This window comes from Armigeres subalbatus, chromosome 2 (assembly GCF_024139115.2).
Source record: "Armigeres subalbatus isolate Guangzhou_Male chromosome 2, GZ_Asu_2, whole genome shotgun sequence".
In the NCBI taxonomy this organism is placed as follows: Eukaryota; Metazoa; Arthropoda; class Insecta; order Diptera; family Culicidae; genus Armigeres; species Armigeres subalbatus.
Genome location: NC_085140.1, coordinates 190,654,816 through 190,726,904, shown reverse-complemented (window position 1 = coordinate 190,726,904; position 72,089 = coordinate 190,654,816).

Sequence of the window (72,089 nt, the reverse complement as noted above, 5' to 3'; positions counted from 1 at the left end):
TCACAATCCGGGAACGAACGGAATGGCCATTTTCTAAATTTATTCAAAATAGGTCGTGCGACACCTCAAACTTCATGATTTTACAAAGCAATGATGAGAATGATATGTTTAGGGTTCCTGGCCCACTCGTATCAACTCCGGCCACAATTCGGAGGACCTACGGAACAGCCAAGGTTCCTGGCCCATTTTGATTCAATCCGGTCACATCGGTCACAATCCGGGGACCTACGGAACGGCCATTTCCTAAATTTATTCAAAATAGGTCGTGTAACACCTCAAACTTCATGATTTTACAAAGCAATGATGGGAATGATACAAGGGCGTAGCCAGAGGGGGTAGGTTGGGGCAAAACAACTCGAAAAACTTCGGGCTCAAGAATTCTCCTTGAAATTCTTCTAGAAGCTCCCCTAGGAACTTCTAAATTCCTCCGGAAAGTTATCCACAAATTCCTCTGAAAACCGTTCGAAAATTTTTCTCATGTAGTTGTAATTTCTCCTTATCTAGAAACCCCTCACTAAATTTGTTTTTTAGGAAATTCATGAGGAAATTCCTTGAAGATTTCTTTTCTTCTCCAATTTTTCCTTCTAGATATTTCTTTGGCTATTCTTCCAAAAAAATCTCCGGCATTTCCTTCAGGAATACATTCGAAAGTTCCTTCAAGAATACAAACGGAATTTCCTTCCAAAATTCCACTAGAAGTTTCTTTAGAAATTTATAACGGAAATCCTCCGATTTCGCTCCATAATTTCACTTGTAAATCTATAAGAAATTCCTTCGGAAATTCTTCCAGGAACTTCTCCGGGCATTCCTCCAGGAATTCTTCCGTTAATTCCCCCAGGATAACTTTCAGGAGTTTTTTCCGGGAATACCTCCATAAATTTAATAGCGAAATCCTCTAGGATTTCATTCTGGAATTCTTTCCGCTATTATTTCAGAATATTCTTCAAGAATTCATTTAAAAATTTCTTTAGAATTTTCTCCAGGAATTCGTCCATGTATTTCCTCGGAAATTCTTTCCAGTATTTTCCCTGGAATTGCTTCAGGTACTTCTCCAGGAAATACTCCCGGAATTTTTCCGCGAAATTGTCCTAGAATGCTTTCCGGACTTCACTAGAAATTTACTCCAGAATTTCATTCGGATATTAATTTGAGAGTTCCTCCAAGATATCTTCCAAGAATTCTTCCAGGAATTTCTTCAGAACTAACCTCCGGGAATTCATCCGGTAATTTCTTCAGCATTTCATCTGGGAATTTCTGCATTAATTCCTCCTGGCATTTTTCCGGGAGTTCCTTCAGATGTTTATCCAGAAATTCCTTCATGAGAGAATTAGTTCAGGACTTCCTTGTGAGAATTCTTCCGGAAGAGCTTGTGAGAGTTCCTCCGGGAGGTCCTCCAGGAGTTTTCCAAGAGTTCCTCCGGAAATCCCTTCAACAACTTCACAGGGAATTCCTGGAGGATATATGGCACTATGGCAGGAATTTCACGGGAAATGGAATTTCGGAAGTTCCACTTGAAATTTAACTTCGTGTATTCCAACGGCTGTTCCTCTGAAAATTCCTCCGGGACTTCCACCAGTAGCTCCTCCGGGAATTCATTCAAGCTTATGGTGGGAATTTATCTACAAAATCCTCCAGAAGTTCCTCGGAGAATTTCTCCTGGAGTTCCTCCGGGAATCCTTTGAGAATTCTTCCAGGAGTTCCTTCTGGAACTCTTACGGAAGTTCATACAGGAGTTCTTACGAGAGTTACTCTGGAAATTCTTGCTGTAGTTCTTTAAGAAATTCCTCCAGAAGTTCCACCGGAAGTTCCTCCGAAAATTCCTCTGAAAATTTCTCCAGAAATTCCTCTGAAAATTTCTCCAGAAATTCCTCCAGGAGCTTCTCCAGAAATTACTCCAGGAGTTCCTTTTTAGAGAAACACTCGGAGGAACTGCCGTAGAAACTTCCGAAGGAATGCTCATAGAAACTGCCGGTGGACCTCCCGGAGGAATTCCCTTAGGAACTGCCGGAAGGACTCCCGTAAGAACTCCCGGAGGAATTTCAGGAGGAACTCTTAGAAGAATTCCTAGAGGAACTCCCAGAGAAACTATTGGAAGAACTTTGGGATCCCCGTGGGATCTGCCGATAGAACTACCGGAATAATTCTCGGAGAAAATCCTGCAGGAACTCTTTGAGGAACTGCACGTTCCTCCCGCAGGAACTCAAGAAGGAATTTTCGGAAAAACTCCTGAAGGATCTCCCAGTAGAAATCTTGAAGCTTCCACCGGAATTATTTCAGGATTTCTTTGGGAATTAATCTAGGAATTCCTCCGAAAATTCCATTATTGATTTCATTTACGGTATAATTTCTGTATAAATTTTTTCGTTGGAACTCCTGGGTCCCTGGAATGTGACCGATGTGGCCGGATTGAGTCCGAGTGGGTCAGGATCAAAAATAAAAATATCATTCCCATCATTGCTTTGTAAAATCATGAAGTTTGAGGTGTCACACGACCTATTTTGAATCAATTTAGAAAATGGCCGTCCATAGAACCTCCGGATTGTGGCCGGAATGGATCCGAGTGGGCCAGCAACCCTAAAAATATCATTCTCATCATTGCTTTGTAAAATCATGAAGTTTGAGGTGTCGCACGACCTATTTTGAATTAATTTAGAAAATGGCCGTTCCGTAGGTCCTGCGGATTGTGGCCGGAATGGATCCGAGTGGGCCAGGAACCCTAAAAATATCATTCTCATCATAGCTTTGTAAAATAATGAAGTTTGAGGTGTCGCACGACCTATTTTGAATCAATTTAGACAATAGCCGTTCCGTAGGTCCTCCGGCTTGTGACCGATGTGGCCGAATTGAATCCGAGTGGGCCAGGAACCCTAAACATATCATTCCCATCATTGCTTTGTAAAATCGTGAAGATTGAGGTGTCGCACGACTTATTTTGAATCAATTTAGAAAATGGCCATTCCGTAGGTCCTCCGGATTGTGGCCGATGTGGATTCGAGTGGGCCAGGAGCCCTAAAATATCATTCCCATCATTGCTTTGTAAAATCATGAAGTTTGAGGTGTCGCACGACCTATTCTGAATCAAGTTAGACAATGGCCATTCCGTAGGTCCCCGGATTGTAACCGATGTGGCCAGATTGAGTCCGAATGGGCCAGAAACCCTAAAAATTTGATTCTCATAATTGCTTTGTGAAATCATGAAGTTTGAGGTGTCGCACGACCTATTTTGAATAAATTTAGAAAATGGCCATTCCGTAGGTCCTCCGGATTGTGGCCGAAATGGATCCGAGTGGGCCAGGAACCTTAAAAATATCATTCCCATCATTGCTTTGTAAAATCATGAAGTTTGAGGTGTCGCACGACCTATTTTGAATCAATTTAGAAAATGGCCATTTCGTAGGTCCCCAGATTGTGACCGATGTGGCCAGATTTAGTCCGAGTGGGTCAGGAACCCTAAAAATTTGATTCTCATAATTGCTTTGTGAAATCATGAAGTTTGAGGTGTCGCACGACCTATTCTGAATCAAGTTAGACAATGGCCATTCCGTAGGTCCCCGGATTGTAACCGATGTGGCCAGATTGAGTCCGAATGGGCCAGAAACCCTAAAAATTTGATTCTCATAATTGCTTTGTGAAATCATGAAGTTTGAGGTGTCGCACGACCTATTTTGAATAAATTTAGAAAATGGCCATTCCGTAGGTCCTCCGGATTGTGGCCGAAATGGATCCGAGTGGGCCAGGAACCCTAAAAATATCATTCCCATCATTGCTTTGTAAAATCATGAAGTTTGAGGTGTCGCACGACCTATTTTGAATCAATTTAGAAAATGGCCATTTCGTAGGTCCCCAGATTGTAACCGATGTGGCCAGATTTAGTCCGAGTGGGTCAGGAACCCTAAAAATTTGATTCTCATAATTGCTTTGTGAAATCATGAAGTTTGAGGTGTCGCACGACCTATTTTGAATAAATTTAGAAAATGGCCATTTCGTAGGTCCTCCGGATTGTGGCCGGAATGGATCCGAGTGGGCCAGGAACCCTAAAAATATCATTCCCATCATTGCTTTGTAAAATCATGAAGTTTGAGGTGTCGCACAACCTATTTTGAATAAATTTAGAAAATGGCCATTTCGTAGGTCCTCCGGATTGTGGCCGGAATGGATCCGAGTGGGCCAGGAACCCTAAAAATATCATTCCCATCATTGCTTTGTAAAATCATGAAGTTTGAGGTGTCGCACAACCTATTTTGAATCAATTTAGAAAATGGCCATTCCGTAGGTCCCCGGATTGTAACCGATGTGGCCAGATTGAGTCCGATTGGGCCAGGAACCCCAAAAATATGATTCCTATCATTGCTTTGTGAAAACATGAAGTTTGAGGTGTCGCACGACCTGTTTTGACTTAAAATTGTAAATGGCCACTTATTCCGGGGACAACTGACCCCAACGGAATCTGGAATAATTCTGGAACCGTACTGTGGATAGCCTCGAAACTAGTATAAATCAAAACTTGGGATCCATCCGGATGGAATGCAACTTGTTGCGAAAGAATCGGTCAAGAAATGCGATTTTAACAGCAGTTTAGATTTTTGAAAGCCCTTAAAAACAGACGTTGGGGACGGAAAGGTTAAGGATGTTTATGGAATTTCGTGAATAAAGTCAATTCTGCTTCGATACGTCCACACGTGGTGGTTTGTTCATAAACATCAGAAAATAATTGTTTCTCGATAAAAAAATGTGCAGGAGATAACCGAATTTGGGCGCTACGCGCCGAGCAGGATAGTGGAGACACCGAAGTGAAGCGATGGTGCGGATGGACGGCTCGAGCCAAATGTCGATGACCGTCATTTTGGACATAAATTATCGCCATAATCAAGCGGGAACGTGATAAATATTGTTTTCTAAACGACACGTGAGTACCTTATTTTTGCATGAAACAGTCAACCGCTGTGCAGAAGAGTAAACTGGTCCGAAAATTTAAGGAAGCACTGAGGGTTCTGATAGAGACAAAGATGATCGTGAATTTATGAAAATTTATCAAGTTTTCGCTACGTTACTGTCCTGAAAAACATCCTCATCTAAAATAGGCTGGATTAATTGCAATTTTCAAAAAAACATTTGAAGCAAAAGTAGAGAACTACGTCTATATTGTCAGATATCCATCAACTGTATGAATCAGCCTAATTTTAGAATATGTTTTATTCAGAACAGCAAAATGTTCGTCAGAATGCCAGAATGTTCAGTACTCAAGTATCAAGTAGCAGCCGAAAGGAATACACCGCGGTGGCACACAAAGTGGTACAACCCTTTCCTACAGCACTAAACGACATCAAACGGAGGAGAAGCGTCCGCTTAGCGATCCTTAATTACACGCACTCTTTTCTCCATTTCCGCGATAAGAAAACATTCTTCCCGCTGATACTGGAGATTGCACCTTCCCAAGTAGCAGCCACTGGTGGAAAAGGGCTCGACGACGGTGGTGTTGGAAGGGCTCATAAATTATGAACGTTTGAAGAATTTTGCGCGCAGATTTCCCCGTCGACCGTTTGCTGGATGCCTTCCTACCTACCGACCTGCGTAGTGGGCTAACGACAATGAAGATGATAATGATGATGGCAATAATGTGACCGAAGGCGGCCTCTTTTGGTCCCTGCGGAAAACAAGCGCGAAAGTGTTATGCAATAAAGAGTTTAAATTTATGGGGCCCTCATATTAAATATAAATTTAATCTTGCCCTTTTACATCGGTGGAACAGTCGGCAATTATTTCAAAGAAAGCATGAAAAACGCAGTTGCTTGCACGTGCAAAATAAAAGTTATCCGTGCATTTTCAAAAGGATTGCGTAAATATTTAAGCAGCAGCTAAAAATCAAACAAATTTTCAGCTCTCCTACGATCTAGACCGTGCCCAATACTTTAAGGGTAAAAATAAAGTTCATTATCCGATAGCAAATCCTTCCGCACGCGATGGCATATGAGCAAGTCAAACCACCTTCCTTTTGCCAGTGGAGATATATCAGCTTCCACACTGATATTCTTCCCTCCCCCTTCATACGGGAGCTTGGCAGAAGGAAGGTCGTGCGATATGTGCCATCACAAATATTGCCCTCCGCTCGCTTTCAAATCGACTTCTATAAAAACATTCTTCATGCCTGCCGTATCCTAACGGAACTATCAATTCTATACTTTCGCCTCTAATGCTATCATGAACATGTACGTCCAAGTTTGGAAGATGATATTAGCATTTCCATATCATTCATTATCCATGTTGCTTAACAATCCAGCAACGAAGAACTAAATGTATGACAATGAGCTGGAAACTTATATCGTGTTTTTCAACAACCACTTGAACAGAAAACAGTGATTAACAAGTCTTGGGATGACGATGAAACTAAAAGACACAAAATGCTACTTTTGTTACCATAGTAACATTGCTAAGTCAGTCACTAGTCACACACAATACATTTTGGGTCAAAATCGTCCACAGACCACAGATGAGACTAAGCAATTATTTGACTACATCACTTTTGTGATACAAACAATTGATTGACACAGATTGTTGGTTCTTCAATTTATCGATAGGTGCATCAAGCCATAGCCACAAATCTCTCAACGTATGGTACGTCTCACGCACTGAACGTCATTGAAGGTCGCTTATCTTCCGTATCACCACCGTCGCGCCGCCACTAACAGACTTAACTCGGGCAAATGTCACTAAACAAAGGTCTGACGTTGTCTATGATAGCTCGAATTTACATCAACAAAAACGGTAATGATTGTATACGTGCGAGGCGAGTTGATAACACGCAGGTAGGAGTCATGCGCCCGTTTGCCACGAGACGAGATGCTCAAGACGTGGAAGGCTGCCAGGCGGGTCAGCCTACAAAATGTTCCAATCCCTACAAAGATTGACGTCAATGGGAGCAATGCCGATGTTTACCGATTTATTCATTCTTGTTAGATCGACTCCGTAAACCATTTGTGTCAACACTGGAACCGCATCCAGTCAACACTAGCGCCGGGCTTCTCATCTGCACTGACGGTTCTCCTCTGGGACATTCCTATCTGGATCGATCACCGCCGCAATCAACAACAACCATCATAGGGTGACTGTCTGTTTGCTAAACTAATATTCGAGTAGAAAAAGCATGTGACTTGCCATGGTCCACATATCGTTGCCCTCAACTAGCAACGTTTCGAGGTGCCGAAAAATTTCCATCCACACGACCGATTTCTCTGAATCGTGTTTACACGCGCGCCATACGAGAGCCCTGCGTGGCCCCACCTGCGCTGCGAGCGAATCGGTCCAGATCGGATGTTTTTCAGCAGATCAATCAGATAATAGGTGCTACTTTGCTGGCAAGGTAGAGGAGCTGTACGTTTTTTGGTTGATCTGAGTGCAGGTATACGATATTTATTTGTTTTGTGGCAAAAAAACAAATGCTTGTAGGTTTATTATGGATTTTTTTTACTTTTGTGGTCATTTGTGTTTAATTTTATTTGAGCATTCTTCAAATATCATAGCACTTTGAACGAATGAAACACGAAAATCTTCAAGACAATATTTTTTTCTTTCTCGTACACCAAGACGGTATAATATGTTTCCCCTAAGGCAATACCTTTTCACTTTTCCACACAATTTTTGCAAACATTGTGTTATTTGGTGGTCCAAAAAGTCGCAAATGTATTGCCTGTGAGAGGTCATATAAAAATACGTAGGGTAAAACGACCGTGTCACCGTGTCAAAATAAAACTGATTACAAAAATTCTTCAAAAATTACCTGTTGGTCGATTTCCATATTGTAGAAGTTGAATAGGATGCTCGTAAACTATAGTTTCGTAAATATTACGTGAATTGTGTTGAACTTATGTTGTTTTGTTTTTATCAGAATAAAAACAAACTACCGTAATAATAGGACGCAGTTGCCTATCGTTGCGATATTTTTTGAAGGTCAGTCCTATTGTTGCGGTATTGCATGTAATTCTTATGGAGAGCGATACCGCAACAATAGGACCTTAGCACTACCGCAATAATAGGCTCAAGCGATTCAAATTTTTTACGAAACATGTTGATTTTTCATCATTTTGAACGGAATTTTGTGAAACAAAAGCTGTTCTAGTCGTTAATTCGAAGAGTTTTAGCGTACCCACAATTGTTTTCAATGGTGTTATATCCAGAATGGACTACTTTAACACTACCGCAACATTTTTTTTTTTTTTTTTCCCTGTTGGGTATCTTAATCACTGCGACCATTTGTTAGATCTATTGTGATATATGCCCCATTTGATCTAGCTTTGTCAAGTTGACGCATCATTACTATTTAGAGCAATTGCATTTCCTTGACTTCCAGCGTTATCCCAATGCGGTATTATGGTTCTGATGAATCGTACTACCATATTGGGACTTGTTCTCCAAACTTCTGAGGGTTCTATAAGCCCCCTATTGAAGAACTGTAATCTCTTTCTAAAAATTGCCGGACAATGGCATAACAGATGTTCCGAGTCTTCTACATGTGTGCCGCAGAAACGACATACATCATCTTGAAGTTTTCCTAACAGATTCAAGTGATATCGGCTCGGGCAATGGCCTGTTATAAGACCTGTATATGTGTTAAGATCTTTTTTTGAAAGATCTAAAATTTTGCGAGTGATAAATGCGTTTGGTGCGATGAAACGTTTAGATTGCCTCGCAATCAAGGTGTTTTTCCAGATGTCCTCTATTTTAGAATGTTCCCAAGATTTGAGTTCCATTCTAAGAGAACACGCAGATACACCACAAAATGGTTCGGGACCTATGAATTGTCGAGATGAACCAAGTCTGGCCAGCATATCAGCTTGTTCATTGCCTTCAATGCCAAATGACCAGGAACCCAATACAGGTTCACTTTGTTACGACTACCCAAGGTTTGGAGTGACTGAACACATTCCCAAACGAGTTTGGATGTGCATGTTGCTGATTTCAAAGCATTCAATGCTGCTTGACTGTCACACATTATGCAAATATTTGAATGCCTGTAATTTCGGCGTAAGCATAAATTAGAGCATTCAAGAATAGCCTGAACTTCAGCTTGGAAAACAGTTGGCCACTTGCCCATGGAAATCGAGATATTTATCCCTGGGCCAGTTACGCCTGCTCCAACTTGATCGTTCAGCTTTGAACCATCGGTGTAAAATACAATTGATCCTGAGCGAAGACTTGGTCCACCGTTCGCCCATATATTTCGCTCAAGATTAATTACATTAAAGCATCGAAAAAATTGTATTTTCTCCTCATCCAATCATCATTGCTTGTGATAAGTGAGTTGATACTTATTTTGTTTAGAATACTTGACCTTCAAAGCACTCTTCTCTGCTTCTAATTGAATAAATTGATCCAATGGTAGCATGTGGAGCAAAGCGTCTAGCGCTTTATTCGGCGTGCTCCTCATTGCACCAGTTATTGAAAGAGTAGCTAATCTTTGAAGTTTTTCCATCTTCTTCTGAACCACCCTTTCTTTTGTTTTTGGCCACCATAGTAATGCGGCATATGACATTCTGGGTTTCACAATCGCCGTATAAATCCATTGAATCATTTTTGGCTTTAGTCCCCACTTTTTACCGAACGTCACCTTACTTATCCATAAAGCATTTGTAGCTTTGCTTAATACTTCCTCAAGATGTAAGTTCCAATTCAGCTTACTGTCAAGTCTAACTCCAAGATGCTTGACTGAGTTTGAAAGTTTCAAATCTTCTCCTTTCAACTTTAAAGTAGGGAGAGAATTATTTCGTCTCCTTGTAAACGCCACTAATGTGGCCTTTGAAGGATTTATATTTAATCCTTCTTTTTCACACCATAGTGTGATGAAATTTAGAGCGATTTGCATTCGGTCCGAAATAACACAGTCATATTTTCCTCTTACTAATATGACTATATCATCCGCGACGCCAATTATTTCAAAGCCTCGAGCCTCCAGTTGTTTGAGAAGATCATCAACGATTAAAGACCACAATAGAGGTGATAGTACGCCTCCTTGAGGACACCCTTTTACTGCTCTCACACTAATTGATGAGCTTCCAAGGTTGGCTGATATTTCTCTTTTTGATAACATCTCGCCAATCCAATCAACAATACATACATCAAAACCTCGTTTTAACATAGCATTCTTCATTGAGCTGTGAGATGTGTTATCGAATGCTCCTTCAATGTCAAGGAACGCTGCAAGTGAAATTCCTTTTGCTTCAAAAGTTCTTTCCAACTTTGTAACTAGCTTGTGAAGCGCTGTTACTGAAGATTTTCCCTCCTGATATGCAAACTGATTTTTGCTTAGAGGAGTTTTCGTTAGATAAGATGATTTTATATACTCATCTATCAGTTTTTCCATTATTTTAAGTATAATGGACGATAAGCTGACTGGTCTGAAGGATTTTGGGCATGATTTATCCTTCTTATTGGCTTTTGGGACAAATGTAACCCGCACTTCTCTCCATGCAGTCGGTATATAGCCTAATATTAAGCTTGATCGGAACATCTTGGTTAATATGGGTGTTAAGATCACTTTTCCCTTCTGCAGTAGTACAGGAAAAATTCCATCCCTACCTGGAGCTTTGAAGGGTTCAAAAGAATCAATCGCCCATTCAACTTTCTGTTCAGTAAATATTTCATTGGCCAGAGCGCTAGTATTGCTCCTGGTGTAATTCATCCCAGTGACTTTATTCGTTTGTTGAATATCTCTCCTGGCTTCATTTACACTAGTTTGCGTATCAGATGCATTCTGGTCTTCATGTGAATTAATGATAGAACACGGGAAGTGTGTTTGCATCATTATTTCTAATGTTTCATAACTTGTCTTGGTAAAAGACCCGTTGTCTTTTTGAATAGTTCCAAGACCATTTGTGTGATCTTTAGCAAGGATTTTCTGCAATCTAGCAGCTACTGGAGTACTTTCAATGTTTTCACAGGTGTGCCTCCAGTTTATCCTTTTAGATCTCCGAATTTCTCTATTATAAGAAGTGAGGGATTCTTTGTATTGTTCCCACTGTTGTGTACGTTTAGCCCGGTTAAAGAGTTTCCGGGTTCTTTTCCGCATCTTTTGCAAGTTACTGTTCCACCAGGGTACGTCTCTGTTTGAAGAACGTTCCTTAGCAGCACAGCTGACTTGAAAAGACTTCAGTATTAAGCCAGAAAATTGCTTAGAACTTTCTTCTAGTCCACGATAAGAATTTGATGAGGTGCTCAAGTTTTCCGCCTCACTTATCAAATTTGAGATATAAAATTCCCAGTTAGTTTTCCTGGGATCTCTTCTGGTTTCTATGAGTTGATTTCCAGCCTCATATTCGAATAATATGTGCATGTGATCAGATAGAGATATTTCATCTGAAACATGCCAATTTGTGATTTTCTCCGAAAGTGTATGACTACACAAAGTTAAATCTAGAACTTCTTGCCTGATAGCATTTGAAAAGGTAGGTTTATTTCCCCTGTTACATATATCTACATCATTTTTTGCAATATAGTCGAACAGGTTCTCACCCCGTCTGTTGATATCCGAACTAGCCCATATTGTGTGATGAGCGTTTGCGTCACAACCGATAATGAAAGCTTTATTTTGCTTTCTGCAATATGAAATAAAAGCGGCTACTTCTGGTGGAGGCACATCATCATTACTCGATTACTCGATTTCGAAAGTAATTTCGGTTGATTTTTTATGCCGATACAATCACGTCACGAATAATCGGCAGTGTTGCCACGACCGCAACATTAGGGCATACCACAACGATAGGACGTTTTACCCTAAACAAGTTTTTTTTAAAGAGGCGTGAAAAATGGATTTCAACAAGTTCCTGGGCAAAGCGCCCCACTTTAACCAAAGACGTTTCAAAACCCTTCATTAGTATTTTATTTGTCCCATATTAAAAAGGTTACAAACCCCTATGTACCAACAAAGTCCATTCATGTAGGTTTGAATTACATTTGGATAGTACGTACACCTGTGTTTCGAATACTAGCAGCGGAGGGCGATTTTCATACAAAATGGTCAACTTTGACAAGCTGTAGCTTTGTTCCCCGATGACCGATTAAGCTGAAATTTTGGCAGTGAACTATATGTTAATATTGTGATATATTACGTTTGAATATTTTCGACCTACTAGTCAAAAAATTACACTCTAGTTGAAATTGTTCAAATTAACAGCAGTTTTTATAAGAAAATTATTAAAAGCTTTTTAGTGGAATATCTGCACTTTTCAGGAGACGAGCTACTACTATCCCATTTAATTCCACCACTTGTTTGTAACTTTTCAGATACGTATTTTGACCTCAACAGTGAGGCCGTCTTCAATGTCTCATACTAACAAATAAAATATTTGATGTTTTGTTTAGTTTAGCTATTACGTATACTGTCGTTATACGCATATAGCCAACATGAGACAGCCTACATGAGACAATTATGCGTATGACGGCAATATAGATAAAGGGTATAAAGCATAACATAATGATTTTTAGAATTAGATAACTTATGGACGTTTATTATGAATTAATAAAAAAAATATATATGTTTGGCTATAATTTTATAAAATGAACAGATTAAAAGTGTCTATCCATTTATTCTTAGATTAGCCTTAAGGCGGGATTATACCACTAGGCAAACAAGAAACCATTAAAGTGATTTGTTCGCTTGTGTTGGATGCTTGATTGTCTTCAAGTTTATAAAAGCATTACACCCGATTCTTTTTTACACGGGGGATGCGTTCCGTGTAAAAAAAGTTTTCAGTTCAAAATTCGAAAATCCGCGTAAAAAAAGCTTTATGATTTCTCGACAAATCATGCAAAATGGGGCAACTTTGCAAAAATTTTGTATGGGATTTTTTTTACAAGGCCGTGTAAAAAAAATCGTGTAAAAACAGAATCGGGTGTATTTTATATAATTAAAATCATATGGTTTAAAAACACTTTAATTTCTTCTCTACCAAAACAATCTTCAATTTTTCATAAATAATATATACAAAATGAAAGTGATTGGAAATATATAAATTCGAAATTTGTTTGACATTTTGAAATAAACCGAAAATATTCACTCAAGCATTCTTCAGTATTACTTAAACTCTTAGAATTTGCTTTCAAGCCGAGATCGGTTTATTTGCCATAAAGGCTGTTTGATATCACGTTCATTTGGCATTTGGTGTAATGTTGGTGTACTCACCTCTATGAGTCGATCTTGAAGGGACCATCGACTCATGGAAATATAGAGATGAGGAATAGAAAATCTTTGTAAAGCTGTTTGAAGAGGCCATCACAATAACAGTAAAATAAGTTTAGATGTGGTATGATTGGCTTCCATGAGCCGATATAGAGTCATAGAACATCGACTCTTGGAGGTTTGACTGATTTCGACTTAGAGTGGTGCCGAAATTAAAACAGAATGGTGGATATAACAACAGCCACAATTCCGAATCATGCAGACGTATTTATTTCATAGAAAGCATGAATTCGCCGGTTTGAGGCAAAGATAATTGTTAGCCCTTTATTGGGGTCATAGTTTACTTAGGAAGGGGTCTCCAGTAGCATTGCGTGTCAATCCAGAGATGGTTCGATTCTCGGTCCGGTCTAGGATGTTTTCGGGTTGGAAACATTCTCGACTCCCTGGGTATAGTGTATCCATTGTACTTGCCACACAAGATACATAATCATGCAAAGGCGGGCATAGAAAAGCTTTCAATTAATAACTAATGAAATGCTAATAGAATACTAAGTCGAAACGCAGGCCAAGTTCCTGTTGGAACGTAGAGCCAATGAAGAAGAAGAAGTCTACTCATGAAAAAGGGAATGATTAAGGTGTATTCTTAAAAAAAAACAATGCGTATGTCCGGAACATCCGCAATGCTGGATGTTATTCCTGTTTCAGAAGTAGACGTATGCCCAGGATAAAGCAATGAAGGATATGATTCATCCTCCCTCTTATTTCCCACATTTCTTAATACTTCTTTTTTTCCCTTTTTCTCATTTATCTAAGTTATCACTTTTCTTCACTTCTCAGTTTCACCCACTTCTCACTTTCCTTCATTTCTTAGTATTCCTCACTCTTCACTTTTCCTCACTTCTCACTGTTCCTACTTTCTCATGATAAAAATGACCGTAAATCACTATTGTTTAGAATTAGTCTGAATACTATTATTTGTTTAAATTTTCTCATTATTTGTGAAATTATTCTTTAAATTTGAAATACTTAGAATAATTCGTTTATCCAAAACTAACTAGCACTGGCGGAGTTAAGCTGGGGCGCGTGCCCTACCAAATCCAATATGTTCCATGAAATGTATTTATATACGCCAAAGTTGTACTGAGAAAAAAAAGAGTTCCCTTAAATTTTTCTAATTACTGACCCAAAATTGAATATTTTCCCTGAAATTTGATTGTATTCGCCAAAATTATTAGGTATTTTTTATATGAATTCTCGCAAGGTTTTCTCCCAGAAAAATATCGAAAGGATTTTACAAACAAATTCCTTAAGAAATTTCTAATGGAATATCCGAAGAAATTTCTAAAAGAATTCTTAGAGGAATTCTCAAGGGATTGCTCAGATGAGTTTTCAATGGAATATATAATTTTCCAAAGATATTCCTAAAACAATATCCGTAGGTGCTCCTGAAGGAATTCCTGCAGAAATTTTCCTTAGGTATTTCGGAAGGAATTTCCAAAGGTATTCAAGAATTCGTGAAGGAATTTCCTAACGGAATTTCCTAAATAAATTCGGACGGAATTTCCGACATTCTTAAATATCTCAAGAAAATTAAAAATCCTCAAGAAATTACTTAGAAGATATATTCATGAATTCCTTTGGATATTCTTCTAGATATTCTTTTGAAAATTTCAAAGAAGGAATTATAAGAAATTCACAAATTCTTTTAAGAATTTTTTCAGAAATACTTTTAGAAAACCCTTCGGAATTCCTTCAGGAATACCTAGGGAAATTTAATTAAAAATACTTTCGGATTTTTTTTTAGAAGAAATCCTACCAAATTTTCTTTGGAAACACTGCTGGAATTGCTCTAGCAAACGTTTCTCTTCAAAAAGTTTCTCAAGAAAGCCCTTCGGAAAATCTGAGAAGAAATTCCTTGAATTTCCTCAAAATTTCCCGGAAGCAACTTCATCAAGGAAGTCTTTCGAATGTTCTTCTCCGGCCATTCGTCCGGATTTCTTTAGCAACTTTTCCAAAAAATCTTTTAGACGTTCGGAGATTCCTTCTGGATAATCTTTTAATCATTCATTTGGGAATTTCTTCAAAAAACCATTGAGAAACTCTTCCAGAAATCATTTGGTTATTTCATGAGGAAATTCTTTCGAAAATTTCTTTACAAATTTCATTTAAAATTCCTGCTGGAAATCCTCAGTAACTTCTCCGAAAATTTCTTTTGGATTTCCTATCTCATTTTTTATAAATTTTCCGGAAAAATTTTCTCAACCTTATTTTCCGGAGTAATTTCTACAGATATTTCGGAAGAAATTAAAACTTTAAGCCAAAAAAATCTAAAATATCTGGATTGCAGTCCTTCCAACATCATATGTCATCGGATATTCTCAAGAATTCCTTGGGAATGTTTATTTACCTTGCTTCAAATTTTTTGATCCAGGCGATATTTTATGAATTTACCTAAAAGTTCATTCGTTAAATCCTCCAGACATTTTTTTCGTAAAAAAATACCCGAAACTCTTCCGAATTTTCTTTCAGAAGGTCTTTTAGCAATACTTTCAGAAATTCCTCCAGGTCTTCTGCTTATTGGCATTTCATCCCTCACTGAAACATTGTTGCCTCGCAGCTTAATGTTCATTGAGTACTTCTAAAGTTATTAGGTTTTGTAAGCCAAATGCTCAGATGAAGCTCAAAAAACTTCAACGATTAGCGACCATCTCAATTACAGGTGCAATGAGCAGTACACCATTAAGTGCACTAAATGCTTCCTCTGCATCAAATTGTACAATTAGAAGCTGAAAAGAGTGCTTTAAGGAACAGAAGATCTAAAAACTTCTTAGGGGGTCATCTTAGCATTATAAAAAACTTCAGTATAAACTCCCTAGTACTAAACAATGAAGACTGAATGGAGAAAAAGTACAATTTCAATCGACTGTTCAAAGTAATTGATCCTGGGCGCAATACATGGTTAAATGGAGGACCGAAACTTCGCTGAGGATCAATTACGTTTTATACAGGCGGTTCAAAACTGAACAACCTAGTGGGAGCAGGAGTTACTGGCCCTGAGATAGACATATCGATTCCCATGGGAAGTTGGCCATCCCTATTCCCAGCGGAAGTTCACGCAATTCTAGAGTGTTCTGTAATATGTTTGCGTAGAAATTACAGACACTCACATATATGCATAATGTCTGACAGCCAAGCAGTTTTGAATGCTCTAAAGTCGGCAACATGCACTTCAAAACAAGTTTGGGAATGCATTCAGTCCCTCCAAAAACTATCTTGTCGCAACCAAGTCAATCTATATTGGATTCCAGGACACTGTGGAATAGATGGTAACGAACCTTTTTGCAGCTTGACAACTTCTTCTCTTAGTATGGACCTGAAGGTATGGGAATCTATGAAAATAAAAACCAATTTTAGGAACACAATCAATGCCAGGCAATCGAAACGCTTTATCACTCAAAATGTTTTCATGACTCGCAACATTTTAGAATTATCTAAAAGAGACCTAAGCACTTTTACGGGTCTCATTATAGGTCATTGTCCGAGCCGATATCATTTGAAGCTTATAGGGAAACTTCAAAATGATCTATATCGCTTCTGTGACATAGAAAAAGAAGACTCGGAGCATCTGTTATGCCGTTGTCCTGCAATTTTTCGAACAAGACAAAAGTTCTTTACCAAGGGGCTTATAGAACCACTTGAGGTCGGTAGAACAAATCCCAATTCGGTGGTGCATTTCATTCGAAAAGCTGAGCCGTGTTGGGTAGAAGATGTTAGTCAAACAATGGCACTCACCTCCAATAGCGATGCGCCATAATGACATAACTAGAAAAAAAGGGAATACATTACCCCCATTCCAACCACTGCGGGGAAAGTGGATAATGTGCTGTCCTTGCCTTCCAGGTTTTATTTCGATACCTACAAATCTCGATATGTTCCTCTTTTGTTGGACGAATGAACGAATATACATGAAGTGTCGGACCTTTTGTCCGAATGTCTTTTGGCCGAATGATTGAAAAACATTTCTTAGATTGTGAGTAAAGACAAGTGAGTAATGGAAAGTATGTTGTGAGAATTACATAAAGTGTAAAGCGAGAAGTGAGGAATGAGACATTTTCACATCTCATAATTGGAAGTGAGAAGTGAAAAATGAAAAGTAAAGAGTGAGAAGTGCGAAGTGAGGAGGGAAAAAGAAGAATTGAAAATTGTGATATTTTTCCTTATTATTCTTCTTCCTTCTACCTCTTCTCTGTTTATTATTCCTTCTTCTCCTTTTTCCTCCTTCCTTTCTCTTTCTCCATCTTTCTTTTTTCTTTTCCCAACTTCTTTTTTTTCCTTCTTATTTTTTCATCTTCCTTCTTCCTTTATCCTTCTTCTTTTTTCTTTCTTCCTTCTTTTTTTCCTTCCATTTTCCTTCCTTCTTTTTTCATTTTCCTGCCGCTTCCTTGTTCTTTACTTCCATCATATACTTACTTCATCTTTCTTTCTTATTTCTTCTAGCTTATTTCTTCTTCCTCTACCCTTCTTCAATTTTCCTTCCTTCACCTTTCTTTTCCTTCTTTCATCTTCTTTCATATTTTTTCCTTATTTCTTAATCTTTTTACTTCTCCCTTCTGCCATTATCTTACTTCCTTCTTCCTCTTTCTTCTATCTTCTTCCTCTTTCTTCTATTTTCTTCCTTCTTCCTTCTTCATTCTCCCTCTTTCTTCTTTCTTCTCTTATCCTCCTTCTTCCTTCACTTCTAGATATTACGCTTCTCACTTTCCAATTATGATCTTAATTGTCAGCCCTTCTGCTGTTTTTCTCACTACACTCTCTTACTTCTCATTTCTAAACTATCACAACTCACGTCTCACCACTTGCGTCCCACTTTTCATATCTCTTCTCCATTACTTACTTCAAACAAATCAATTATCACTTCTCATTACTCATTTCTCTCAACTCTGTACTCACATCATGATTTCTCATGTTCTCATGTTCACTATTCACTTCTCGCTTCACTTAATAAAGAAACTAATTTCAACTATTCGGTCAAACGGTATTCGGCAAAGTTACCCTTTGGGCATTCCTTGGAAAGCCATTCCGTAACTTAATAGAATGTTTGAATAAAATTTTCTCAGAGGAATAACAGTTTTGAATGAAATTATCATATGAAAATCAAATAAAAATAACACCACCAAGTTTTATATAAACATTTTCAGAAAAAAATGAAATTATAAACAAATAATCGTAATTTCAGTTAAGAATATAACATTATGTTTCACAACTTTTCAGTGCATTACATTGATATTAATGTGGACCACTTGCATTCAACCCTTAAGAGTGCTAAGCGTTTTTTAGAAATTATCGAAAATATTTTAACTTAAATTAAACTAAATTAATTAAATTCATTCACATCACAGAAGGCTCGGCAAGCTCTCTTTTATAAGGCGGCAGAAACATAATAGCTTCAATTTTGTTGAGATGCACATTACCTGCCCAAACAAATTGATGAGTGTACTTCTTTCAGTCGATAAGCTTACTCTTGATGGTTTTGGTGGATGACAATACTATTTTTGTGACCGTGCGACCGACGGACTGGAGGTCAAAATTAGCCGAAACCTTTGTGAAAAAGTAATGATAATTATGAGAATTTCTAAATTTCGGGTAAATCTTTTATTGGTGTGAGTAGTGACTAAAACTAACTAAAAACAAGGTTTTTAGAGAAAAATCTAGAGAGTTTTGAGAGATTCGCCTGTACTCCGGGCCCTTATTCTAAGGAACCTTTGATTTATACTTGCTCGTTGGTGTTATAAAAAGGTAAAAGGTAAAATTTCGTTTTCTTTTTCGTATTTCGAGCCGAACACTTTTGAAAAAATATTCTGCCAAAAAAAACAAATTTTTGAAGTAATTCTAAAGAATGACCCGTACTATCATCTCAAAATACATTATCATACAAGATGTTTATGCTAAAATATTACCAAATATTGATGGAATACTAAAGTGGGGCAATTTTTATTTCGCACCTTTTTACGTGATTTTCTTTATCGTGTAAATGGTCAACATTAGTATCAATGTAATGCAATGGAAAGTTGTGAAACAGTTGAGCTTACACCATGAACTGAAATTACCGTCAAATTACTGTGCAGGAGAAGCAACCAAAATATGTCTTGAGAACATTGAATAATACTTTCAACGCTGATCAAGTCGATGTGTTATTGTACGACAACCCGCATGGAAGGATGTCTAAAAGCGAACAGGAATCTACCTCGAAAAGACGCAAACCATCTTAGTCAAGATTCATTTATACTTGGGCCCGTATAATAGTACTTTCGGCTATTTTCAATTGTGTGTGTATCTACCGGTGCACTTGTCGAAACGGTTCAAATGCCACGCGCCGCGCCATCTTTTTTTACTTCTATCATTCGATTCGCCCGCGCACCGTACCCCTCCCATCCCAATTCAAGAAAACAAAGTTAAAAAAGTCTTTGTTGTAGAAATCTCATTAGTAATTGTAATTTGTAATCAACATTTTTTTACGTGTTTTCAGGTACTTCATTCCATTGCATTGTTGAAGATTAATATGATTAATATGGAAAGATTTTGTTTGTTTTTCTGCTATAGTGACATCGTTGGCAAGGATATCGGCGGCAATTGAAGGATTCCAGCGGCAATATTTGGAGAATTCCTGCGGAAATACTTGGAGAATTCCTGTGACAATCCTTGAAGGACTCCTTCGGACACCCTTAGAGAATTCGCTCAGAAACTAGGATATCCCTTCTGAAGTCCTTGGGAAATTCCTTGGGGGATTTATTCAGAAATAATTAGGGGATTCCTTCGGGAATACTTGAGGGTACTCCTTAGGGATACCATGGTAGGATTCGTTCGGGAATCCTTGGATCATTCATTCAGAAATCCTTGGGCCTTTCTTCGGAAATCCTTGGAGTATACCTGCTGTAACCGTTGAAGGATTCCTGCGGCAATCCTTAAAAGGTTTCTGCGGCAATTCTTGAAGCACTTCTTCGAAAATCCTTAGAGGATTTCTACGGATACTTAGCAATAATTACTGCGGTAATCTTGAAGAACTCCTATGAGAATCCTTAAAGGATTCGCTCGGAAATCGTTGAGAGATTCCGTCGTGAAATTTATTGAAAATCCTGGATTCCTGTGGCAATCTATGGAGAATTCCTGCGGGAAAACATGGGACATTCCTTCCTAAAGTGTTTCATAGATCTTCGAAGGATTATTCTAAGGACTTCCAAAGAAATATTCCAGGTATTCTTAAGGAATCTACCAAGGATTCACGAAGAAATGCCCCATGGATTCCCGAAGGAATCCTTCAATGATTCCTACAGAAAAGCCTCTAGGATCAGGCGTTTTTGCGGGAATCATTGAGGGATTCCTTCGGGAATCAATGGAGCATTCCTTCAGGAATCCTTGGTAGATTCCTTCTTGAACACATGTGAATTCCTTCGGAAATCCTTAGGAAATTCCTTCGAAGATCTAACTTTGGGATATGCATTTGGGAATCCTTGGGAGATACTTCGGAAATTATTGGGGTATCTTTTAGAGATTCCTTGAAATGTATTTTTCGAGAATCATTGGAGGGTTCCTTGGAAATCCATTAGGGATTCCTTCGGCAGTCCTTGTGCGATTCCTTCGGGAATCATGGGGCGTTCCCTCGAAAATCCTTGGACAATTACTTCTGGAATTCTTGAGAGCTTCCTTAAGCATTCCTTCGGCAATCATTGGATGATTCCTTTGGGAATGCTTTGGGCATTTCTTCGGGAATCCTTAGGAATTCTTTCGTCAATCCTTGGGGGATTCCTTGAGAGATTCCTGCGGCAATTATTGGAGGATTCCTGAGAGAATACTTGAGGGATTCCTGTGGCAATACTTGGATGATTCCTGCGGAAATCCATGGAGAATCCCTACGAATATAATTCCTGTAATAATACTTGAATGATTCTTACGGCAATACTTGGAATATTCCTATGACAATACTCGAGGGTTCGCTCGGAAATCCGTTAGGGATTCCTTCTGGAATTTGTGAGATTCCGTCGCTATTCCTTTAGGGACTCCTTCAAAAATTCTTGTAGTGTACCTGTCGGAATCCATCGAGAATTCCTGCGGGAATACATGGAGGATTCCTTCGAGAATCCTAGCGAAAGTCCTGCGGGAATCGTTGGGGGATTCCTTCGGGAGTCCAAGGGACTTTCCTTGGTGGTTTCCTTTAAGAATATTTGGTGGAATCTTTCGGGAATCCTTGGGAGGTTCCTACGAAATATTCCACCAAGGGGATTCCTTCGGGAATCCTTAGAAGATTCATTCGCATTCCTTCGGAATCCTTCATGCAATTCCTTCGGGACTACTTTGAGGATTTCGTCAGCATTTCTTCGGGAATCATTAAGGAACTCCTTAGGGAAACCTTGGGGCATTTATTCGGTATTTCTTGCAGCATTCCTTCGGGAATCCTTGAGTGACTTCTTAGAGAATCCTTGATGAATTCTTCGAGAATCCTTTATGAATTCTTCGAGAATCCTTGGGAAATTTCTGCGGCAATCATTGGAGGATTCCTGCGACAATACTTAGAGGATTCCTGCGGGAATCCATGGATAATCCCTGCAGGAATAAAGGAATCCTGCAGGAATCAATGAGGTATTCCTTCGGGAATCCTTGGTAGATTCTTTCTTGAATATCATCTTAAAGAAAAAAAAAGGGTTTTGCCATTCGGGAATCATTGGGGGATTCCTTCGGCGATCATTTCAAGAATCCTTGGGGATTGCTTCGAGAATCTTCGAGGAATTATTTCAGGAATCATTGGGGGATCCTTCGGGAATTCTTGGGAGATTTCTTCGGGAAACCTTGGATGATTCCTTCGAGAATCCTTTTAGAATTCCTTCGGCAATCTATGGGGGAATCTTTGAGAGATTCCTGTGGCAATCATTGGAGTATTCCTGCGAGAATACTTGGAAGATTCCTGCGAGAATACTTGGAAGATTCCTGCGGCAGTACTTGGAGGATTGCTGCGAAAATCCAAGGAGAATCCCTACGGATATATTTAAAAAAGTCCTGCGACAATACTTGGATAATTCTTACGGCAATACTTGGAGAATTCCTACGGCAATACTTGAGAATTCGCTCGGAAATTCTTTAAGGACTCCTATGGCAATTCTTGGGTGCTTTCTGCTACAATACTTGGAGGATTCCTGCGGTAATCCTTATAGGATTCTTGCGGTATTCATTTAAAGGTTCCTGCGACAATACTTGGAAGATTTCTGCGACAATTCATGGAAAATCCCTGCGGTAATCCTGCGGTCCATGAAGCAGATGATCTATTCTAGTATGTATTTATATTTTAAGTAATTTATTATTTATACCTAAAAATGTACAAATATAATGTTGAAAAGAAAATAAAGAATAAAATTAAAATAAATATGTCCACAAAAACTATTTTGTAAACAAGCCGAAAAAATAATGCTAAGAAGAAGAATCGAGCTGAATCGAGGTACCCATATCTAAATCATATCTAATAAAAATCTAGTAGAGCTGTGGTACTAATGTCTAGGAGATATCTCTGCGTTATCTAAGAGAACCGTTATGTCAAATCCTTTCCGGTTCAAACGGTCTACTCGTCTAAAATTTGAGGTAGACACCGGTTTAAACGGTTGTTGCATTTGAGGCGGATTTGAGGTCTGACAGGTTCTAGAAATCGACCAAAAATATCTAGGAGACTTATTTTTTTGTCTCAGAGATATCACGGGAGATTTCTAGAAGACGTTTCCGAGCGGGAAGAAGCGGCCAAAAGAATGGAGTAATGAGCTGAGCAGAATGGATACGTTTGCGTGCGTTTTGACAGTTTTACCATGGAAAAAGTGTCAAAACGCACGCAAACGTATCCATTGTGTTTGGCCCATTTTACAGTCTGAAGACGAAGTTCGTTTGTGGCAAAAAAAGTATACGAACATGCGCGTCAGAAATATCCCATGCCTACCGAAATAACCTTACAGAGGAGAATGGAAGATATTTTCTTTGATTAACAGCGGGATTTTGCATGACGTTTTGAATATACTTAGACTTAAGGTGAAAACTATGGATGAAGCTGATTTGTACTGTGGCATTGTATTCGATGCGATGTCTATTGAAGAGGCCCGATCCTACTGCGTCTCTTCGGGAACTTTCTACGGAAACGTGGCGACGGAGAACCAGAATGTTTTGGTAAGCCGTGCATTAGTTTTCATGCTTGTTGGCATTAGGACAAGATGGAAGCAGGTTGTCGCATAGGTAGGGGAAGTGTACCGGTTTTGGCCACCTATAGTGGCTAATTTGGCCAACCCTGAAAAATGCATTATTTCCAAAAACTATCGATTATTTTCCACAGCGAAGAATCGTAAGGGATATATCTCATGTTACAGCTAATAAAACCCTAGGAAATTGCTTCATTTTCGGAGTTATGCGAGAAACTGGCCAAATTAGGAACATGGCCAAAACTGGTACAGTTACCCTACCATTTTACCGGCAATGTTTTTGCTTTTTGTAGTTACAGCAGATGGTTTGTGCACAGCCGAGGTCAATATTCAGCACATAGTGGATCTCGTGGAAATCAAAAAGCATAATCTAATAGCTTCCAATCTCAAACCTGAGGACGTAGAATTTCAAAGAAAAGGTAAATTTGACGCTATGAAAATTAGGTATCAACTTAGAGAAGTTCGAAAATTCAAATGTTGCAGCTGCTCTACGGTTTTACAGACAGGCAACGAAACGCCCTGAAATCGTGGCTACTACTTTTTTTTCGTAGAATGTCTATCTAAATGGTTCTAAATGTCAAGCAACAGAACTCTTGTTATGGCACTTAGCAAACGCGAGTATCACTAAAAGTGGAATTCATGTGTGTCCAGTAGAGTGATTCAAATTTTGACTTTTTGGCTCCCGGTGGCTCGGTAAGTGTTCCATTTTTTTCCTGTTCGGGTGTACCACTGCGACCAGTTATTAGGGAAGATCCATAAAGTACGTCACGCAAAAATTTTCAAACCCCCTCTCCCCTTCGTCACACTTTTTGTATTAAAGCTCATTTTTTTTGTATGAGTTGTCACGCTGCTTGGAACCCCCCTCCCCCCTAGGAGCGTGACGTACTTTGTGGATGGCCCCTTAGATCTATTGCAGCGTTACCCATAGCAGCGTTGCAGTGCATGTTGAATTACTGCATTACTATTGAGAAGCAATGCAGTATCGGTTTCGATACAATTCTTGTTTGCTATATGCTATTTTTACCAAAAATAGCCCTTTAAAGTCAATCGATCATTTCAGCTACCAAATGGCATATACGGCCACGTGTTTCTTTCTGGCAAACGACTACTTTGGCAAAGTGAAATTTCGGTCTAATGGTTAGGTTAAATGGCATTTTCGGCCTAACAAGTCCGGCTTAGTCTGCCGTAATCTGATAAAGTGACGTATACGCTTTTTTTTTTTCAAAAATGGTCTGAACGAGTAGTACTCATCGAGCTCTTCAACAGAAAAATGGAAAACATGTATGTTTTAATTTGGTGCTTACGACAGTTTCTCAGATTACGGCAGTAGTGGCCGTCGGTCAAATGCCTTTCGACTAAATGGCTGTTCCCCCTTGCCGGATGAAACCTGTTGCGACACAGGGAGTGTAATTCAGGTTCTAGACAAGGACCAACAAAGCCCCATGTTGCTGATCTAGAGCCACGGCCTTCATCGAAAAAATATTTGGTAGCGGACACCTTCCTACATAACCGGTACAAAATAGTTTTTCATGAAAAGTTTCTAAATTTGAGAAAACCCGCTTTAGATGCCTTTCGCCATACAAATTTCTGGCGGTTAACTCATGCTGGCTATTTTGCGCATATACTATAGCGCCTGGATGTGACAGCGGCGGGTAGAAAATCAGCCACTGCCATTAATTCATTGGTATGGAGGCCTAAATGGATGAGGGCCTATTTTTTTAAAAAATCGATGTAACTCAAAAATGACAAGACCTACAAAAAAGTCAGATAGGTATTTCAAATATTCAGATAGGATAGTGCAGATAGGTATTTCAAATATTCAACTTTTCTGGGAAAAATGTTTCTGTGACATATTTAAGGAAAGAAAGTTTTTCTAAATAAAACTTTTTTCATGTCCATACTGAGTGAAAATTTATCAGCGTGTTTTATGCCTACAGCGTCAAATATAGGTTCAGTGGCTTATTATCATCCAACAACACATATTGGACTTATAAAAAATGTTAAGGAAGCAATTTAGCGTAATCTAACATTAATGTGGACCAACATTTTACAATGGTTTATATTTTCCTTGACTTCGAAATAACTTAAAAACAATTGGGTTCACAAAAAAAAAATTTTTTTTGAAAACGGGCAACATTGGAAACGAAACTGAAGTGATATTCAGTTGTATCCAAAACCATAAGGGTAGCAGCCATTATTATTCTCAGCGTTTGTTTTATTGAAATAAATAGCCGTTGATTTACCTGAAGATGTCGTACGGTGCATAATTTGAAAAAAGTCTTGTTTATTTATTGCTGCTGACTACCCATTAGTACCTGTATATAAACTATATAGTTTAAAAAGTCTAGCTTTAAAAAGACTGTTGTAAATGAGAATATATCAGTTGTGAAGTTTCATTACGTTTTAAATTCAAAATAAATAAATCAAGTGCCAATAAATTCTAAAAATGTTGTGCAAATATTGAAAATCCAAAATGCAATCGCTTTAGAAAACTGAAAGTGTATCGGCATCAATTATTGAAAAAATAAATTCGCTGGGATATACGCACCAGCAAAGTGAAGGAATGCGTATTTGTGATTCCTGTCGATTGGTGATAGTGCATAACAGGAGCCCAAAATTTAAAAAGCGGCGAACCGAAGTGAAACAAAACAGCGAAGACGATGATTCACAATCTTCTACAAGTGTTCTCTCAAGTAATCAGCAATGTGACGAATCTCAGCAACTGTGTAGAAGCCCAACATTAGAAAAGCAGCGGACCGGAATGAAAACGAGTGACGAAGACGAAGATCCAGGACCTTCCACAAGTGCCCCCCATATCTCGAATGAGCAATACTCAACAATGGCAGACGAGTTTGATTAACTTTTCAAAAAAGCAAAAACTATAACTGGCAAACAAAAGTTTTATTCTTTTATACCAATTGCTCATAAAAAAATCCTGGTTAAAAAATATTTCAACTCAGATGAAGACCCAGAAGTTTTCAAATTGTTCTTACTTACTTACTTATGGATCCTGTACACCTCCGGTGGTGCAAAGGGCCGACTTGAAAGATCTCCATCCTGAGCGATGCCCGGCTATCGCTTTAACCTGTTGCCAGGTTAGATTTCGGTCGACTTCTTTTATTTCTTTATTGAGGCTTTGTTCGAGTACTTAAATTAACAAATTAATAAGTATTCAAGTAGAAATAAGAATTAAATGTAGTAACAAATAAAATTGAAGAAAAAATAAAAAAATTGCGACAAGTTATAATTTTCTTGATGTGCCTCATATCTGAAATCCCCGTAATGAATTATCTACCGAGCTTCATTGTTTGGAATCAAAATGTTTATCTGATAAAAAAAATCAACCTCCAAATTATTTTTTGCATGCTCATAGTATGTGCTGTCGGGACCGATATTAGCATTGAAGTCGCCCATGTAGATTCTGATGCCATAATTCGGAACATTGCGGAGCCAGATCTGCATTCATTTCACTGTAAAAGTTATCCTCGTTTTGGAACTCAGCTGCATCAGTCGCCGCATAACTTTGAATTATCGTAAGGTTTTGAACCCGTGTTCTGAATCTGGTAATGATTATTTTTATATTAATTGTATCTCGCTTGATGAGCGCGCCTGAGCGTTTAGTGGGAAACTAAGTCTTTATTAGTAGTATTAGCCTGGCGGATACATGCAGTTTGCTATAGAAGTTTACAGAGCCCACTGTGAAACCGCACTCTTCACTGGTATTGCTCGGAAAACGACGCCTCCAGATAGCAACTATTGGATACATTTGTGGCCCGAGGTAAACAACCCTTTAGGGAAGTTCGAGGTGTTTTGGGAGATCGCGATGTGATATATATGCAGGCCATCTATGCCTTTCTTGGCTTAGCTGACATCAAAGTTTAATGCCTATATTTTTCTCTTTCTTAGTTTTTTTTGTTCGATTCTGTATCTTTGTACGTGTACGAAGCTCTGACCATCCGGAAGACGCCCGGATGTGCACCTGAAATAACCTTAACTCAAATCCCTACCCCGTCCGTCTTGTATTAAGTAATTTTTAATCTCGAGTCAACACGAGTATTATTGTCTATGTCTATGAGATAAGATGATGTACATTGTAAAAAAAACATACTTGAGAAGTGCGGCTTCGCAAAGTGTCACACACAACTGAGCCTACCAAATAAATGAACTGGTTAATCACCACCCCCACCTCACATGATGCAACCTCTAACTTTAGCTGAAGCATGTCATCTAGAGTGAAAATTGTCATATTCAGTACCGTGGAAGCAAGAGTATTGGAACTTGTGAGAACCACAGCCCCTTCCCGAATGTCAACCAACCATTTCGTTACAGCGTGGTGTATGAGAGAGGCTTATTGAAGCTTATTGAACTGATAGAGGAGCAATATTGGTATAGTCACAATAGATGACATTTGCTTACAACTCTTCTACAGCGTTAGTCATCCTTCGAAAACTTGGCTAACTGTTCTTTACCTTCCACAATATCGCATATCCTTACCCCGGGAGGTGTGTATTTGACTATTTGATTAGCGGCAGATGTACACAACACCGGCGCTTGTTTGCCCACCGTTGCGATCGAGCTGTTTTTCGCCCGACCCGCACTGCGCCGCCTGACGGATAAGAAGTTTTAGCAGCATCATGCCTAAATTTGGACCAAAGGCGTCTCTTATTGACGTCCATCTATCGAAAACCGATTTGCGTACGTGAGGAAGGCTAATCGAGTCGCTAACTGGTGAAACAAATAGCGCATGTCGATCTGATTTATTTCCGTTGACTGGGGTTTTCCATAAGTTTTAAAACATCGTGACAATCGTGTTTGCTCTTTGTGGCAACTCAAAACACGAACCAGTGTCTTCCAGTGCCTTCCCCTATTTTCACAGAAATGAGCCTTATTGACGAAACCAATAAACTTTTGACTGCTTCACCGCAAATTTACGTATCGACAAGTGTGAACCAACAGCATGTGATTATATTAAAAGGTGCGAATTTCTTAAAACCTGATGCAATAAACAGTGTTTTCACTTATGTATGCCTCTCGTCGTTAATCTCAAGCGGACTGTTAGCTCATTTTAACACATCGCGAAAGCATGTATTTATGCAAATTTTTGAATTATAATCAGGACTCCACAGGTTGTTGATCGAACATAAAGAACCACCCTACATCAATTGCAACGAAGATGCTCGGTCGGTATTTCGATTTAATATTTTTTCTTGCCGCTCTGTGCTCAGAACAATAAATCATTACTTTTTCACTTATTTCTGGGTGCCTAACCTCAAGCGAGTTGAGCAGGAATACAACAATTACCATTCACTAATTGGCAAACCCAATTAACAGTTTTAAGAGGTATTTTAGAGATGTCCCCAGGGTGCTTCAAACTGAATTTTAAAAATAAAGAAAATTGTACGGTAGCAAAAAAAGCAGTCAAACTTCGACAAGCATCTTGAAAGCAATTATTTTTATTTCGCATAAAAATTGGAATACATTTCTGTGAACCGATTTTAGACGTTAGAGTAATAGGCAATTATTTGCTTACTCTCAATCAAACGAGTCAACAATCAAAATTATAATTTGAAAAAATATTGGAAAGAAGTTAACATCCATCCATATTAGAAAGCAATTTGAATATCCACATAACTAAAGAATAAAGAAATATTATTCCAAATTTAATATGTGAAAATCGACGTTTTGTTATAGTCGATAACAAAAAACAGAGGTTTTAGGGTTCTGTTCACAAATTACGTAATGCAAAAATTGCTGGTTTTGACCCCCTCCCTACCTCATGGAATAAAAAGTAATACTTTTTCGCTGGTTTTCAGTTCCCATGTATTTGAAATTAAATTGTTTGAAGCCATGTAAATGCCAATCTTTTGAAAATATGTAAGAACAAAATCCGTTAAAAAGATTTCCGAGGCGTGAGATAATTTGCGAGTAGCTCGAGTACTGCCTTTTTATGAATACTTGTACCAAATTAGTCATAAGTAACATTTTTTCATGACTTAATTTGAGTACTGCAATCAAAAGCTTTCAAGTTGTTCTGTTGATTGCGCTATTCAAATTAATTCATGAAAAAAATGTTACTTGGGTCCTTTTGAAAAGTTAAGCGAGGTTTGAAGACAAGCACTGGAAAAGCAAATTCCTGCTAAAGCAAGCATTTCCTGTGAAATCCGTGTACGAAAAGGTTTCCTCTTTCAGCTCTGGAGCAAAATGTTTGTGTCCAGAATTAAGGAAATGGAATTTGAAACCTCAATTTCCTCTGCTGGCGTCGAGCTAATAGGATATTTAGAGACATAGGACATAGGACATAAGCTTTCTCATACGACTGTTAAGGACGAACTTTTCGGAATCCAGCTTTGTTCAACCTCGTTGCCGTGTTCGTTAAGCCTTCCCACAGTTGTTAAGATTTCTTTTTTTTTATTAAATTCATTAGGAAGACTTTTAGCCCGAGGCTGGCTCGTCTCCGTTGTTAAGATTTCCTTACTGATCAATTCGTCTTGGGATCTTCTGTGTTTGTACATACAAAGAGTTGATCAATTTCACGAGGAAAGTAGAAAAAATATCAAAATGCAACGGTTTCATGAGTTCTAAAGAGAGTCATCAAGCTCAAACAGAAATCAATCTAGAGTGCGACGCATCGACCAACTAAATGATTGACAGATCGAAAATAAACCCCGAGCGAGATCGGGCAGGTTCGCAGTTTTCGATAAAAGCAAATCAGAAATAGAATTTGCGACCATGACCATTCTAATCGAGATTCTAATAGTTTTTAAATAGGTTCTGCCGAGAAATACAATATTTTTCTGGTGTCGCTAATCTGTTTCGATATGTTCGTGATTGCGTTAATGACTAATACGATCAACAGACAAGAAGACAATTCAGATCTCTCACCATGCCTCATTTTTAAAATTGAACTGTTCACGTGGTTGAAGTGTTTAGAATAAAATGTAATAACAACGAAAACTCTCTATGTTGCCTCTATTACCTTTGGCTTGGTTTGGAAGATATTTATTCCAATAAGTGTCATTCCATGAGTGCCAAAATAAAATCTTTGTAAACCAAAAACGCGTAAACAATTTTAACTCTTTTTTGGGCACTTATCCTTAACCGATCTGCTCCCAACAAGTTGCATTCGGCTGGGAATCCTGTCTTATTATTACCTGTTGAAACGAGCCGAAACGAGCTATGGGCTACACTGACAAAAATCCAATCATATCCATTATGTGTGGCACACATAAATTTTGACTATGACATTTCCCACATAACGGCTATGTGAATTCGCATAGCATATATGTGGAAACACACATAACCGTTATTAACTAATAACCTTTATGTGGATTCTCCTATAGCGGGTGGTTATTAACGCACACATAAAATTTATTTGGAAATTTCTTTAGATTTTTGCCAATAAAAATGTGTGGATTTTTATTAGTGTAGGAAGTTATGACCACATTGTTTTTTCTCAAACCATAAAAAGTTTAGCAAATTTTTTTCACTAATCCTTACCCGATTTGCTCACAACAAGATGCATTCAACTGGGATGTGAATGAAACTGGGATCGATTGAAAATTGGCCGGATCGCATTATGGGCTAGGAAGTTATGGCCAAAATTTATTTTTGCCTTCCTCGTATTCTAAGTATACGTAAAGGCTATATGTCCCATTATTGTTTCCTATTGGAAATTGGGCTGATCGGACTGTATGGGCTCGAAATTTTTGGCCAATATACTGCCAAATGACCTATTCGACCAAATTACCCTTTCGGCCAAAAGGCCATTTCGGCCAAATGACCCATTCGGCCAAACGATCCTTTCGACCAAACGACCCTTTTGGTCAAACTACCCTTTCGGACAAATGACTCTTTCGGCCAAATGACCCTTTCGGCCAAATGACCCTTTCGGCCTAATTACCCTTTCGGCAAAAATACCCATTCGGCCAAACGACTTTCGGCCTAATGGTCTGTTCGGCCAAATGGTATATCCGGCCGAAAGGGTCATCAACTTTCGGCCTAGTGGCATTCGGCCAAATGGCTTTCGGCCGAATGGGTTTCGGCCAAACGACCCTTCCTCATTTCAAGCGTTCGCTAAGGGTCGGTAATGGGTCTCTTGCTGTTTTTTTGTTCATTAGATATCTACCAGTGATATTAATTGGGCGTCAGATTAATTTATTTGTCGATGACGTGCAAATCTATGTTGATGTATCTGATGAGAATAGGGAAACTGCTGCTAGATTGTCCAATGTAAATCTTTCAAGAGCTGCTTTGTGGGCCTCTGAAATTCATTGATGCTTAATGCTGGCAAACCACAAGCTTGTTTCATCACTCGTCAAAATTGGAGCTACCGTTTTGACTCAAATCCCGAACACTGGCGTGTTAGCGCCCTGAAACGCCCTAAAAGTTTTCATCGGTTCTCCGTACATGTTCCGTTTCATGTTCGAAATTTGAGTCAAATCGGTATAGTAAGCAAGAAATATTTCTCAACAATACTCCTATTTTTTATTCTGAGGCGTCAGTCTTGGTGTCACTTTTAAACATAATTTAGAATGAGGCACTTTTCTTTTGAAACAATGTGCAAAAATTTATTCGGTACTGCAAACTTTGCGTGATAATGCTTGTTTTCACGAAAAGATACAAGATTTAAGTTATTCAAGCGCTTGATTAAACCCTGAATTACCTCTCAAGTATCTTTAACTCTTTTAAACAAGGTCTTTACTTTTATTTCACTCTATCTTAACCAAAAAGGTCCTCAATAACTACATTCAAAACACTAGTTCGTTTGAGAAGTCAAGGAGGTAAAAAGTTTCTATGCCACGGTCTAGGAATAAATACGTTCTTTTAATATTAGAAGTATATGCTATTGAAACAGACTGCTATCAAGTCAAAATCAAACTTCTGTAATGATTTATCGGAAAAATTGGTCAACCAACTCTCATAACAACAAATCGCGACGCGGGTTAAGACATAAGTTCGTTATCGTAAACAATTAAAAAAGCTGTTTTCTGTTGTTCGGTTTTGGATGCGATGGCACTCATCTTCGGGACAATGTCCAACCTTGTAAAAATTGTTAAAAAAGTGTTATGTCTTTTCTTGAATATCGTTTTTTAGACATGAGTAAATCGCTGAGCAATTGATTGAAACCATCACTGAACCATGCTGAAGATGTTTGGATTCGAATCCCGCTTCGGTCTAGAAAACTTGGAAGTTGAATATTTTTCGACTTTCGGCAAGAGTATTTTTATGTTAGCTTCATGATATACGAATGCATGAACGGTAACTTGGCTTAGATTCCTTACGGGAAATAACTGTAAAATTGCTCAAGGATCACTAATTTGCGAGGCGGCAACGCCCTAATGGGAGATGAAGTACCAAAAAAGAAAGAGAGAAGGAAAGTGCGTCGCACTTTATTTGTGCACCTGATTCTAGCAAATAAACTAATTAACAAAGTATCTAGAAAATAAACATTGGCAAGCATAAACGAAGAATTATCACATTGATATGGGTAAAACCCTGGAATCCCGATCGACGCCATCGGCTAAATCGAATTGTTTGTCACTCTCCCCTCGGGTCTCCATTTCCATTTCACGCACGTGGCAATATTGGCATCCATCCGATCGAAATTCAAGGCGTTCTCTGCAGCTCATTGAATTGACGCACGAATATTTGACACTTTTGGCACCAGCGGCATTTAGCGGGCCGTGTCTTACCAGTTGGGCAAACAGCGCACCAGCGGCGGTGTGCGCGCAAATGGACTTCGCACGATCCACCTAGCAACCGGATTTTGTTTTTGCGCCTTAAGCTTTACGGTTTTGCACCAGTTTTCAGTTCAATTTCGACTCATATCAGTCAGTGTCCTAAAATAGTAATGATAGGTATTATGTGATAATTGAGTTGTTTTCGTATTTTCCAGTGGAAAACGACCGTCATTTTTCACATCTGGAGATAATTGTGTAAATAATTATAATTAGTTAGATTAATTGGAAGGTGTTTGAAATTAATTACATTGACACTAATTTTTTATTAGTTAATTTTATAGCTATTCTAGATATGGAAAAGAATGGGAACCATAAGTGTTTAGATGTACATAACTTGTAAAAATTGTGAATTAAGTTATATTAGTTTCCATTCAATTTTATTTCTGCCTCATAAGCAGGAGGTCGTGGGTTCAATCCCAGGCCTGTTCTATTCTTTCTACTTTGTATCTTTCCATATGTTTCTCATGTTCTAGTAATCTCTAGAACTGGAAATGGGTTTTCATCCATTTCCGTCTTCCATCCTATACCTACTAAACTTGACTAGTTTCAACAGGTAAATGTTAGAATTCTAAATGAACGAAAAAGTTCGTTTAGGCATCCAATTAGAATATACACCACCCTTTTATTACTATTGGCAACCCGTTAGCTAAGACAAACCTCTGCCATTGAACTTAAACCCAAAAATACAATGAAATGAAATTCTGCATGGCTGGTGGTGAGTGCAGAGGTGTTCTCGGATTGCAGTGATTGCATCATCAATTCCTCCCCATCCCCAATAGACCGTTAGGGCGTGGCCAGCGCCGTTATCGACCATTTGAAATACAATTTAAAATTAAAATTTTCAGTGGAAACTCCTAAGATTCATTGGATTTTCCGTATAAGCTCTCCGTAAAAACTAAGCGAGAAAATTGCGAAGGAGTACCCGTTGAAATAAAAAATATCTGTTTGAAATTGTATTTTTGAACAGGAAAGAGTTGTTCGGCAGAAAGTCACAAGGCTGAAAGTTGTTAGGCCGAATCGTTTAACCGAAAAGAATATTTAGTAGAAGCCTACCCGAGCAAAGCTTAAGAGCAAATCGATAACTTGTTTTATTGTTGTGAAATCATCAATTATATTTACTTAATTAGATATCTTTTTGGTTGTTCTAACGGTTCATCTTACTATCTTACTGTGACATTGACATCAGATCAAAAACTATTTCTGCTGTCGATGAGAGCAAATCGAAAACTAAATTTGATATTGGTTTCCGATAGCAAAATAAGTACACAGTTTGATGTCATATCATTCAATTTAGTAATCTACAGTAACATGAGATCAAAATATGTAATCAATCATGATGATTTATATATATTTGAAAACAATTATGAATCAATTTGAAGTCAAGATCAAAATATTCTATATGCTCTCATTATGTTTACAGACTTTGGTAGGATATCTAGCCTACAGATATTTGGCCGAGAATGTCATTTGGTCGAACAGTTCCTTTGGCTGAAAAAAACGTGGACTTGTCCTTCGGCCGAAATAGTCGTTTGGTCGAATGGGCAATTTGGTCAAAAGGACATTCGGTCGAAAGTGTCGTTCGGCCAAATTGGTCATTAAGGATATTTTCACGACAATAACGGGAGAAACCTCAAAAAAAAAATTTTGTTAAATATCTTGGCTGTGCACATGCACAGCATATGTTTCGAAATGGACAAATTGATATGAAATTTGCGAAAAAGAATCCACGTGTCTTGGAGGGACTCGAACCCTCAACCTCCTACTCTCTAGATAGGCGTGATAACCCCTACACAACAAGACCACTTAAAGGTCACGTTTGCGGAAAAGCCATCAGAATCCGAGTACCAACCTCCACCGCGGTTAGCTCTCTTTTTGCAAATTGAATATCTTTCGGATGCTTGATTTGCAAATCAAGCATCCGAAAGATATTCAATTTGCACAAATCAAGCATCCGAAAGATATTCAATTTGCAAAAAAGAGAGCTAACCGCGGTGGAGGTTGGTACTCGGATTCTGATGGCTTTTCCGCAAACGTGACCTTTAAGTGGTCTTGTTGTGTAGGGGTTATCACGCCTATCTAGAGAGTAGAAGATTGAGGGTTCGAGTCCCTCCAAGACAGGTGGATTCTTTTTCGCAAATTTCATATCAATTTGTCCATTTCGAAACATATGCTGTGCATATGCACAGCCAAGATATTTAACAAAAAATGGTTTTCGTACGGCCGAGTTGCCATATAATATGCAATTAATTGTACTCAAAAAAATGATGAACTTTCCCAGAAATTCTTCAAGTTTTCCAGAATATTCATTTAAAATTATTTTCAGATTTTCCACGGGAACTACTTTCAAGTTTCGAAAACTCTTTGGAGTTACCAAGGAAAATTGTTTGGGATTTACATGAGAATCTCTTCAGAATTTTAGAGGAAGTTGTTCCAAATTTCTACAGGAAAATATTCGGAATATTCACGGAAAGTTCCTATTGAGTCTCTTTTGAGTATTCTTTAAAATTCACACAAAAAAATGTGACTACTGAAAGAAATGCTTTAACATTGACTTCCCCAATCTAAATTAATCAAGACGGTTAGTTTTTTATCCTTTATTAGAGTTATTTTTTTCGCAGGGAGAAGTTCATCATTAAACGGCTAGTTTGGCATAGCCAACTTTAAAACATCGGAAAAATGCTCGGAATTTTTGAGGATTGTTTTTGGATTTCTTCAGAAAATTCTTTCTATTTTCGATTAAAAATTCTTGGTAAGTTCCATTCCATTTCAATAAGACCGTAAGTGACAGACGGTCAAGCTGGTAATTTGGCCGAAAAAGCCGTTTGCCCTAACAGATCGTCTGGCCGAAACAATCGTTGCCTAAAAATGCCAATTTAGCAGAAATAGTTTTTTGACAGAATTGGCCATTTGGCCAAATTTCGGCCATTGGCCAAATTTCAATGACTGAACCTCGTACTGAACGGATAATATGGTCGGAAATGGCCACTTGTTTGGCGAAATGGTATTTTTGTCAATTGACCATTGAAACAAAATTCCGTGGCCTCTCTATTTTTAAGTCGATACTGGATTTTAGGCCAAAAGACATTAATCCCGGTACCATTTAGCAAAACGATTGACGGAAACTGTTATCAGATCAAAATTGGTTTACCGAAAATGTAGTTTGGCCGAAAGCGATGTACAGCCAAAAAGAAAATTTGGACGGACTGACGGACTGAAAATGCCGTTCGGGTGAAAAAGTCGTTTGACCGAATAATATACATCATCATCATCATTTGACCAAAAATGCCGTTTGGTAAAAAAAATGCCATTTGGCCCTTAGATGTCCTTTCTGCAACCTTCTTTGAAAAGTGTCGTTCGGCTGAATTGATCCGAATAGGTCATTTGACAGATAATGCCGTTCGGCCAGAAGGGTTGTTTTGCAGAAAGGACATTTTCGGGCCAAATTACCATTCCTACCAAACGGCATTTTCGGTCAAATGATCTATTCGTTTAAACGATTTTTTTCGGCCAAATTACCAGTTCGGCTGTATGTTCATTTCGGCTGTATGTCGTTTTCGATAAAAAAAAAGGTAAAGTGCCCAATAGTGGACCCCCAACCAATAGTGGACCCTCCAGCCATTTTTGCATTATTATAGCACAATGTAAACATTTTTTCTATGAAATTCCATCGGGAGAACCTACCTTACAATCCTATGATTTGATTACAAATGCTAGGTAAAATAAAATTAAATGTTTTTTTTTACGTCCTGAAACGAAACATGAAAATCAAATGAAGTGTCGACTATAGGAAAGAAATTTCCTATTATGGACCCCCAGGGGGCTATATGGCGAATTCAGTCAGACTTTAAAATGTTAATTAGATAAAACGTTGTGTATTTGAGTGTTTTATGTATGTATCGTGAAGATAAGATGCAGAACTTGTTATTAGATATCAAGCAGAATTAATATGTTGAAAATTTCTACTCCTTATGACAGGAATAGCAAAATTCCGCTACTAGGGGGTCCACTATTAGGTATTTTACCCTACATTTTTTGTCAAACCATTTTTGACCTGATAACAGTTTCGATAAACGTTCAATTCGGCTTGGGGATTTGGTTAGCTGGCTTTTGGCTCAAATGCCAGTATCGGCTTCAAAGTAAAGAGGTTACAAAATTCCGTTCAACTGTCGTTTGACAAAAGGCATTTTCAACGTAAATGTCATTAGGCCAAACGGATGGATATTTTAGTCTTAATTACCCATTCAGTTATTGACATTTGACCGTATGAACTGTTGGCCCAAACGATATTTTTGGACAAATGACCCATTCTGTCAAACGACCATACTTTTGGCCAAACTTTTTCAGTCAAATTATCAGTTCGGACATACGGCTTTCAGCCAATGGAGTTTCCCAAGAATTTCTTACGGACAATACACTAGTCGTTCTATAACTGCAACATGACGCATTCGAGACGTCAAACAAACGATTGTTCATCGCTATGCAGCTATCATCGACTTTGACATAGTTTTGAAGTTCAGCTGTTCGATAACTGCAGAACTGATGTAACTTTCTAAATGCAGTTAAAAGCATTGCAGTTATATGACTTTCAGTTATCAAACGTCTACTGTACAAAGAATTTCTCGTAGAATTCCAATAAGTTCGATCAATTTTTCGTTGAATTATTTTGAACAATCCTCCGCGGAAATTCTAAAGTAGTTTCCGTTAAACTTACAGAAAATTTCTCTTGAACATTTCAGAGATTTCTCGAAAACTCCTTAGAGTCTCCCGCAGAAATTCTTAAGAATTGACTTTTTTATCGTTGGCCATGCCAAACTTGCCGTCTTTATTATTATAGACTGAGAAAGGCAACGGTAAAACACCCATTCAACCAGCCCCACTCTACTACAATTGTCATAAATGTTCCGTGCAAATTTGGAAGAATACTCAACAGAAACTCAACAAGAACAAATTTCCAAAGTTTTTCCTGTAGAAGTTAAGAACATTTTTTTGTGAAAATTCTGAAGTTTCTCATGTAAATTGCGGCAAACTTTCTGCTGAAATTCCAAACAAGTTTATTTGGGAATTCAAAAAAGCCTCTCTTGGCAATTCCAAAGATTTCTCGAGACTTCAAACAATCCTAAAATATTTTCCAAATTTTGGTTTTTCCAGATTTTTCTTCTTCTTCTTTTAATGTCTTGAAAATATCCCGTAAAAATGCAAAAAAAAAACTTCGAAAAACGTAATGAAAAGTCGCCACGCCGATTCACGCCGCCGGGTAAACTGGCTTTTGGCGTGACGCCGAAAACGCCGCCGCCGCCGACCAAAATTCTGACAAACGCCGCCGCCGACGAATATTGGATCGGCGCACACCTCTAGTTTCGATCAATACATCCAAACGAATCTCGTTGGCTCCTCCTAAAACAAGTATACTGCCACTAACCGCAAGTCGAGCACATCTGTACATGGGCGCCCATATACAGATGTGCTCGACTTGCGGTTAGCGGCAGTATATGAATCGTGTACAGCAATATAACTTTAACCTTATTTTCTCGTGACCGGAGACCTAATGCAAGGGCCTACCGTTTACTTAATACAATCTGTGCATATGTCACAAATTATGGCAAACTGTACGCGAAACTAATGCGAGATTGCAATAAAATGTTGCAATCTCTGGTTGGGTGTAGATTCTAGTAAAATTAATATGCTTGCTGGCGATTTTAATATTAATTGGTATGACGGACCAAATTCGAATCATTTGAAACGGTTAACAGACTTTTTTAATCTAAAGCAAAAAGTGAGTGGTTATACACGAGTTTCCCAGCACAGTACCAATCAATTAATTGAAGAAAAATTTGTTGCATTAAAAAATTCGAACAGCTTGTACAATTTAGATCTTTTACGTCTTAAACGGAAAAGAGACAAATTGTACAAAAAGTTTCTTAGAAATAGTAATAGTAATAAGTAATAGTAATAGCAAAATAAATATTCACAAAAGTAGAAACACACTAAATGTGAATTTGTTCAGAGGAAAATTGATCAACAACAGCAGGGAGTTATAGAAAATTTTGAAATCTTTATTGTTTCATTAATTTATCAGTCCATTCAATTAGTTGATGAACCTGATGAAATAAAACAGCCGGTTAATGTTAACTGCGGATTAAATTTCTTTCACCCAATAACAATTGATGAACTCCGGAATATCTGCTTTTCTATGGGAAAAACGGCTGGCTTAGATAACGTAAACGCACAAGTAATACAAGATTGCTTTAATGTCATTGGACACAATCTGCTGGACCTTATAAATGAATCATTACAAACGGGGCACGTGCCGCGCGTTTGGAAGGAATCTTTAGTGATTCCTATTCAAAAAAATTGCTGGGACGAATAAAGGCTCCCCCAGACCTAAGCGATTTCATCGTCGCGATAACTAGTCGCCGTGATTCTATCATTGGGTCGCTGCAGGCAATGTTCCATTTACGCTCCCATACCAACGGCGACAGAATCGCTGTCGCCAAGCGATAGAATCGCGTCGCATGTGTTTGGGGGAGCCTTAAAGCCGAAGAGTTTCGTCCTATCAATATGTTGCACATACTAGAAAAAATTTTAGAACTTGTTGTTAAGGACATAGTTGGAAGAGTACCACAATGGCAGTCAAAATGGCACCGGACCTTCTACGGGTCAACCCCACACCTCCCGCACTCCTCTCCCACCAACATTCGAATTCATCGAACAGCTTCGAACAAAAGTTTAATATTCAAATTACTAACCTGTTCACAGCATATTTATTCACTTCCCGTGATAATGAACATGTTTATCCAAAGAGTTCTATGTATTTCGGCTTGAATTATATCATAAATCAGCAGTTTCGTGCCAATTTATTAGCCGTTCGCGATTTGGTGGGTTTATCACTGCACTTCACTTCTTCTCAAAGGGCACTGAAAAAATCAAGTTTTTACTCACTTCTCCGCACATGAGCAGCCCGAAATGTTGATGGAATGCAAATTAAACATCACTTTTCGAAATCAGTCACTTGTTCAAACCGAAAACTTAATATAAACTGCTATTTTTGCCCGAAAAAAACGATTAAAAACTGATCGCGGAGCGAATGTCAACAACGGCACCGGCAGCAGCAAACTAATAACTAGGGTGGTTCAAAAAATAATTTTGCTCCGCCACGCTCAGTCGAATATGATTTATAATTTGGGTGTCATTCGATGGTTTGGCCTGGTTTGAATAGAAGCTTATCGTGCACAGGTCTTTTCAGGTTTGTATGACAGTTGATATGGCGAGCTTGAATTAAACATTATTCTGATTCTGGCACTCCGTCATTGGACGATGGCGAGGGGGGGACACCATATGACTGAAAGAAATATTCAAGAGCTTTAACTCCATAGACAACTGTGATATCTATCGCACCAGGGGCAGATACTTCTAGTCTAGTCTAGTCTACACTATCGCACCAGGGGCAGATGCTTCAAACAAAAAGTGTGACATGACGAAATCAATGGAACTTTCCTGCGATGCGGTTTTCGTTCAGTGAAGTCTCTGGAATGTTGCTTTCAGCTATGCGGGTTCTCTTCTCGCCAGCGTGTGGAGGGGAGGCACATTAGCCAGCGTAATAAAAGGTTTAGTTTCCCATGCTAGTTTTCATATAAACTTAAACCGGTTTGCGCTCAACCAGTTTTTGTTCAAATCGGTTTTTGGAGGACACTCGGAGCATGGGACGAAATCGAGTGAGCGTGGTTGTGCTGGGTCGTTTTTGAACCACCCTACTAGTATCCTTTGTTTTTTATAAATACGACACCAATACTACTACAGTATATGACAGTTTTTATTGTACCAATACTTTCAAAGCTTTGTTTTGGTACTCAACCCACCTTCACCTTAAAGGCCAGCTACTAACGTATTTGAAAAATAACAGCTTGCTAATACCAGAACAATCGGGATATCGGGAAAGTCATTCCTGTGAGATACGATTGTTGCTGTGTTTCTGGATCTCAAACGCGCTTTTGAAACAATTTCTCGGCCCTTATTGTTGTAAACAATCAAGCGCTTTGGAATTTCGGATTCTGCATATAATTGGTTCGATAGCTATTTGTCTAACAGAACCCAACTGACGCTTTCAATGAATTTGTTTCGAATCCTGTGGAGAACACTCTAGGGGTGTCACAAGGAAGTGTATTAGGGCCCATTTTATTTATTATGTATATTAATGACGGTTTTGTGTCATAAATTTCTTTGCGGATGATACCGTGATATTCATTGCAGCTAACAACTTAAATGATGCCGTTTCACACTTGAATGAGAATTTGCGCTTACTAAGTAGATGATTGAAATACAAGCTGTTGAATTTGAACATTAATAAAACTAAATTCATGGTTGTTTTGCGGAATCGTATTAGTGAGGAAGTCTCGGTAAAAATTGATGATCAGACAATTGATTGCGTTTGCGCGATTAAATATCTTGGCGTGATGACAAGCTGAAATTTGACTCTCATAATGACAATGTTCGGTTCGGTTCGTTTTCTTGCATTTCTTTCGGCTTTCTTCCCTTTCCCCCTCTTTTTCCTGCTCAAGGGCTTTATTGCGCTCTTCTCTTTTAGTTTTGACGTAAACTACGTCTAAGGGGAAGACTCGGATACAGGGTGACAAATGAAAATTTCCAAATTCGAGACCGTCACGAAATCATGTAAGATTTTGAACTTTTATAGCGCTTTTATCTTCCGATGGATTTTTGAGATTTATATATCAATCGATTCGGAAATTCTCTACCAATTTGTCAATTATATTGAAACTTTGGGTTATGAATGTTAAAATAGGGTATCGGAGCATTTTGGCAGCACCCTCTTTTCTTGTCCGCAAGAGTCTCGTTTCGGCCGTCGCCGTTCAGTGCGGTTGGCTTTTGGACTCTCCTTTTTGTGCGGTGTTTCGCACAAAAAGTAGAACAATGGAGCCGGACCAGTGACCGCGGTCGAAAGAAATGTAACAAAAATGCGTAATGTAGTGCATGGTGTATAAAAAGTGATCCAGATAGGGGCATGTTTGTGCAGGCATGAGACGATCAATTATTATCACTGCCAATGCCCTAGCTAGTAATGCAATCAATTTATATTAAAAAACGACTTTGGAAAATGCATTTTTTTTTTGCAAACTGAAAACTAATAAGGCCGTTACACATAAAAATTATGGTCTCTGCAAAGTCAAGGGGGAGGAGGTAATCTTCTTCTTCTTCTACTGAATCGAGCGACATGAAAATTTGAATGCAGAGGTTTTTGGGGCCGTGGAAGGTTCATAAGATGGTTAGAGACCCCTCTTCTCTTTGAAACCTGGCTCCTATACAAATGAAACACCAATTTCATCATAACTCGAGATCAAGCAAATGGAAACAAATCTGGCGTGTGGAGGTTTTGGAAGAGAAGATATGTTTCTGTGGTGGTTTGCAACGCCTCCCCCTTATGGAAAGGGGGGCTCCCATACAAATGAACCAAAAATTTCTGCATAACTCGAGAATTAATCAGAGAATAAATCAATTTTAGGCGAAGCAAAGTTCGACGGGTCTGCTAGTAAAAAATAAATATTAAAATGGAAAAAAAAAATTAAAAAAAACTCCTCGGATTTGTTAAAGAATGTTTTGAAAGTTCTCAAAATTTACCGGAAATTTTTTTTGATGCCCCTCAAGTTGTTATTTTTGAGCAAAACAATTCGAAGGGGAAGGGGGGTGTGGGTGAGACATATTTAAAAAAATATTTATATCGGCTTAATAATATTTTGTCCAATTAAATGTGCGCCTGAATCAGAAGGATTTAACTTTGATTCAGGAAGTGTGAATGCACTTAAGATATTTTTATAATACGTGGGTGCAATAATGCGGTACTTATTGTACACGACAAAAGCTTCGGAACGCATACGTTCTTGAAACGGGCTATATGAGATACAATAGAGCTATCACCTTCTTGCTCCCTGATTCAAAAGTCTTGCAATGATATTAATAAAATGTTTGCACGAATATTTTACCCCGCCTGCGATTCTGTAGGGGAAGATCCATAAAGTACGTCACGCAAAAAATGGTGATTTTCAACCCCCCCTCCCCCCTTCGTCACACTTTTTGTATTAACATTCTAAAATTTTTGTATGAGTTGTCACGCTGCTCGGAACCCCCCCTCCCCCCTAGGAGCGTGACGTACTTTGTGGATGGCCCCTAGGGGAAGCATCGCGCTTGAGTTTCTCGGCCTGAGTTTCTTTTCGCTTACTCACCGAAAAATGGTTTCGTTCTAAAAAGCGTCAAAACGCAAGCGAGACGTATGTTTTGTTTATATATAATTATTAGCCATTGTTTTAGACGAAAAATAGTTAATTCAATGAAGAACACGTGAATATCATGCAATGATGCAAATTGCGATTCAAATCATGAGCAAATCTTTCGGCCATAATTGTGATGGGATTTGACTCACTCATGCTTTAAATCGCCGATGAGATTTGAGATTTTGAGCTTTTACCAACACTGGTGCCACTGCAAGACAGTAGGGGTTAGAATGTAATAACACACACACTATCTTTTCCCGTCCGCAACGTTTACTACTCGCGCGAACCACAACCAAATTAATTGGGTTTTGGTACATGATTGACATTTCATGATTTCTAGTGATGCACGAAAAACAAGATATGCCTATGATTGGAATGTTTCTGAATAATAAATGTTGCAAACGGAAAAGAGAATGCTTCCCTAGGGCTTCTTCTATTGAAATATTTCATCAAATGCTTCAAAACCCAAATGTAGGCAATTCGGATCCAAGAAAGGCATCATTACCTCTGAGGACTAAATTTGGGTTTTCATAGTAAATTTTTTAAACAATTGTATCCAACAATTTTCATATCTTAAGATACGCTAGTTTTGTTCGAAACCAGTGACATAAGTAATCAAATGAATTTTCTAAAAATATTCATGCATGATGGCACTACAATCCTCAATGAACAAAACTGCCTTACGTAGTTTACGTTGGGCGGTTGTGTCTTGTACATAACCCTTCTGTTTTTTTCTATTCTGTTTCTCTTCCTCCAAACGATTTTTCTCGATCTCTTTTTGCTTGAACTCTTCGATGAACTCATCAGATGTAAGAACATGATATATCTTCGATTTGTACTCCCTCTTAGCTGTTCGTTGAGGTGTGGGTGGTACATTCAAAACATCTTTTAAAGGTCTCACCGATGTTCCTGGCATTTCCTCGCCAGATGCAACAGTCTCATTTCGCATCACGGGGCTATCTGCCTCATATGTTGGAATGCTCAATTCTCCTTGCACTTTTGTGGATACAAGGGTGACTTCGGTTGTTGAGGTATAATCAAAGTTACAGAAAATCTCATCTTGATTCGATTTCGTTGTAATTGATTCAATGATATCTGGAAAGCTGGATTGCAAAGTGGTGTAAATGCTATGTAGAGTTTTTTCATCGTCGTTATCAAAGCACGCGAAATCACTTTTGAATTTTTTAATTTTGTCGCTCCCAATATATTCCGCACACTTTTCGATGGTCCTTTTCGCTACTAGTAGGTCATTTCCGTTCGAGTTTTCATCATCATGTGGGTCTTGGATTTCCGGAGTTACCAATGGAACCGTACTCTTTCCCAAGCACTTGTCGAAATTGATTGCTTCGTAATTCCATGGGAATAGTCCTGAAGCTCTGAATCCGTTCTTAATAGACTTCACTGTCAGTGATTCACGCAAACAATCTTGTAGAATTGATGCAAAGTTTTGGGTTGTCACTGCGGCATTTGGATTATTCCGTCGAAAATGCTCGATAGTTTTTGTCCACCCAGTCTTAAGCGGTTTGAACGCGGAGACGTCTGCTGGCTGCATGATTCTGGTGACATTGGGATACAATGCGATTAATATCATACCCATTTCGCGACACATTATAGATGTGTGAATATTAATGTGACTACTGTGCCCGTCGGTAATGAAAACTACCGGCTCCTTTACTTGATTTCGTTCCAGATGCGGGTTTAGAACGTTCCTTATGTAATCACGAAAGACATCAGCAGTCGGATTTCGCTATACCCCACTTAGGCGGAAAACCATCAGCTACCGACTTTGGAATAGTTATATAGGGGTAGATTATAGTGGGTGGGATTGTTTTGCCAGATGCGAAGAAGGAAAACATGGTGGTGATATTTACTTTACTGGAATTCCTTTCAATATCGTAAACATTCCGGCTGCCGCGTAGAGCAAAAAAGGATTTGCTCTTTGGGCTTAGCTGGAAAGACGTCTCATCTGTGTGATACTAGATATTATTCGATTTTGCGGAACCATGATGATATGTCGGAAGACGACACCTTTGCGCTAGCATTGGTTATGGACTCCAGAGTCTTCAGAGTGATTTTCGCATGACGTCTCATAAAAAGCTGCAGCCATGTACGTCCTGTTATGGAAGGTAAAGAGGCTGCACTCATAAATTCATTGGAACAGCGTCAAAATTGGAACAGCGCATTTGCTGTCAAATCGGTTGTTCCAATCGAGCACAAGGTTGTTAAGGGTAGGAGTATTGCGTCTCTTTGTTTTTAATCCAGGCTCGTTAATGGAAGGCAACTATGAATGATAACCATGGTTACATGATTTCAAGAGTACACCTACCAGGTCTGTTATTCACCAATCGATTTTCGCGATTATTAGCGTCCAGATATTGCTTTACGCTGTCCAATAACCAATTTTTTGTGATCGGGTATCCGCGATCTTGCATGTCAAAAATCCACGATTCTATTTCATTTTCCTCATCTGCTAGTAGCGCTGTGCCTGGGCCTGCACGGATCTGCTTCTGGTTTTTCTTCTTAAGGTCACTCCTGACGGAATCCAAGTTTCGAAGTGCTCGCGTTTTCGGGGGCACACCACTCGATACGAAAGCAACGCACAACTGTCATTTTTATTTTTTCACGCATGCTGAGACGCAGCAAAACTAAATCAACAAAAATGACAGTTGTGCGTTGCTTCCGTATCAAGTGGTGTGCCCCCGAAAACGCGAGCACTTTGAAACTTGGATTCCGTCAGGAGTGACCTTAAGACGAGATCGAATGGTAGAGCGTGGAATTCCGAAATTCTTTGCTGCCGTTCTTATACCTACTCATTTCGTGATTTTGTACCTTCAAAACGGCGGCGTAGAGCACCTCCGGCGTGTAGCACTCGCCATACTTTTTCGGCCTCTGGAATCAGAAAAATTGATAAATCACCTCTCTCGATGACCATAATCCTGGTTATTCAAGATATTTACCTTGAAAACCATTTGATGATAGGGGAATAACAACCGTACTGCAGAACTTTCTTGATGGGAGTAAATGATTGTGGCAATTCTGACAGTTTTGCAAACCGGGGCGAAAACTAAAGCCATCAAAACAAAAAGAATGGAATATGGACTTTCGCCAGGGGGCGAAAATTAAATACGTGTAAAAAATTGCATTAATTTTCGTCACTTCTAAAAATGGTTAAAAATCAAATAAAATGGTAGAATTAACAGCATTATACCTTTGGTATGAATTTCTGCCATGTTCTAAATCATTATTATGAAATATTATGAATGCATATCACAGCTTGAATGTGTAAATCTCAGTGTAAAAAAATCCGAGCCGTTTTCATAAAATAGAAAATTACACACGGAACGGGCATGACTATTTTCAAAATGTGCAATTATTAGGAGCATTACTTTTTCAAAGAATCCTGTATGTGCCAACCTAATAGCCTTTGTAGGCCTGCTGTAAACATAATAGAATAATCAATAAATCTCGCTTAACTTTTCAAAAGAACCTAAGTAACATTTTTTTCATGATTTAATTTGAATAGCGCAATCAACAGAACAACATGAAAGCTTTTGATTGCAGTACTCAGATTAATTCATGAAAAAAATGTTACTTAGGTCCTTTTGAAAAGTTAAGCGAGAAATGTTCTATAAGGGGGCGAAGACTGGGGAGGGGGAGAAGAATAGTGCTTCTACCCTATTTGATAATGTTGCTCATTTTAAAGTAATTAATGGTTTGCTGCCTCGATATTTGTGCTTTAGAATTGGAAGAAGAAGTGACATTCATACGTGTTATACTAGAAACGCGAATGGTGTTCGTAACACCATATTTTTTGCACGGTGCTTCACAAAATTCTTTATTTTTCAAGGGTATTAATGTTTTCAATTCGGTGCCTATGCATATCAAGCGTGCAGAAACACTGACACAGTTTAAAATATAATGTATTTCACACGTCAAAGCTGCCTTTTGAACAGTTATTCTACCAACTTTTATTTATTAACAACTTTTTGTTAATAAACGGAGTATTTACAACGGATGATTTTTTGTGAAAAAAATGTATTCTGTATTGTATTATTGAGTGGGGCACTGATAAACTATAACGTTCTCCTCGATGATGATGATGGATTTTTATACAGAGGAAAGACGGCTTTAGCAGGTTTTGTTTTATTATTGGCAGGGGGTTTTTGTCGACCAAACTTTATGGAATTTCCCCACACTATACTTTGATATGCAAAGAATGTTTAGGCCAAATTTGAGAATAATCAGTCATAAAAAACCCCCCTAACAATAATAGAACAAAACCTGCCAAAGCCGCCATTCCCCCTACTTGACGTAATTTTAATTTTTATACTAGTTTGTGCAGTCTTTAAAAGTTTGAGCCTCGTGCACGTAGTACGGATATAGGTGATTTATAATTTATTAACAAAGTTGGATAATTACAGCTGTTTGGATGATACAAAAAATTAGTAGTAGGCCATCTGGTAGATTTTATTTAGAACGCGTGATTGCCGAAACTTTTGATATCGACGGAGCGGTAATACAAGTTTTGGTGCTGTTGACGAGTTCCCCTGTTAGATTTGAATGATACCTCAGAGCTGCGAATTAGACCTGTGCGCCGGTCATGTAATCGGCGGCGGCGGCGTAGTGGTCACTTTTGCCCCGGCGGCGGCGGCGTCACGGCGGCGCGCCGTTGGATTTTATCGGCGGCGGCGGCGGCGGCGTGAACCGGCGTGGATGAAAAAATCAATGGCTAAAAAATCAATTTATACGCGGATTATTTAATTCACGCGGTATTTATAAACGCCCGTATAAAAATCGACTTCAGTGGAATAAAATTGAAATATTCTGTGTTTGTCGATCATCAAACACCACATTCCATACTTAGTAATTTACCAGCGACACTAATAAGTACCTGATCTCAAAATGCTATTTAAATTAAAATTATTTTATTATTCTCTGACTTTGAAGAATCAAAATTTAACAACGCCGATTCACTTCTCGTAACCCTTGAGCAGTATTGAGAATTAGACTTCGGTGTCATAGGACTAATTTGTTAATTTTTTTTCCAAAAGTTTTCCCAATTCAGGATTTTGATAAACTCCAGTCGATTTACTTCTCAATATATCTAAATTTCAGAAAAATTCTTTGAGTTACATATACAATTGAGCAATGTTTGAGCGGCTGCATATCTAGTATATTTAGAGAATTTGCAGTGCTACTTCGTTCACCTGCTGTGACCCTGTGGAAGGAGATTCACGATGGAATCCACTAATGACATCCACAATGGACAGTTTACTCCCCACCTCGCGTTCTTGTATGCACAAATCACAATAGATGATCAACATAACTAAAATGAGCTGTGGCTGTAGACTGGGGCATGATGACCAACCAAATTGAATATTTTCCTCAAAAGTTGGTAAAATATGCCAAAAAAATTATTGGTGGAGTTCTTAAAGGGATTTCTGGAAGAAACTACGATTTTTTTTCTAAGTTTCATTAGAAATTCCTTTGTAAAACCCTATGAAAAATTCTGCGAAAACTCATATAGGCATTTTTTCAAAAACCATTAAGGTTCTCGTTGGGAAATTCCTTTAGTAAAACCACAGGTAAAACCATAGAATATTCTTTCAGGATTTCATTCGTAAATTCATTAAGGAATGAAATAGTTTCCGAGAGAATTCCTTAAACAATTTCCGAAGAAATTGCGGAAAAAATCTTCGAAGGGGTTTAGAAAGGACTTTTCGAGGGAAAAGCAAAAAGAGTTTATAAAGACATTTCTGGCAAAATTTTTGAAATAATTTTCGAAAGAACTAAAAATACTTCGTCCGAACTTGGCCAACTTCACTATTGATCTCACGACTGACTTCCCACAAATCACACTAAGAAAATACAAAACCGAACTAGCATGTTTGCTTGCTAAATGTAGACTCGTTTATTCGTCATAACAAAGGTTTGGGCACGCAGGTCTTGCTTATTATATGTATAGGTATTTTATAATTTTGCCCGGTAGCACCGATTTCAAAAACAGTTTACATTGAGGAACCGAAGGAATTCCCGCAGAAAAATCCGAAAGAATCTTTTCAGTAAATTTCGAAAAAATGTTCTAGGGAATTCCTAGAAGAATTTCGGAATGGTTCCCAAAAGCAATTTCCGAAGAAATTTCTTTGAATTAATTTCTGAAGAGATTCCCGACAAAAAATCATAAGAAATGGAGAATGTTGTGACGGAATTATTGAGGGAAATGTCCAAGAACTTCTTCCTAAAGTTACCAAAGAATTTTCAAAGGGTTTCCCGTAGAAATTCTTAAGGAATTGTTTAAGGTAGTTCTGAAAGATTTTCTAAGGGAATTTCAGGAAAAGTTGTCAAAGAACTTGTTAAGAAACCCCTAGAGGAATTTCTGAAAAATTTCCAAGGTTTTTTTTTCTAAAAAATCCGAAAAATTCCCTAAATAATCCTCCGTATCAATTTCCGAAGAAATTTCTAAGCAAACTTTCAAAGACTAAACATGTTTCCGAAGCAATCTGTAAATGAATTTCTGAAGGAATTTTTAGAGGAATTCTAAAATATTTTCCGTCGATATTTCAAAAGGAATATCCGAAATATCCGAAAGAATTTCTAAGGGAATTATGAAACAATTCCTAAAGGATTTTATGAAGCAATTCCTTAAGCAATTTCCTTTGAAATTTTCAAAGGTATTTCCTAAAGAACGAACCTTAACGAATTTCCTAAGGTTTTCTTAAACAAAGGTTTACGTGGAGGAAATTTTGACGTTATTCCTGACGTGAATTTTAAGGAATATCCGAAGAACTTTCTGGAATTCGTTTACTAAGGAGATTTTGTAGAACTTTTTGAGGGAATTTCCTAGGGAATTCCTGGATGAATATTCAAAGGAATCTCTGGAAGAAATTGCGAATAAATAACTGGAAAAATATTCAAAGTAATTCTTGAAGAAACCTAGGAATTACATTAGAAAAACAAGTAGGCATTTTCTCTGAAATTCTATTAGGAATTTCTTCGTAATTTCCTTTTAGAATTCCTTCGGATATTGCATCATAAAATGCTCCAAAAATACATTTATCGATTCCTCTGGAAATTCCTTTAGGAATTCTTTAGGGAAGTATTTTACCTTCAAAAACTCTTTTAGAAGTTCCTTTAGGAATTATTTTCGAACATCCATTCAGGTTCTCTTTTGGAAATGCTTTCAAAAGTTTATTTGGAAATTCCTGCACTAAACCCAACACAAATTTCTTAAATAACGCCTCCAATAATTTATTTGGGAAATCCTCCAGAATTTTATTTCTTTAATAATAAAAAATACCGTCCGGAATTCCTTCGGATATTCCTCCAGGGACTTCTTTAAAAGATTATTCGAAAAACCTCCGAGATTTCCTTCGGAGATTTCTCCAGATTTTTTTTTCGGAAGATCTTCCAGAAAAATCTTTAGAATTTATTGAAAATGAAGATGTTTGCGATGTAGTTACTTATTGAATTTTCTAAAAAAAATACAAAAATAAACAACAAACAAACATGTTCGAATGTATAGAATTGATAGTTCCGTTAGGATACGGTAGGCATGAAGAATGTTTTTATAGAAGTCGATTTGAAAGCGAGCGGAGGGCAATATTTGTGATGGCACATATCGCACGACCTTCCTTCTGCCAAGCTCCCGTATGAATGGGGAGGGAAGAATATCAGAATAGCATTTCCATATCATTGTAAATCGTTTAACTTCACGTAGAAATAACACACACAAAATCATTAATTAAAGACTTTCGGAAAGATGAAGCCATTTTCGAAGAAATTCCTGCAGGAAGTTCCGGGAAAATTCCCGGAGAATGTTCTAAAGGAATTGCTGGAAGAAGTTCTGAAGAAATTCCTTAGGCAAATTTTGAATGAATTTCTTATGGATATCTAGAAAAAAAATTTTCCAGCGATTCATGAAATAAACGCCCAAACAATTTCAAAAGGGAAAATTTCCGAAGAAATTCTCAAAAAAAATTCCGAAGAAATTCTCAAAAGAACGAATGGATTTTTTAAGGAATTCCTTAAGAACTTTTCGCAGGAATTGCTAAAGAAACTTCCAAAGGAATTCCTCAAAGAGTCTCCGAAGGAGATTGTAGGAATTCGTGGAACAAAATCCGAAAGCATTCCTTAAGCAATTTCCTAAAGAAATTCGTATTGAAAATTCTTAAGGAATTTTCGGAGAAATTTTGTAAGGAATCTCCGAAGGAATACCCAAAAAAATTAGGAAGAATTCCTAAAATAATCTTCTAAGGTTTTTTAAAAGAAACTTTTCGGAGGATATCTGGAAGAATTATCAAATAAATTTCTTGATTTATTTCCAAACTAATTTCTTGAGTATTTTTCGAAGGAATTCATAAATGAATGTTTAAACGATACTTCTTCGAATATTCTCAGAAATTCCAAGCTTTTACAATACAGTATTGAATAATTTCAAGACAATAAAATTAAATTTTCGTAATGTTTGAATGTAATGTTTGACGTTCTAACTAAATACTATGCAGCGAGGCGACAACGCCTCAGTTCTGGGTTACAATGGCTGTGAATAAGAAAATAAGAACCTAAAATAAGGACTGATGCTCGTAATATTTACTCAGCAATATTTGGGGTCTCCAATAGCTTTGCGAGGGAAGGCGTAGGATTGCCAATCCAGAGATGGCGAGATCGATTCTCGGTCTTGTCTAGAATGTTTTTGGGTTGGAAACATTCTCGACACCCTGGGCATAGTGTATCCATTGTACTTGCCACACAAGATACATACTCATGCAATGGCAGGCATAAAAAGCTTTCAATCAATATCTGAGGAAATGCTAATAGAGTAATAGTTGAAAAGCAGGTCAAATTCCAGTTGGAATGTAGAGCCATCGAAGAAGAAGAAGAAGATTTGATTTGCTGATGCTCAGCAAGTGGTTTTGTCAGTTATATTCAGAAATTGATTTCAAAATATAAATTACTTACTCGGGAGTCAGAACAAAAAAATCGAAAAGGATTTACAGTTGGGATTTAATCATTTTGCTAAATCAGTTTGCTAAGCCAACTGTCCTAATAGCACAAATCTTAAAACAAAGAAAACTGATTAAATAAGTTGATTTAAATAAATAAAAAAAAATTGTCAAAATAACTAATGTGCAACTTGACTGATAGTGATGAACTTTATTCATAATTTAAAAATCACTTTAATAAAGAAATAAAAAAAACTTGACTTAGAATTTCTAAACTGCAATGATTTTCCTGCACCAATGCCAGATCCTTTAAAAATGGGGACGCTTTGGGCATATATCCAGGCCCCGCAACAAATCCATTTTGCGAGTCACCTACAAGTTTTAAACTAATAGGTGCCCGACTAAATGAGGCCTTGGATTAACGCTTTCCAAAGACCAGTTTAACAATTTATGTATTATTATACTAGATAAAGCCAACCTATTTAACCAAGCTATTAGTTAACCAAGACAATGTATGTCACTACACCGACTTAGAGACACCATCGCTTGAGGTAGATTTGAAATAGAATTTTGACGAGATCCACCTTAACATTTATGAACTGTCATAAGACTAGTTTAGCACTATTCCAATTAACTCTACCACGCTGTATTTCTTCACAGATACGTATTTCGACCTCAATTATTAAACCGTAAACAGTGTCTCGTGCTTGGCTCGACTGGACTTAAGTTAACTGATTTTTTTTATTGCGATTAGTCACCGGCGTGGCAAAATTATGATCGGCGGCGCGCCGACCCGAAATCGTCGGCGGCGGCGGCGCGAGTAAAACCACCGGCGGCGGCGGCGTGGCGCGGCGGCGCACAGGTCTACTGTGAATGTGATATTGGTTAATGAACAAAAACGCGATTAATGGTAAAACTTTTGAAATCTGTGCGAGAGGTGTCACAAGTTTTACATTCCATCAGTTCGATGTACACTCAGTTCTTTTTCTACAAGGGTGGATTTTAGTCGATTACAACCTTTAGCGTTAATGAAACAATGAGATAACCCCATGGAAAAATACCCAAAAAATCAAAGAAAATTCAGGTGGTATTTTGAAAGCTGTGAATAATCAGGTTAACCGGGAAATTAAAGAATACCAACCGTGTAAAAAAATATTGGGTGTATCACTACTGATGCTTACGAATATTTGTGTTGAAATCAACAGACTTTTTATTATTTATATTTTTGCTGGATAGTGATGTGAAATTGAGAATCTTATATCTGTACAGATAATTAATTATCTTAAAGATAAATCGGCCAACTCAAACCTTTGTATAAGGCGGGACCATTATTATCATCATCATCACTTGTTATTTCATTACAGCAATTTTTAATAACAGAAGATGTTATAAAACATGTACCATTAATTAGTAGTTAAAAGAATAAAAAAAAAATTTGTGGTAACAAAAGTTCTTCTAGTTTTAACAAAAACATTACTAAATATGTTTTCAATGGAACAAAAATATTACTCGATGTGTTTTATGAAATCTGGTGAAATACCTAAAATTATCACGCATTATGTCAATAAAAAGGACAAAATTATCATTGGTTGTGTTACAAATAATGCTATTCGTATTAATTATACCACATTTTGTTATGATTTTGTTCTGACGATCGTGAATTCTTCTTCATCTAAGACAGGAAATTTATAACAATTCATTGCAGATATTGTTATTTGTAATACATGTTGATATAATTTTTGATATAATTTTCATATGACTTACTGGTTGGGAAGCTTGAGAAATTTATGTGGGGATTCCGAAACAAATTCCCGGGGAATTCGGGGAAACTTTTAAAGGGATTTCTGGAGGATTTCTTGAAATAATTTCCTGGGAAATTCTTGACGGAATTTTTTGGAGAACTCATGGAGAAATTTCTGAAAGTTTCTAGAAGAATTTCCAGGGTTATTGTTTTAAGATATTGCTGCTAATTCATGGAAAAAAAATCTCGGAAAATAACGAAGGGATTTTTTTTAATGATTTTTGTAGACACTTTACGGGAAAAAAATTTCCCGCAGAAATTTTGAGAATTCCCTCTGGTTCTTCCAGGGCATTTCCAGATAAATCTCCAAGGGGTTGTCGGAAGAATACCAGGAAAATGGCCAGATGAATTTGCAGACGAACTTACCAAGAAAATTCCGGGAGAGTTCTCAAAGAAAAAAAAAATATGAACAATTTTTCGAAGAATTCCCGGGGCGGGAGTTAGGGATGCATATCGATGGCTTCCACATAAATTTCTGAAGAAATTCAAAGGGATCTTCTGGAAGACCTCAAAGTAATTAATGAAGAGGTCTTGGTGAATTTTCTGAAGTAACTTCAGAGAGAATGCTAGGAGGAGTTTACTTGGGAGTTTCTGAATGATTTTCTGGTGGATGTTCTGGGAAGGAGACGTGAAAATTTATAAGCCAGCAATTTAAGATGGAATTGAAGGATTTTTGAAAGGATTCACGGAGAAATTTCTGAAGTAATTCCTATGAGTCCTAGTCGAATTCTTGGAGGAACTTCCGGAGAAATTTATGGAGGAACAAGCGGAGGAGTTCTTGGAGGAACTTCTGGAGGAATTCCTGGAAGAATTTTCGGAGAAATTCCTTGAGGAACTTCCGGAGAAATTCCTGGAGGAACTTCCGGAGGATTTCCAGGAAGAACTTCCTGAGGAATTCTTGGAGGAAGCTCCGGAGGAATTCCTGGATGAATTTCAGGAGAAATTCCTGGATGAATTTCAGGAGAAATTCCTGGAGTAACTTCCGGATAAATTCTTGGAGGAACTTTCGGAGGAATACCTTAAGGAACTTGCGGAGAAAGGCCTGGATGAACTTGCGGAGGAAGACCTGAAGGAACTTGTGAAGGAATTCTGGGAGAAACATCCGGATAAATTCCGGAAAATTTCTAATGCTCGAAATTGATTTACGCCGCCGCAAATCACCAGCGACATGACGCCGACACGCCATTGTAAATTTTTCAAGCAAAAAAATATCACTATATGTCCGACCGTGTACTGTCGGACATTTTAAGCGTGAAAATGTTTCGAAAACTGTCATAGCATTTTTTGGTCTATGCAGCTGTAGCATACTAGCATATCATGTCAGGAAAATCCAACAATCAGCAATAAGGATAAACCCATTAGCATAAATTATCGAATACCTAATTAGCTACCATTATCTTGTCATTGTCATTTGTCTACGAAAAGTACTCTTTACGGTTTTACCTAAAACAAACCCACTAACGGGTTTTGCCCAAAACATCACATTATAAACATCAACAATAAACGCCTTAACCTTAAGCACACTTCCAATGTCAGACACCACACCGTTATATTATTATTTTACCTACTCACGTGTTTGGGTCACGTACCTGAACGCAAGAAGACAATTGTAAACTAGTATTTAAGAAAGATACAATAAAGAAACGACGTTCATTCTTACTCAAGTCAAATCCAGACGGACATGCTGTCCGATGTGTTGTGAGTCTGTTCAAGTTATCACCACCCGTGCAATATTACACCTAATGGCGAACCGTGACTCTAATCGGCGATCTAGCCTTTGCTGTTTGTACAAAGTGTCTAAGTAGCTCAGTGCGATCCGGACTTATAATCGGCAACCTATAGTTATCAGCGGAAAATTAGTGGAAGCAAAGCCTGAAAATGTGGTTCGGTGACACGATAATCAACCATAATGAGAACACCATCGAAGTGCAGTGATAGCGGGCACGTTTGTTATTATGCTAGGCGTACTGGTCGCTTACATGTGTATACGCGCCCACAATAAGTTCACAAGTGCGAAAATCCGACAAGCCGCCCAGGCGGAGATCCAATTAAATAACATACGCACACGAGTGAGAACAAAAAGTGCACGCAGAAAACGAACTAATGATAAAACTCGCGTGCGGCGTAAGGGGCTGTTGGCCCATAATAGTGACGACGACAACAGAGGGCAGTACGTCCACTCATTTAGTGGAAACTACCGAAAGTGAGGAATACTTACAAGTGCCAATGGAACAATTTAACATCAATGAAAACGTTATGTACTTAGCAATAATCGCCACGTTAGCGATAGCGGTGATAGTGCTTACAATCATCATTGCGCTATACAAACACAAACAACAAAAGAAGAAAAGTGAACAAGCAAAACTGATCAAAATAATCATAGCGACAGCGCAAGCCAGCGCGGTGAAGGATAGTGAAATGCAATAAGTCAGCCGTAGTTAGCAACATCCAATCATCACAACAAGGGGCGAACGGTCGAAGCCAGACCACCCTACGAGACGCTACAACGAGTGCGGAGACATCACACATTGTCAGGGGCGAACGGTCAAACCTGACCACCCTGAAGACTGCCGGTGCCAGCAACCGTGGTAGCAGTAATACCGTTATACGAAGTAGTGAAAAAACATACAGGTATGAAAAAAAAAGTGCTAGAATATATTTATAATTCATATGATAAGCAATGATGGACTAGTGTGATGTGGAAAAACAATACTAAAATTCTTTCAACGACAATTAAAAATTTGTTATAAATGTAAAATCCTTTTATTTGAAACTAAATGAATAGACTGAGAACGATCGATGAGTACGTTAGAAGGGAACATACAAATTTGTTGAAGAATATAAAACGTCCTCGGTCTCTACAGGGAATACTAGAAAAGGGCGAAATACTCAAAGATTTTTAAATGAATATAAATCGGTCTTAAACAAAAACAGGCGTTGTCTTTCGGATACACAGTGGAACGACGAAGTGAAAATTTACCAAGCGTTAAAGGCTCGATACATGGAATGTACTAAAATCTTAGAAAATACACAAATTTTGAAAAATACGCAAATTTCCACTCCGTCCAAACCTACTCTAAAGTCTGTAGCAAACTCGATAATTTTTTGTAAAAGGTTAAGTGGAAACTTCAGAACGTGGGAAAATTCCCCCACCGTTTCCATCACGTCTAATCCAACCCCAATTAGCAAGCAGAACCTACCACCATTTCAATCATGCCTTCCGAGACACCTAACGAAACTTTTGACATCAAAACTGCTACAGCACTCGTGCAGCCGTACGACGACTCTGCCGAGGGCTGGACGCATTTTGGATGCCACTAACTTGTTAGAGGAGATAACAGCAAACAATATGGTACCCAGGGCCATAAAATTCTTGAAAACACGTCTTACTGGCAAAGCCAGGCTGGGATTACCAGAAAACCTCAACACAATTGACGAACTAGCGCAAAACGTCAAACAACGATGCGCTAGCAAAATCACACCAGACAATGTGGTGGCAAAACTGAGAGCGGTTAAGCAGAAAGGATCTGTAGAAAATTTTTGCGACGAAGTAGACACGCTTACAAACAAACTGAAGGCGGTCTACATCGAGCAGGGTATTCCCGTGCAATTAGCAAACAGCATGGCAACAAAAACGGGCGTTGAAACCCTAATTAATGGTACCAACTCCCAGGATAATAAAATTATATTGAAAGCAGGGACTTTCAATGACATAAAAGATGCGACACAAAAATGTTGGAAAATTCAAACAATAACAACCAACATGCTCAGGTACTCTCGTTCAACACACGCGATGCCAATACACATAGTAATCAAGGACAACACTCTAGGAACTACTGCGGAAACTACAGAAACCAAAGTTCCAGCAATAGAGATTCAAATTACTACCCTAGAAATTATTCGAACAACCGTTTCAGAGGCGGTCGGCCGCAACAACACCGCTCACAATTTAATCAATCACAATTCAATCAACCGCCACAACGACGGTATTACGGGTATAATAATAACCGTTTCCAGCGCGGAAGATCAAATTTCAATACGAGAAACATTTTCACAGCGAGCGCGCAGGAGCAAGCAATGCAAGTGCCAATGCCATTCAATACTCCGATGGCAGTGGTAGGAAACCAACAACAAGGAATGTTGACGATGCCACCAGGAGGCCCGGTTATGCAACCAGGTGGCTCGATGCAAAATAACGCTTTTAGGGCACTCGGGTCAGTTCATGACCCCACAAAATTAGTATACACAATCAACACCAGTGCAGCCAATTTTGTGACACTGTATGTCCAATCGTCCAAATGTACATTTATAGTAGACTCAGGGGCAGAAATTTCCATCATTAAACAAAGAAAATTAAGCCCCACGCAACCATTTGATTTTTGCAAAATATTTAAAGTGACAGGCATTACAGAAGGTTTTACCAATACAGTGGGCGAGGCTCAAACCTGTATAACCTTCGCTAATGGTTTAACGTTAGAACATACACTTCAGATAGTCGGGAACGACTTTCCGATATTAACCGACGGTATATTAGGTCAGGATTTTTCGTTAAATATAGATGCACCCTAGACTACGAGAACTGGTTGCTCAACTTTAGTTTCAATAATTGTTTGGTATCAGTACCAATCGAAGATAAATTTAACAACAGCATCATCATTCCAGCGAGATGCGAAGTGGTCAGAAAATTTCCAAATCTTAATGTTACAGCCGAATCAGTAGTATTATCACAGGAAATCCTCCCTGGAGTGTTCTGTGCAAACACTATTGTTTCACAAAAGTGCTCCATATGTAAAATTGTAAATACCACCTTCAAACAAGTGGCTATTACACACTTTGAACCAAAAATCGACTTGTTAGATGATTACATTAAACCTAAAAACAGGAGCAATGTTCCTCAGAAGGACCGGGACACACGATTGAGTAAAATCTTTTCAGAAATTAACATGGACCAAGTCTTACCCAGCGTAAAACCAAAACTTAAAAACTTAATTAATGAATTCTCTGATGTATTTTGCTTACCTGGAGAAAAGTTGACGACCAACAATTTTTATTCACAGCATATCCCATTACAGGATACTTCACCCGTGTACATACCAAATTATAAATCCATACATTCGCAACAAGAAGAAATTCAAAGTCAGGTGAAAAAACTTCTGGATGAAGACATTATTGAACCTTCAGTGTCTTCTTACAATTCCCCAATTCTCCTAGTACCGAAAAAGTCTGATGATAGTTCAAAAAAAATGGAGACTTGTAGTGGACTTCAGGCAATTAAACAAAAAGGTATTAGCAGATAAATTTCCACTACCACGCATAGACACAATTTTGGACCAATTGGGAAGAGCAAAGTACTTCAGTACTCTTGATCTTATGTCAGGATTCCATCAAATCCCACTAGACCAAGAATCCAGGAAGTACACCGCATTCTCTACTTCCTCGGGTCATTTCCAGTTTAAACGATTACCTTTTGGTTTAAATATCAGTCCCAACAGTTTTCAGAGAATGATGAACATAGCAATGGCTGGACTTACTCCAGAATGTGCGTTCATCTACATTGATGATATTGTAGTTACAGGATGTTCTGCTGATCATCACCTTGATAACTTACGAAAACATTTGAGCGTTTAAGGCATTACAATTTAAAACTTAATGCCAGCAAATGTAAATTTTTTCGGACTGAGGTTACCTATCTCGGTCATAAAATTACCGATAAAGGAATACTTCCAGATGACTCCAAATTCGATGTATTGAAAAATTTTCCTAGACCCACGAATGCTGAAGAGGCACGCAGATTTGTAGCATTCTGCAATTACTACAGGAAGTTTGTGCCAAACTTCGCGCACATTGCCAAACCATTAAACGAATTACAAAAGAAAGGTTCAACATTTCAATGGACCAAGGCCCATGAAGAAGGTTTCCAGAAACTCAAACAATATCTAATGTCACCCCAAATTTTACGCTACCCAGATTTTCAAAGAAATTTATTGTCACTACAGACGCGTCAGATATAGCATGTGGTGCAGTACTCTCCCAAATGTACGAAGATGGAGATTTCCCAGTTGCTTTTGCAAGCAAAAGTTTCACACCGGTGAACGTAATAAACCAATAATCGAAAAAGAGTTAACAGCAATCCATTGGGCAGTTAACTATTTCACACCATATTTGTACGGAAGAAGGTTCTTGGTTAGAACAGACCATAGGCCTCTGGTATACCTATTCAATATGAAAATCCTACGTCAAAACTCACTAGGATGAGAGTTGATTTAGAAGATTTTAATTTCGATATCGAGTTCGTAGCGGGAAAAGCAAACGTTTGTGCGGACGCGCTCTCACGTATTGTAATTCCTACTACTTCAGAACAACTTAAAGTCTAAGTGTTCTTGTGGTTAACACAAGAGCCATGACAAAGAAGAAAGAAACATTAAAAATACCCACGGATTCACAGGAAGCTAGCAGTGAGACTGATCACCTCACAGCTTGGCAAACTGAGAACCCTTCTCAGACCAATAAACTCCTTAAACTCGATGGTAGCGTGCACAACAATCGGTTAAGGATGTCCATTTTAATCATAATTATAGAAAGATGCTAGGAACAGTTAACGTAACATTCACGCGCGAAAATGGAAGTCAAGCTTTAGAGTTTGCTCTTCTAGAAATATCGAAATATATGAAGCATTACAAGAGAGATAAGCTAGCACTCTCAACGGAAAACGAAATATTTAATTTTATCTCGCTCCATACACTCAAGGAAATCGCAAACAATGCCATTTCCACGTACGAGATAATACTTTATAAACCCCAGACGTTTATAGAAAATGAAGAGGATATCAATGAAATACTAACACATTATCACATGACACCTACGGAGGTCATATAGGCCAACATCGGCTATATTTAAAATTGAGAGAAATATATAAGTTCAAAACATGAAAAATTTAATATCAAACTTTGTCAGAAATTGTGAAAAATGTAAGGTGAATAAAGTAACCAGACATACTAAGCAGCCAGAAGTAGTCACTACGACTCCTTCTAGACCATTTGAAGTCCTTTCAGTAGACACTGCAGGTCCACTGACAAGAACTGATAAAGGGAACAGGTATATTTTGACAATACAATGTAATTTAACTAAATATGTGGTACTTGTACCAGTACCTACAAAGGAAGCTGCAATATTAGCCAGAGCACTAGTATACAATTTTATCCTGATCTATGGATCATTCTTGGAAATTAGAACTGACCAAGGATCAGAGTATAATAATGAGGTTATGGAACGAATTTGTAAACTATTGGAAATAAAACAAAATTTTTCGACAGCATACCACCCACAGTCAATTGGAGCACTGGAGAGAAATCACAGATGTTTAAACGAATATCTGAGATGTTTCACCAATGCTCATCAAACAGATTGGGATGATTGGGTAAAATTTTATGAATTCACATTCAATACTACACCACACACCGAACATGGCTACACTCCTTATGAGTTAGTATTCGGCAAGAAAGCTAGGCTACCGCAAGATTCTAAAAATTTAAACTCAACAATTGAACCAATTTATAATCTTGATCAGTATGATGCCGAACTAAAATTTAGACTCCAAAACTCCAACCAAATAGCTAGAGATAGCTTGATTCAGAGTAAACAAAACCGACAAATTGCAGCAAATACAAATACAAACCCTATTTTATTAAGCGTAGGAGATAAAGTTTATATCACAAACGAAAATAGGAAGAAATTAGACCCTTTTACATCGGCCCATACGTAATAATTAAATCAGAAGAACCAAATTGTATAATCAAACATACGGTCACAACTAAACAGTCCAAAGTTCACAAAATAGATTGATTAAAGCGTAAAAGTTAGGAGCGTACATCACTTCATATTGAAATTATATATATTTTTTTATTCTTTTCGAATGGTTACACCATTCTCCTAAAGGGGGGAGGTGTAGCATACTAGCATATCATGTCAGGAAAATCCAACAATCAGCAATAAGGATAAACCCATTAGCATAAATTATCGAATACCTAATTAGCTACCATTATCTTGTCATTGTCATTTGTCTACGAAAAGTACTCTTTACGGTTTTACCTAAAACAAACCCACTAACGGGTTTTGCCCAAAACATCACATTATAAACATCAACAATAAACGCCTTAACCTTAAGCACACTTCCAATGTCAGACACCACACCGTTATATTATTATTTTACCTACTCACGTGTTTGGGTCACGTACCTGAACGCAAGAAGACAATTGTAAACTAGTATTTAAGAAAGATACAATAAAGAAACGACGTTCATTCTTACTCAAGTCAAATCCAGACGGACATGCTGTCCGATGTGTTGTGAGTCTGTTCAAGTTATCACCACCCGTGCAATATTACACCTAACAGCTTCATTGTATCCAGAGGTGATTGTAAGGCCAAAGACACGAAGCAACTCATAAGCAAGATCAGAAGCAGCATTCCGAAAATCGATGTGGTAGAACCGTAAAGCGAACATGTTATACCAGCAAGACTAAGCTGCGCCGTACGGCGAACCACATTCATTATTCATTAAGCTAAGTTTGAAGACTAAGGACAACTCTTTGTACAACATATATTAGATTGAACTGTACTTATTTTTATTTTTTATTCCGAGCCATTCTTTTCATTCCATTTTTTTAGTTGCCACCTGTTATTCAGGGAATCAATACATGGGGACAGGTTCTAGAACTGGAACTAACTTCCTTGATAAATAAAATAATTCATAAATATAATAATCGTTTAATTAAGGGGATAGCTATTCTGCATTCTAAGAAAATCTGCCTTACATCCATAACCATATGATTCCAATCATTGCTGATAATACTTTTAGAGAATGTTATCAGCTGTTTCAGATGTTCCTTGAATGGGTAAAATAATAGAATAATGTGTACTAATTAATGATTTGAGTGAATTACTTCTACGTGAAGTTAAACGATTTACAATGATATGGAAATGCTAATATCATCTTCCAAACTTAGACGTACATGTTCATGATAGAATTAGAGGTGTTAGATAGTTAGAAACTTTCGTATGAAAAGGGAAGGAATATCAGTGTGAAAGTTGATATATCTCCACTGGCAAAAGGAAGGTGGCTTGATTTGCTAAGTTTGGCAGTTTGGTTTGTTGATTTGCTCAGACGACACGTGTTCAACACAAGGAAGCTTAATAAGAAAAGCGGTTTTTAGCTAAAAGTGCTATGGATATATCAAGAAAAACAATCCAACTTTAAAAATGTCTACGATGCCTAAGTTTATTATATTTTTGTCTTTCATGTACAACTAAGTTGTACCGAAAGGCTATCATTTCAGTCCAAACCCGCTTTTTTGCTTGGATCTAAAATTCAAGCCTCCTGTTTTTTTCATCCCATATGAATTACAGATCTATCCAAATCTGAACTTTTTATAAAATGAAATCAACCATTCGCGCCAGCAGTGGTGCTGAGATTTGTTTTACGAATTAGTTATCCCTTGTCATTGGGCTACCTCGGACATATCATGATGCCACGCTTATCTCTATCCGGCCGGTCGGAATAACTAATGAATAATTTAGAAGCACGTGTTTCGGGCCAACCAAATGTAAAATTTGTTCCCCCAACCCGAAGTCGAAAGCCGTAGTTTAATCGATCGCTTATATATGCAAATTAGCCTTCTGCGTGAGTAGCGCTAGTAACCAATGTACGACAACTGCGTGCTAAGCCGAATGCCGACCTGTCGAAGGAATGGCTTGTGGGTATCCAGTCCGTTTCCAGTGAGTCGCATTCGCTGCCCCAACGCTTTGAAAGCGTGTGAAAATAAATCCAAATGAGTGGGATTATCATAAACATACTCCGGTGCGGACGCATCAGACGAATTTCTAACAAGACTGCTCCTTTAAACGGGGTTAATTCTCGTGCCTAATAGTGGCTACCATCAAAATATTTGATCAAAGACTTAACACTTAACGCTTATCATAAGGTTATCTGGTTGGGAGAGTTGAGCTACTGACTGATCCGAGAGGTGTTCGGCATAAATGGAACCTAATTAAAATACAACTGAGAGTGGCACCACGATGGGACAGATGAACGCCTTCGCAGTCGAAAGTGATTCCAGTTAGTTGATAAGGTGCTGCGTTGATCCGGCAACTGATGGTTTTTCTTCAGCCGTTGATTTTGTTATGCGACGATCAGTGTGGGAGTGTACAACTTGTTATCACAATCAACCAGTTGAGTGATATGAAAGGACCGAAGTTGGAGTTCATTTTCTCATTATATACTTTTCTGCATCGATATGATCAGAAAGCGGAAATAAAGCGGTGACTTTCAAAGCAAACAATTTTACTCAGTCACTGAGTAGATGAAAGTTAGAGTGTAATATAATTCGTTAAATTTTTATTTGATGTTCGAAATTCGCTTATAAAAACTACTTTACGCTACGATTTTCATTATTAATTTAGGGAAATTTTCCCATCTTGTATTTTGCATTCATTTCATATTCTCCCTTGACAAAGTTACGACCCATTATGAGCAATCTCGCCGAGCCATATTGTCGCATTCGGCACGTGAGTTCCGTTTTAAAGCTCCCCAACTGTGCCAATGTGGATAATTGACATCGAGTTCACGAATTTGCAGCTGCTACTCCCGCAGCGTTGCACTACTCCGAAAGAAAGAGGAATGTTTATTATTATTTGCTTGTTTGTTTACTGGTTTATTTCCTTTTCGAGTAACCAGAAAATATTTTATTGTTTCACAGACAGTTTCTTACCACATGGGCCGTTGCAGCTACGCTTGCATTCTGTCAACTTCTTACCAGCAGCCATCCACCGTACCGATTGCAAACCACTAGGGCCCACCTTAATTAAATCGAACAAATTTTTAGCGAATTTATAATTAATTTATTGTTATGATACGATATTTTGACAGCATGGGCATCGCAAATGGGGACCAACCATGATCGTAATGCAAACGATGCGTTGCAAGATGAATGCCTCCATGCCGGGAGATCCTTGCTGGGGGCGCCAGCCGCCGTCGAACGAAGACATCAACCAGGTCAGGCCCCAACCAAGTGCGGGACGCGCAACGATCGTAATAAATGTGTGCCTTCAAATCTGGCCCATAAAACAATTTCTTCGCTGGCCCCAGCCATATCACTGAATTGTGAATGCGCGCGCGGAAGTAACTCGAATTAATTAAAGGTACTGTAACGCGTCGTGAATTTGGTCTGGAACACAATGCTAAATGATTGCAGAAATCCCTGGGAAATAGGGCAAATAGAATTCCATTGCATAACGAAATGCCAGTGGGTTAGCATCATTGCGCATTCAAGGGTTCTGACCACTTCTAGACGAACACAAGGCAACGTACTTCGACATCGACAACTTTTTTTTCTTTATTGAGGCTTTGTCACCACGATCCTCAGGGAGGGTCTACCTTTAACAAATAATTACAAGTGCTTTTACAAAGCTCGCTTCTAATTTGTATAAAATGGAATGTATAAGAAAAAAAAATCTTAAAACTTCTTTTGAGTAGAAGAAGTTCTAAAAATGGATTTTTTTTTCAATACTTCATCATGGTACGGTACTTGATGGTTACGCTCCAGTGCTTCGAAATCACCTGAAGAAGAACATTTAGCGACATTTTGCAAACTACCATTGGCCGGAGCCCACCGGAGACATAACCTCAACTCCAACGCACCGTCCTTATTAGAGCGGGCTTCGCCAGACAAGACCGTAAAAGTCGGTGGATATAAATCCTTCCTCCAATTGATATTGGACAAAGCCGACTCGGCGGAGGATCGAGTTGCTGAAGTCGTAAAGCAATCAAGCAATCCGTGTGTGTGTTCGTCCAAGGCCTTTTCCCAGCCAGCAGTGGTCGCATCAAACTGAATCGCAGGACAACAGCCAATTCGCTGGTGGATTTAAATTAATTAAGATCGCTTGTAAATTGTGATTTCGAAGGAGCTAAATAATCTCATCTCATTTTGCGCACAACGGATGGTGCGACTCGTCAGGGTCTCACGATACTGGTGAAAAATGGACGCTTTTCTTTACGGGATGTGCTCCGTCCTGTACCGAATAAAGAACGATCGGTCATCACTCTAATTATTGTGTCTCTGCCTCAATTTGAGTAAGCTGAGATGATCAACTGTCATCCGAAAGATTATTATATTGTAAAGTTGTTCACATCTGTCTAGTGTGCCTGATGCGCCTATATCTCATTCGAGAGCTACACAGCATCGCGTGAGTGTAATCCCGTTAAATCCTGCTCCTACTCGATTAACAATAAACATTCCATATCCACACTGGCAGGTGTTTTTCCGAAATGATTCAGTTTCATTTTCGCATTTTGCACCACCTACGTAGCAAAAGCTTTCAAGCTTCCACCTCCTCGACATTCCACCTCCCGGCAGTGTTCACCTGTACGGCCTGGGCAGCCAATCAGTGTGTGGTGCGAATGCCTGTTTGTATATCTACCACCTTAATCTTCATAATTCATTTTTTATGTTTCATTTTCCAGGCAAGATTTTGCATCTCAATTGATTTTGGCAGACTGCTGCTCACCTTCCAAATCCATTCTGAATCACACGAGACGAGAGCGCTTGCCTGAATACGTTTCCCGGTATGTCATCCCTGCAGGGCTTTGGCCTTGATGCTGCAGCTCGAATCGGTTTTGGGGGAAAATGAGAACCATTAAAACCAACTTTAAAACAATCAAACCTTTCGTTCTCAATGGCAGCACAATGTCCGGGCCTGGGGCGGCTGCGTGACTGACTGGCATTTGTTGGCGGCAGGGTCGGATTCGAGGAGAAGGCAAAATGTCGCGCCATTACATTCATTTATTTAGCTTATATTTGAACAAATAACACTGAAGCAACAATTTGACGCCACAATACACGTTTCGAGGCCACAGCTCTGCATACACCGATGCGCCACATGTTTGCCAAATCATTTTGAACCTGGTTCGTTAACCTAGCTCGCCATGCTCTACTCCATCTTGCATCTGCCGAGTTGGAAGGGAACATCATAATGCTCTCCGGAATTATTGCAACATTTCCTGCCCATCGTATCCTTCCAGCTTTAGCCACCCTCTGGATACAATCAAACCTTCATGAGTCGATATAGAAGGAACCATCGACTCATATGAATATCGAGATGTAGAATATAAAGTTCTTGGAGAACAGCCCCACGCAATTCCCTGCACACTGTCAAAAATGGTCTTAAGCACGTATTACTCGTACAGCCCAAGTGCTTACAAGTCCTCCTCGACCATGATCAATGTTTTATCTTCATAGAAGAATCCCGGTCTTGTGAGCGTTTTGTACATGATACATTTGGTAAGGTGTGTAAGTCGCTTTTGTCCGCAGATTTGTCTGGATCCCGTTGTACGTACACAACTTCCACAGATGATGTGCTTTCGTATTTCACAACTAACATTATTATCAGCCATTAACAAGGACCCAAGGTAGAGAAATTACTCGAACATCTCAAAGGTATGCCTGTCTGTCGTAACATTGCTTCCTAGGCAGGCCCTATATACTTGCACCACATATACCGAACCACCCGCCTATCTAAGCAGCTTGAGGAGGTACTCTACTACTCACGCCCCGCCATCACGAACAGAAACTCTAGAATCTAACTGTTCCGTACCAGAAAGGCCTTTCCATCACTGACACTACTGCCGAAGCAGACTAAGGACTGTTCAGTTTATTGAGAGGCCACTTTTAAATGACGATATAAAACAGATCATTGGCGCCGGGAGTGGGTAGGACAAGTAGGACGTGTCCTATGCATAAATATTCCTGTGTGGGACAGCCAAGGCATTGTCCTACACATGATTATATTATCTAGGTAATTATTTTAGAAGCAATGCTGTCTGGTCGGTCTGATTTTTACTTAGATCTACAAATATATCATCAAACATTGAACCGTTTAAGTTTAACGTACGTAGTTTTTGTATAAAGTGATTGCCTGACAAGACCTGTCTGTTAGGAAAAAGTTTGAATTGTTGTTTAAGTTGTATCTGGGATCCTAAAGAAATGGTCTACTGATTGTTATTCAAGACTCCAGAAAGTACTTTTCAAAGATGATGCGCTCAAAGATGTCTTATGATTTGCAGAGGTTAAAAAGTAGTTGAAGAAATATGAAAGTGTGATTGCCGTTGTATATAATTATATCAATATTAAATGGATTATTAAAAATCCACGGGTGAAAGTTTTGTAGAAACCTGAAAGGATTTAAGCCATAAGCCCGCATGCAATCTGAGGTTCTGAACTCCTAAAATCGTCCTTTTAGTGAATTGGTATGAGCCTCAGAAATGTCTGAAAGTTAATGAAAAGTCCAAGAAGTTAGTAATAATTGCTTGCAACCATTAAAGATTTAGAGACATTTTTGAGATCCGTGACATCTACTGGAAGCTTGAAAAGATTTTCGTAGCATTCAAAGAAGGGCTGTGGAACAGAAAGATCGAAGACAAAAATACGAAAAGACAAGTGGTTAAAGGGAAAAGTAAATGGAACAAAAGTTTGAATGGATAAAATTCTAAAATCTTTCATTTTTGTTTGGTCGTCTGTCTGTGAGGCGCGTCCGTATTTGGTGACTGGCCGATGGAGAAGGACGCTGATAGTCAAGGCATGCTGTGAAGGATGTGCCTTAAGATGAATGCTTAGGCATTCATCTGTCAACTGACGAAAGAGTAAACACGCTACAAAGTTTTCCACCAATTATGTATCATACACACCGCATTCTCCCTCTGATCCGAATAAAAAAAAACTCAAAAGAAAATCCCAAACCATGCAAATTTTTTACATGTATTTTCCAATGTTTACAGATGAAATTCATATTCCTACCCACAAAATAAATTTTGCGATTAAACTACCTTTTTCGAGGGGTTATTCAAAGATTTTCACAAACGCTTTTCTACTTGTATTTACAATTGCCCAAATCTAACACTGTACTGGGCGGAGATTAAAGTCGATCGCTTAGCACGAGTAGGAAAACAATTGACCAAAGCTTCATCCCTATTCATCAAGTGGCTCAGGAGCCTTCTTTCAACGGGCTCGGAAGCCTCCTTTCAAGAGGCTCGGAAGCTTCCTTTCAAGAGGCTCGGAAGCCTCCTTTCAAGAGGCTCGGAAGCCTCCTTTCAAGAGGCTCGGAAGCCTCCTTTCAAGAGGCTCAGAAGCCTCCTTTCAAGAGGCTCAGAAGCCTCCTTTCAAGAGGCTCGGAAGCCTCCTTTCAAGAGACTCGGAAGGCTCCTTTCAAGAGGCTCGGAAGGCTCCTTTCAAGAGGCTCCGGAAGGCTTTTTAAGAGGCCCTCAGCCTCCCTTCAAGAGGGCTCAAGCCTCCTTTCAAGAGGCTCAGGAAGCCTCCTTTCAAGAGGCCTCAGGAAGCCTCCTTTCAAGAGGCCCGGAAGCCTCCTTTCAAGAGGCTCCAGGCCTCCCCTTTCAAGAGGCCTCAGGAAGCCTCCTTTCAAGAGGCTCAGAAGCCTCCTTTCAAGAGGCTCAGGAAGCCTCCTTTCAAGAGGCTCAGAAGCCTCCTTTCAAGAGGCTCAGAAGCCTCCTTTCAAGAGGCTCAAGCCTCCTTTCAAGAGGCCTCGGAAGCCTCCTTTCAAGAGGCTCAGAAGCCTCCTTTCAAGAGGCTCGGAAGCCTCCTTTCAAGAGGCCTGGAAGCCTCCTTTCAAGAGGCTCAGAGCCTCCTTTCAAGAGGCCTCAGAGCCTCCTTTCAAGAGGCCCGGAAGCCTCCTTTCAAGAGGCTCAGGAAGCCTCCTTTCAAGAGGCCTGGAAGCCTCCTTTCAAGAGGCTCAGGCCTCCTTTCAAGAGGCTCGGAAGCCTCCTTTCAAGAGGCTCAAGCCTCCTTTCAAGAGGCTCAGCCTCCTTTCAAGAGGCTCGAAGCCTCCTTTCAAGAGGCTCAGCCTCCTTTCAAGAGGCCTCAGGCCTCCTTCAAGAGGCCTCAGGCCTCCTTTCAAGAGGCCTGGAAGCCTCCTTTCAGAGGCCTCAGAAGCCTCCTTCAAGAGGCCTCAGAAGCCTCCTTTCAAGAGGCCTCTCAGAAGCCTCCTTTCAAGAGGCTCAGAAGCCTCCTTTCAAGAGGCCTCAGCCTCCTTTCAAGAGGCTCAGAAGCCTCCTTTCAAGAGGCTCGGAAGCCTCCTTTCAAGAGGCTCGGAAGCCTCCTTTCAAGAGGCTCAGAAGCCTCCTTTCAAGAGGCTCAAGCCTCCTTCAAGAGGCTCAGGCCTCCTTTCAAGAGGCTCTCAAGAGCCTCCTTTCAAGAGGCTCAGTGCCTCCTTTCAAGAGGCTCAGGCCTCCTTTCAAGAGCTCGGAAGCCTCCTTTCAAGAGGCTCAGGAAGCCTCCTTTCAAGAGAGGCTCAGGAAGCCTCCTTTCAAGAGGCTCGGAGGCCTCCCTTCCAAGAGGCTCAGAGCCTCCTTTCAAGAGCTCAGGAAGCCTCCTTTCAAGAGGCCTCAGAAGCCTCCCTTTCAAGAGGCTCAGGCCTCCTTTCAAGAGGCTCTGGAAGCCTCCCTTTCAAGAGGCTCTGGAAGCCTCCTTTCAAGAGGCTCAGGAAGCCTCCTTTCAAGAGGCCTCAGAGCCTCCTTTCAAGAGGCTCAGAAGCCTCCTTTCAAGAGGCTCCAGAAGCCTCCTTTCAAGAGGCCTCAGAAGCCTCCTTTCAAGAGGCTCAGGAAGCCTCCTTTCAAGAGGCCTCGGAAGCCTCCTTTCAAGAGGCCTGGAAGCCTCCTTCAAGAGGCCTCAGAAGCCTCCTTTCAAGAGGCTCCAGAAGCCTCCTTTCAAGAGGCTCAGGAAGCCTCCTTTCAAGAGGCTGGAAGCCTCCTTCAAGAGGCCCAAGCCTCCCTTTCAAGAGGCTCCCGGAAGCCTCCTTTCAAGAGGCCTGGAAGCCTCCTTTCAAGAGGCTCAAGCCTCCTTTCAAAGAGGCTCAGGCCTCCTTCAAGAGGCCTCGGAAGCCCTCCTTTCAAGAGGCTCAGAGCCTCCTTTCAAGAGGCTCAGGCCTCCTTCAAGAGGCTCAGGCCTCCTTCAAGAGGCTCAGCCCTCCTTTCAAGAGGCTCGGAAGCCTCCTTCAAGAGGCTCCGGAAGCCTCCCTTTCAAGAGGCTCCTGGAAGCCTCCTTTCAAGAGGCCTCAGAGCCTCCTTTCAAGAGCTCGGAAGCCTCCTTTCAAGAGGCTCAAGCCTCCTTTCAAGAGGCTCAGAAGCCTCCTTTCAAGAGGCTCAGAAGCCTCCTTTCAAGAGGCTCGGAAGCCTCCTTTCAAGAGGCTCAGGCCTCCTTTCAAGAGGCTCAAGCCTCCTTTCAAGAGGCTCAGAGCCTCCTTTCAAGAGGCCCGGAAGCCTCCTTTCAAGAGGCCTCAAGCCTCCTTTCAAGAGGCTCAGAAGCCTCCTTTCAAGAGAGGCTCAGAAGCCTCCTTTCAAGAGGCCCAGAAGCCTCCCTTTCAAGAGGCCTCGGAAGCCTCCTTTCAAGAGGCTCAGAAGCCTCCTTTCAAGAGGCCTCAGAGCCTCCTTTCAAGAGGCCTGGAAGCCTCCTTCAAGAGGCCCAGGCCTCCTTCAAGAGGCTCAGCCTCCTTTCAAGAGGCTCAGGCCTCCCTTCAAGAGGCTCAGGCCTCCCTTTCAAGAGGCTCAGAAGCCTCCTTCAAGAGGCTCAGAAGCCTCCTTTCAAGAGGCTCAGAAGCCTCCTTTCAAGAGGCCTCGGAAGCCTCCTTTCAAGAGGCTCAGGAAGCCTCCTTTCAAGAGGCTCTGAAGCCTCCTTTCAAGAGGCTCAAGCCTCCTTTCAAGAGGCTCAGGCCTCCTTTCAAGAGGCTCAAGCCTCCCTTTCAAGAGGCTCAGAAGCCTCCTTTCAAGAGGCCTGGAAGCCTCCTTTCAAGAGGCCTCAGAAGCCTCCCTTTCAAGAGGCTCAGGAAGCCTCCTTTCAAGAGGCTCAGAGCCTCCTTTCAAGAGGCTCAGGCCTCCTTT